The sequence below is a fragment of the Coregonus lavaretus genome (assembly GCF_964263955.1).
Source record: "Coregonus lavaretus genome assembly, contig: HAP1_SCAFFOLD_329, whole genome shotgun sequence".
Classification (NCBI taxonomy): domain Eukaryota; kingdom Metazoa; phylum Chordata; class Actinopteri; order Salmoniformes; family Salmonidae; genus Coregonus; species Coregonus lavaretus.
The window spans coordinates 366,419-438,507 of record NW_028160267.1 but is presented as its reverse complement, the minus strand read 5'-3'; the positions used below and the strand labels follow the sequence as shown (position 1 = coordinate 438,507).

General features: G+C 45.7%; 1 protein-coding gene across 1 annotated transcript; it reads left to right on the top strand.

The window, feature by feature from the left end:
- Positions 1-28,213: 28,213 nt before the first annotated feature.
- LOC311121968 (centrosomal protein of 126 kDa-like) lies at positions 28,214-67,611 on the top strand (the record flags this gene model as incomplete). Its single annotated transcript, XM_084196398.1, has 12 exons — positions 28,214-28,245; positions 28,769-28,882; positions 31,034-31,179; positions 44,497-44,596; positions 46,866-47,235; positions 52,377-54,663; positions 57,599-57,736; positions 59,971-60,080; positions 62,137-62,194; positions 66,924-67,196; positions 67,322-67,386; positions 67,525-67,611. The coding sequence occupies 12 exons, from the start codon at positions 28,214-28,216 to the stop codon at positions 67,609-67,611; spliced, it is 3,780 nt and encodes a 1,259-aa protein (XP_084052524.1).
- Between the last annotated feature and the right edge of the window lie 4,478 nt (positions 67,612-72,089).

Here is a 72,089-nt window from a genome sequence, read left to right as displayed (position 1 = left end):
CAGTGCATTCGGAAAGTATTCAGACCCCTTTACTTTTTCCACATTTTGTTACGTTACAGCCTTATTCTAAGATGGAGTAAACAAATAAATCCCTTCATCAATCTACACACAACACCCCATAATGACAAAGCAAAAACAGGTTTTTAGACATTTTTGAAAATGTAGGCCCTTCTCCCCTGATTGCTCAGTTTGGCCGGGCGGCCAGCTCTAGGAAGAGTCTTGGTGGTTCCAAACTTCTTCCATTTAAGAATGATGGAGGCCACTCTGTTCTTGGGGACCTTCAATGCTGCAGAAATGTTTTGGTACCCTTCCCCAGATCTGTGCCTCGACACAATCCTGTCTCTGAGCTTTACGGACAATTCCTTCGACCTCATGGCTTGGTTTTTGCTCTGACATGCACTGTGGGACCTTTTATAGACAGTTGTGTACCTTTCCAAATCATGTACAATCAATTGAATTTACCACAGGTGGACTCTAATCAAGTTGTAGAAACATCACAAGGATGATCAATGGAAACAGGATGCACCTGAGCTCAATTTCGAGTCTCATAGCAAAGAGTCTGAATACTTATGTAAATAAGGTATTTCTGTTTTTATTTTGAATACATTTGCAAAATGTTCTAAAAACCTGTTTTCGCTTTGTCATTATGGGGTGTTGTGTGTAGATTGATGAGGATTTTTATTTATTTAATTCATTTTAGGATAAGGCTGTAACGTAAAACAAAATGTGAAAAAAGGGAAGGGGTCTGAATACTTTCCGAATGCACTGTAGATGGAAGGGGTTGAGTGGAGGTGAAGGATGGGACTAAAAACAAAGAAAATATAACTATTGTAAAATATACTTTGTCCGTAACATGTACAGTGGGGAAAAAAAGTATTTAGTCAGCCACCAATTGTGCAAGTTCTCCCACTTAAAAAGATGAGAGAGGCCTGTAATTTTCATCATAGGTACACGACAACTATGACAGACAAAATGAGAAAAAAAAATCCAGAAAATCACATTGTAGGATTTTTAATGAATTTATTTGCAAATTATGGTGGAAAATAAGTATTTGGTCAATAACAAAAGTTTCTCAATACTTTGTTATATACCCTTTGTTGGCAATGACACAGGTCAAACGTTTTCTGTAAGTCTTCACAAGGTTTTCACAAACTGTTGCTGGTATTTTGGCCCATTCCTCCATGCAGATCTCCTCTAGAGCAGTGATGTTTTGGGGCTGTCGCTGGGCAACACAGACTTTCAACTCCCTCCAAAGATTTTCTATGGGGTTGAGATCTGGAGACTGGCTAGGCCACTCCAGGACCTTGAAATGCTTCTTACGAAGCCACTCCTTCGTTGCCCGGGAGGTGTGTTTGGGATCATTGTCATGCTGAAAGACCCAGCCACGTTTCATCTTCAATGCCCTTGCTGATGGAAGGAGGTTTTCACTCAAAATCTCACGATACATGGCCCCATTCATTCTTTCCTTTACACGGATCAGTCGTCCTGGTCCCTTTGCAGAAAAACAGCCCCAAAGCATGATGTTTCCACCCCCATGCTCCACAGTAGGTATGGTGTTCTTTGGATGCAACTCAGCATTCTTTGTCCTCCAAACACGACAAGTTGAGTTTTTACCAAAAAGTTATATTTTGGTTTCATCTGACCATATGACATTCTCCCAATCCTCTTCTGGATCATCCAAATGCACTCTAGCAAACTTCAGACGGGCCTGGACATGTACTGGCTTAAGCAGGGGGACACGTCTTGCACTGCAGGATTTGAGTCCCTGGCGGCATAGTGTGTTACTGATGGTAGGCTTTGTTACTTTGGTCCCAGCTCTCTGCAGGTCATTCACTAGGTCCCCCCGTGTTGTTCTGGGATTTTTGCTCACCGTTCTTGTGATCATTTTGACCCCACAGGGTGAGATCTTGCGTGGAGCCCCAGATCGAGGGAGATTATCAGTGGTCTTGTATGTCTTCCATTTCCTAATAATTGCTCCCACAGTTGATTTCTTCAAACCAAGCTGCTTACCTATTGCAGATTCAGTCTTCCCAGCCTGGTGCAGGTCTACAATTTTGTTTCTGGTGTCCTTTGACAGCTCTTTGGTCTTGGCCATAGTGGAGTTTGGAGTGTGACTGTTTGAGGTTGTGGACAGGTGTCTTTTATACTGATAACAAGTTCAAACAGGTGCCATTAATACAGGTAACGAGTGGGGGACAGAGGAGCCTCTTAAACAAGAAGTTACAGGTCTGTGAGAGCCAGAAATCTTGCTTGTTTGTAGGTGACCAAATACTTATTTTCCACCATAATTTGCAAATAAATTCATAAAAAATCCTACAATGTGATTTTCTGGAATTTTTTTTCTCAATTTGTCTGTCATAGTTGACGTGTACATATGATGAAAATTACAGGCCTCTCTCATCTTTTTAAGTGGGAGAACTTGCACAATTGGTGGCTGACTAAATACTTTTTTTCCCCACTGTATATAGTATGGACAGTGGCTTTGCGAAAGTATTCACCCCCCTTGGCATTTTTCCTATTTTGTAGCCTTACAACACAGAATTAACATTTATTTTTTGGGGGGTTTGTATCATTTGATTTACACAACATGCCTACCACTTTGAAGATGCTAAATATTTTTTGGGTGAAACAAACAAGAAATAAGACAAAAAAAAACAGAAAACTTGAGCGTGCATAACTATTCTCCCCCCCAAAGTCAATACTTTGTAGAGCCACCTTTTGCAGCAATTACAGCTGCAAGTCTCTTGGGGTATGTCTCTATAAGCTTGGCACATCTAGCCACTGGGATTATTGCCCATCCTTCAAGGCAAAACTGCTCCAGCGCCTTCAAGTTAGATGGGTTCCGCTGGTGTACAGCAATCTTTAAGTCATACCACAGATTCTCAATTGGATTGAGGTCTGGGCATTGACTAGGCCATTCCAAGACATTTAAATGTTTCCCCTTAAACCATTCAAGTGTTGCTTTAGCAGTATGCTTAGGGTCATTGTCCTGCTGGAAGGTGAACCTCAAATCTCTGGAAGACTGAAACAGGTTTCCCTCAAGAATTTCCTTGTATTTAGTGCCATCCATCATTCCTTCAATTCTGACCAGTTTTTTCTTTAAGCAATGGCTTTTTTCTAGCCACTCTTCCATAAAGCCCAGCTCTGTGGATTGTATGGCTTAAAGTGGTCCTATGGACAGAAACTCCAATCTCCGCTGTGGAGCTTTGCAGCTCCTTCAGGGTTATCTTTGGTCTCTTTGTTGCCTCTGATTAATGTGCTTCTTGCCTGGTCCGTGAGTTTTGGTGGGCGGCCCTCTCTTGGCAGGTTTGTTGTGGCGCCATATTCTTTCCATTCCTTAATAATGGATTTAATGGTGCTCCGTGGGATGTTCAAAGTTTTGGATATTTTTTTTATAACCATCACTGATCTGTACTTCTCCACAACTTTATCCCTGACCTGTTTGGAGAGCTCCTTGGTCTTCATGGTGCCGCTTGCTTGGTGGTGCCCCTTGCTTGGTGGTGTTGCAGACTCTGGGGCCTTTCAGAACAGGTGTATATATACTAAGATCATGTGACACTTACATTGCACACAGGTGGACTTTATTTAACTAATTATGTGACTTCTGAAGGTAATTGGTTGCACCAGATCTTATTTAGGGGCTTCATAGCAAAGGGGGTGAATACATATGCACGCACCACATTTCCGTTATTTATGTTTTAGAATTTTATGAAACAAGTTATTTTTTTAATTTCACTTCACCAATTTGGACTATTTTGTGTGTGTCCTGTGGTGTACAGCAGGTCAGCCACCAGGGGGAGACTCGTCGAGTCCTGGTAACAGATGGAGAATTCATCACGAAGCGGTGGCTCCATCTGCTGGACGTGCCAGGTCTCGGCGGGCTCCCCGGACAGGACTAACTGGGGCTGATTGGGAGCTGGGGAGTAATTAAGGGCGGATTGCTCACCAGCTGTGCAAGGCCCATAAAGCTGCCAGAAGGGCAGAGGACTGGGGGAACTAAGGTAACTGCCGTGTAGTTGGAGACAGTATCCTGGAGAGGGTCTCATGGGGGAGACCTTAACCTTTTCTTTTGATTATTTTATTAATAAACACCCTTGAAACCGAGCTAATCATACACTGTCCGTGTCTTATCTGTGTAAACGTCTTGACCCAAACCCCCTGATCTGCCACAGTCCATTACATGAAATCCAAATAAAAATCCATTTAAATTACAGGTTGTAATGCAACAAAATAGGAAAAACGCCAAGGGGGATGAATACTTTTGCAAGGCACTGTATAAGCCGGAAGTAGAAGTCAAAGTGTTGTTGTTCATTTCTTTCGGGATATGAATACCGAGTATGTCCACATCACCATCAGACCATTTTATTGGTAAACTACACAGTAACGTAAAAGTTGTGATCCAATACGTATTATAGTACACCAGTGTAAGGCGTGCAGCTCCCATTTTGGGCTGGGCATCCCAGCTCAGGCCCAGGCGGTCGTTTGAGACCTGGGAGGATCCCAGGTCAAGGGATCAAAATTCTTTGCTGGCCGGAGCGGGGCTTGAACCAGCATTCTACCTGTTGACCCATCAAGCCATATGACTAGTGGAGGGTGCCGAGGGGAGCTACGATTCCCAGAATCCATCCATCCACCACGTGCGTACGCATGTCCCCGCCCAGGGACCAATTGGTCCCAGCTGGGGACTAATTATCGGCCCGCCAGCTGGGCTCATTAGCCCCGACTTAGTAGGACCACTGTATTTTATCCACCTGGCAGGACTACGGGATGGAAGCACCTGACTACTTAGCTATAGGGCACTAGGGACATCTGAGTGTCTGGTGAGTGAGGAGCTATTGACTAACAACTAATGGCAGGAAACTGACAAGTAAAGGCTGACTAAAGGTCCTACTAATGGTCCAACAGGTCTCCAGCAACTGACCATCACAGGCTGGTGTTACCAGCAGGGGCTCTGTAGTAGGGGAAGACTTGTCAGGGACTGACACAATCTGAGACTCAAAGGAGGGAGCGCTCTGTGCTCCGTTGGCAGGGGCCGGCTTGTCCCATGGAGCAGGGTCGGCTTGTCCCATAGAGCAGGGTTGCCTTGTCCCCTAGAGCAGGGTCGGCTTGTCCCCTAGAGCAGGGTCGGCTTGTCCCCTAGAGCAGGGTCGGCTTGTCCCCTAGAGCAGGGTCGCCTTGTCCCCTAGAGCAGGGTCGGCTTGTCCCCTAGAGCAGGGTCGGCTTGTCCCCTAGAGCAGGGTCGCCTTGTCCCGTAGAGCAGGGTTGGCTTGTCCACTAGAGCAGGGATGCCTTGTCCCATGGAGCAGGGTCGGCTTGTCCCCTAGAGCAGGGTTGCCTTGTCCCATGGAGCAGGGTCGGCTTGTCCACTAGAGCAGGGTCGGCTTGTCCCCTAGAGCAGGGTCGGCTTGTCCCCTAGAGCAGGGTCGGCTTGTCCACTAGAGCAGGGATGCCTTGTCCCCTAGAGCAGGGTTGGCTTGTCCCCTAGAGCAGGGTTGCCTTGTCCCATGGAGCAGGGTTGGCTTGTCCACTAGAGCAGGGATGCCTTGTCACATGGAGCAGGGTATTTCTTAATTCCATTCTTTAACTTTTAGGTTTGTGTGTGTTGTTGTGAATTGTTAGATACTACTGCACTGTTGGAGCTAGGAACACAAGCATTTTGCTACACCCGCAATAACATCTGCTAAATATGTGTATGTGACCAATAAAATGTGATTTGATAACATCAAAGATCAAAGGATATTTACAAACAAGTAGGATGTATAAGTGCCATTTCTTAATACAAATGTACATTTGAGTCATTTGGCAGACGCTCTTATCCAGAGCAATTAGGGTTAAGTGCCTTGCTCAAGGGCACATCTGAAGTTAAGTTTTTCCGTGTCTATGTCGTGTGTTTCATGATGAAATAACATACATTTATAGCTGACTATATGTGTCTTGCGAGGGATGGCTTTAGTTCATTTGGAACCACATACAAAACATTTACCTGTGTAGGCTCTTTACTTCCTGTTTACAACCTGGTGGTACGGCTTACTGCTGTCTGTGTGCACTTAGTACGATATGAAGCTATTGGATGGGCAGACAGGGGATCTGAAGCTGTTGGATGGGCAGACAGTGGATCTGAAGCTGTTGGATGGGCAGACAGTGGATCTGAAGCTGTTGGATGGGCAGACAGTGGATCTGAAGCTGTTGGATGGGCAGACAGTGGATCTGAAGCTATTGGATGGGCAGACAGTGGATCTGAAGCTGTTGGATGGGCAGACAGTGGATCTGAAGCTGTTAAAGGGGCTGACGGTGGATCTGGAGTTGTTAAAGGGGAAGACGGTGGATCTGGAGTTGTTAAAGGGGCAGACGGTGGATCTGGAGTTGTTAAAGGGGCAGACGGTGGATCTGGAGTTGTTAAAGGGGCAGACGGTGGATCTGGAGTTGTTAAAGGGGCAGACGGTGGATCTGGAGTTGTTAAAGGGGCTGACGGTGGATCTGGAGTTGTTAAAGGGGCAGACGGTGGATCTGGAGTTGTTAAAGGGGCAGACGGTGGATCTGGAGTTGTTAAAGGGGCAGACGGTGGATCTGGAGTTGTTAAAGGGGCTGACGGTGGATCTGGAGTTGTTAAAGGGGCAGACGGTGGATCTGGAGTTGTTAAAGGGGCAGACGGTGGATCTGGAGTTGTTAAAGGGGCAGACGGTGGATCTGGAGTTGTTAAAGGGGCAGACGGTGGATCTGGAGTTGTTAAAGGGGCAGACGGTGGATCTGGAGTTGTTAAAGGGGCAGACGGTGGATCTGGAGTTGTTAAAGGGGCAGACGGTGGATCTGGAGTTGTTAAAGGGGCAGACGGTGGATCTGGAGTTGTTAAAGGGGAAGACGGTGGATCTGGAGTTGTTAAAGGGGAAGACGGTGGATCTGGAGTTGTTAAAGGGGCTGACGGTGGATCTGGAGTTGTTAAAGGGGAAGACGGTGGATCTGGAGTTGTTAAAGGGGCAGACGGTGGATCTGGAGTTGTTAAAGGGGCTGATGGTGGATCTGGAGTTGTTGGATGGGCAGACGGTGGATCTGGAGTTGTTGGATGGGCAGACGGTGGATCTGGAGTTGTTAAAGGGGCAGACGGTGGATCTGGAGTTGTTAAAGGGGCAGACGGTGGATCTGGAGTTGTTAAAGGGGCAGACGGTGGATCTGGAGTTGTTAAAGGGGAAGACGGTGGATCTGGAGTTGTTAAAGGGGAAGACGGTGGATCTGGAGTTGTTAAAGGGGCTGACGGTGGATCTGGAGTTGTTAAAGGGGAAGACGGTGGATCTGGAGTTGTTAAAGGGGCAGACGGTGGATCTGGAGTTGTTAAAGGGGCTGATGGTGGATCTGGAGTTGTTGGATGGGCAGACGGTGGATCTGGAGTTGTTGGATGGGCAGACGGTGGATCTGGAGTTGTTAAAGGGGCAGACGGTGGATCTGGAGTTGTTAAAGGGGCAGACGGTGGATCTGGAGTTGTTAAAGGGGCAGACGGTGGATCTGGAGTTGTTAAAGGGGCAGACGGTGGATCTGGAGTTGTTAAAGGGGCTGATGGTGGATCTGGAGTTGTTGGAGGGGCTGATGGTGGATCTGGAGTTGTTGGAGGGGCTGACGGTGGATCTGGAGTTGTTGGAGGGGCAGACGGTGGATCTGGAGTTGTTAAAGGGGCAGACGGTGGATCTGGAGTTGTTGGAGGGGCAGACGGTGGATCTGGAGTTGTTAAAGGGGCAGACGGTGGATCTGGAGTTGTTGGAGGGGCAGACGGTGGATCTGGAGTTGTTAAAGGGGCAGACGGTGGATCTGGAGTTGTTGGAGGGGCAGACGGTGGATCTGGAGTTGTTAAAGGGGCAGACGGTGGATCTGGAGTTGTTGGATGGGCAGACGGTGGATCTGGAGTTGTTGGAGGGGCAGACGGTGGATCTGGAGTTGTTAAAGGGGAAGACGGTGGATCTGGAGTTGTTGGAGGGGCAGACGGTGGATCTGGAGTTGTTGGAGGGGCAGACGGTGGATCTGGAGTTGTTAAAGGGGAAGACGGTGGATCTGGAGTTGTTGGAGGGGCAGACGGTGGATCTGGAGTTGTTAAAGGGGAAGACGGTGGATCTGGAGTTGTTAAAGGGGCAGACGGTGGATCTGGAGTTGTTAAAGGGGCTGATGGTGGATCTGGAGTTGTTAAAGGGGCAGACGGTGGATCTGGAGTTGTTGGAGGGGCAGACGGTGGATCTGGAGTTGTTAAAGGGGCAGACGGTGGATCTGGAGTTGTTAAAGGGGCAGACGGTGGATCTGGAGTTGTTAAAGGGGCTGACGGTGGATCTGGAGTTGTTGGAGGGGCAGACGGTGGATCTGGAGTTGTTAAAGGGGCAGACGGTGGATCTGGAGTTGTTAAAGGGGCAGACGGTGGATCTGATGAGCTACTGACGTCCACTTGGCTATAGTAAGCAGCCTGGCAAGGCACACGTTGGCTTAACGACTTATCAGGGGGTAGCTTCATGGCTAACGTCACTAGCTGAAAGGATAAACAACGTGCTCCACTCCACCTTAAACAACGTGCTCCACTCCACCTTAAACAACGTGCTCCACTCCACCTTAAACAACGTGCTCCACTCCACCTTAAACAACGTGCTCCACTCCACCTTATATCAACTTAAATCGGGCGCTGGGTCCTTGTTTGGGGTATGAGCCCTTCTTCAGCGTGCAAGGCAATGGCAATCAATGTTACAACGACAATACTTCACAGGTTAATGTTGAGCCCCTCAGGCGGGCATAATTATACATTCTCAGTCAGTATTGGCAGGTGGGCATAATTATACATTCTCAGTCAGTATTGGCAGGTGGGCATAATTATACATTCTCAGTCAGTATTGGCAGGTGGGCATAATTATACATTCTCAGCCAGTATTGGCAGGTGGGCATAATTATACATTCTCAGCCAGTATTGGCCCAATCAAGAGATCCCAGCAGAGGGCGCTGTGGGGGAATCATTACATTTTACATTTACATTTACGTCATTTAGCAGACGCTCTTATCCAGAGCGACTTACAAATTGGTGCATTCACCTTATAGACAGTGGGATAACCAGGAGGACACAATGGAGTTGTCAACCGTGATGGCGAGATCATGGAACAGGCAGTCCTTCCCTGGGAGGAAGAGCAGCTCCGTCTTGCCGAGATTCAGCTTGAGGTGGTGATCCGTCATCCACACTGATATGTCTGCCAGATATGCAGAGATGCGATTCGCCACCTGGTTATCAGAAGGGGGAAAGGAGAAGATTAGTTGTGTATCGTCAGCGTAGCAATGATAGGAGGCCATGTGAGGATATGACAGAGCCAAGTGACTTGGTGTATAGCGAGAATAGGAGAGGGCTTAGAACTGAGTCCTGGGGACACCAGTGGTGAGAGCACATGGTGCGGAGACAGATTCTCGCCACGCCACTTGGTAGGAGCGACCGGTCAGGTAGGACGCAATCCAAGAGTGAGCCGCGCCGGAGATGCCCAACTCGGAGAGGGTGGAGAGGAGGATCTGATGGTTCACAGTATCAAAGGCAGCAGACAGGTCTAGAAGGACAAGAGCAGAGGAGAGAGAGTTAGCTTTAGCAGTGCGGAGAGCCTCCGTGACACAGAGAAGAGCAGTATCAGTTGAATGACCAGTCTTGAAACCTGACTGGTTTGGATCAAGAAGGTCATTCTGAGAGAGATAGCAAGAGAGTTGGCTAAAGACGGCACGCTCAAGAGTTTTGGAGAGAAAAGAAAGAAGGGATACTGGTCTGTAGTTGTTGACATCAGAGGGATCGAGTGTTGGTTTTTTGAGAAGGGGATCAACTCTCGCTCTCTTGAAGACGGAAGGGACATAGCCAGCGGTCAAGGATGAGTTGATGAGCGAGGTGAGGTAAGGGAGAAGGTCACCGGAGATGGTCTGGAGAAGAGAGGAGGGGATAGGGTCAAGCGGGCAGGTTGTTGGGCGGCCGGCCGTCACAAGTCGCAAGATTTCATCTGGAGAGAGAGGGGAGAAATAAGTCAAAGCATAGGGTAGGGCAGCGTGAGCAGGACCAGCAGTGTCATTTGACTTAACAAACGAGGATCGGATGTCGTCAACCTTCTTTTCAAAATGGTTGACGAAGTCATCCACAGAGAGGGAGGAGGGGGGAGGGGGAGGAGGATTCAGCAGGGAGGAGAAGGTGGCAAAGAGCTTCCTAGGGTTAGAGGCAGATGCTTGGAATTTAGAGTGGTAGAAAGTGGCTTTAGCAGCAGAAACAGATGAAGAAAATGTAGAGAGGAGGGAGTGAAAAGATGCCAGGTCCGCAGGGAGTCTAGTTTCCTCCATTTCCGCTCGGCTGCCCGGAGCCCTGTTCTGTGAGCTCGCAATGAGTCGTCAAGCCACAGAGCAGGAGGGGAGGACCGAGCCGGCCGGGAGGATAGGGGACATAGAGAGTCAAAGGATGCAGAAAGGGAGGAGAGGAGAGTTGAGGAGGCAGAATCAGGAGATTGGAGGGAGAAGGCTTGAGCAGAGGGAAGAGATGATAGGATGGAAGAGGAGAGAGTAGCGGGAGAGAGAGAGAGCGAAGGTTGCGACGGCGCATTACCATCTGAGTAGGGGCAGAGTGAGTAGTGTTGGAGGAGAGCGAGAGAGAAAAGGATACAAAGTAGTGGTCAGAGACTTTGAGGGGAGTTTTAGTGAGATTAGTAGAAGAACAGCATCTAGTAAAGATGAGGTCAAGCGTATTGCCTGCCTTGTGAGTAGGGGGGGACGGTGAGAGGGTGAGGTCAAAAGAGGAGAGGAGTGGAAAGAAGGAGGCAGAGAGAAATTAGTCAAAGGTAGATGTAGGGAGGTTGAAGTCACCCAGAACTGTGAGGGGTGAGCCATCCTCAGGAAAGGAATTTATCAAGGCGTCAAGCTCATCGATGAACTCTCCAAGGGAACCTGGAGGGCGATAAATGACAAGGATGTTAAGCTTGAATGGGCTAGTGACTCTGACAGCATGGAATTCAAATGAGGAGATAGACAGATGGGTCAGGGGAAAAAGAGAGAATGTCCACTTGGGAGAGATGAGGATTCCTGTGCCACTACCCCGCTGACCAGATGCTCTCGGGTATGCGAGAACACATGGTCAGACGAGGAGAGAGCAGTAGGAGTAGCAGTGTTTTCAGTGGTAATCCATGTTTCCGTCAGCGCCAAGAAGTCGAGGGACTGGAGGGTAGCATAGGCTGAGATGAACTCTGCCTTGTTGGCCGCAGAACGGCAGTTCCAGAGGCTGCCGGAGACCTGGAACTCCACGTGGGTCGTGCGTGCAGGGACCACCAGGTTAGAGAGAGAGCAGCCACGTGGTGTGAGGCATTTGTATAGCCTGTGCGGAGAGGAGAGAACAGGGATAGACAGAGGCATAGTTGACAGGCTACAGAAAATGGCTACAATAATGCAAAGGAGATCAGAATGAAATGAAGTAAACATCTGGGAAAGCGAGAGAGCGGGGCCTCCCTCACTTACGTTTCACTGAAACACCCAAATATAACTCTCCCAACTTCCACCTCAGAAACTATAGTTGTTGTAAACTACAGCGGTTCAATGTTTTCTAGGAATAGACTAATTTAGTTTATTCAGCTAGCTAACTTGGTACAGTGAAAACCGTCCAGGGCACCTAGTCATATGACGCCACAGCCAACTAGCATGCCGGCCTCCAACAACACGGTTTAGCACCAATACTCGGCCACAACAAACCACAAGTGTGTCAACACGCCAAGCAGATCATTCGTGTCCGTGTCTAACGTTGTGGGTTAGTCCCGACAGCTTGAGCGAGTCCGTCGTCAACTTATTCAGCCAGTTAGTTACTGTAGCTAGAATAGTTAGCACACTAGCTAGCCATTGCTTTCTGCCAACAAAGAAACCCGTCCTCCCACAGCACGAACACACAGAGAGAGCCAAGCTAACGTTAACTAGTCACCCATGTCCCGAATTCCCTTGAACAACTCTGGCTACCAGTATGTAAAAACAAAACACAAATGTAGGTTATAACTTACCCCTAGCAGCTACCGTTAGCTAGCCAAGTGCAAAGCTAGCCACTGAATCGATTCGGCCAGTTTGCGTCTGTTCGCTAGGTCGTTCCAGCTATTGTTTAGTAGCTATCCAGGTAGCAACTAGCTAGCTACATTTCGAGCACAGTAGCTACTTACTACCTAACGTTAACGCTTCAGACAATGAGGTTAGAAAAACGGCTGAATGGTAGGCATTATTGTATGTAATTATTGTAGGCAGCTAGCTGGCATAATTACAGGTACTCTCAGGCGTGAAACAACTATCCACAGTTGCTAATAGTTACCAGTAGCTACCCGCCAGCTAGTCCAGGTAGTGGGTTAGCTAGCTTCGTGCTTCACCGGGCTCAGCCGAATACAATACTCACCTACAATAATTACATACAACAACCCACGATAACTTCCTACAATACCTAACTACAATCTACAATCTAAATACATAGTTTAAGCTTTACTCGACAAAGCTTAAACTATGTATATAAGCCATATAAGCCAAGCTTACCTCCCGCCAGAGAGAGACACAACCTCACCCGACGACGACGACGTCGTATGTATGACAATCAAATAAAGGTAGACACACAATACAGTACATTATGATGTCATTCCCTAAATGTTTGGCCTATTTACTGCAAAAAACAACAATAAAAATACCATTCCTCATTAAGGCCTGCAGGTGCATGATTGACCAAGCGGTCTTAGTTCAGGATTACGGCTGTTACCTGGCAACAGGTGATTTTACATCATGATTATGGCTGTTGAAATGCCTGGCAACAGGTGATTTTACATCATGATTACGGCTGTTGAAATGCCTGGCAACAGGTGATTTTACATCATTGATTACGACTGTTACCTGGCAACAGGTGATTTTACATCATTGATTACGGCTGTTGAAATGCCTGGCAACAGGTGATTTTACATCATGATTACGGCTGTTGAAATGCCTGGCAACAGGTGATTTTACATCATGATTATGGCTGTTGAAATGCCTGGCAACAGGTGATTTTTTCATCATGGTTGTGAATGGAGCTCTTATGGTCAAATGTCCTTGTCTTAAGTTCACGTTTGGTCTTACCCACATAATAAAAGTTACAGGATACTGAAGGAGACATGTTTTCTGTTTCATGTTATTCTTCCTCTCACCCACCTGGGGATGGATAAGAGAGTTCCCTCTGATCATGGCTTAACAGTGGACAACATTGTGACAAGGGAATTATTATTAGTATTATTTTATTAATATTTTACCTTTATTTAACTAGGCAAGTCAGTTAAGAACAAATTCGTATTTACCATGACGGCCAAACACCGGCCAAACCCGGACGACGCATTGTTCTTAACTGACTTGCCTAGTTAAATAAAGGTACAATTAAAATTAAAATTAAACAATAAAAAAATGTAATGCCTGTTCTGATGATGGTTACATAACCAATTACAATTACAAGCTGAGCAAACAATGGAATGGAAAATAAATTATTACAATGTACAGAAAGCCCATGTTCGTTATAGTCTACTCCTGCGCTCAGGGTCCTATCACACATTGACTACTGAGGGTTCCCAATGTTACAATATGTTTGAGGGGGGCCACATCTACATTTCAGTTGTTATGAGGGTCCTCGTGAGCACCACTGAAATTAGAACCAGGTCTGTGTTCTAACCAGCCATCACTTCCTCCTGTCTTGGCTATAACCCATATTACATAGAGCACCACTTCCTCCTGTCTTGGCTATAACCCATATTACATAGAGCATCACTTCCTCCTGTCTTGGCTATAACCCATATTACATAGAGCACCACTTCCTCCTGTCTTGGCTATAACCCATATTACATAGAGCACCACTTCCTCCTGTCTTGGCTATAACCCATATTACATAGAGCATCACTTCCTCCTGTCTTGGCTATAACCCATATTACATAGAGCACCACTTCCTCCTGTCTTGGCTATAACCCATATTACATAGAGCATCACTTCCTCCTGTCTTGGCTATAACCCATATTACATAGAGCACCACTTCCTCCTGTCTTGGCTATAACCCATATTACATAGAGCATCACTTCCTCCTGTCTTGGCTATAACCCATATTACATAGAGCACCACTTCCTCCTGTCTTGGCTATAACCCATATTACATAGAGCATCACTTCCTCCTGTCTTGGCTATAACCCATGTTACATAGAGCACCACTTCCTCCTGTCTTGGCTATAACCCATATTACATAGAGCACCACTTCCTCCTGTCTTGGCTATAACCCATATTACATAGAGCACCACTTCCTCCTGTCTTGGCTATAACCCATATTACATAGAGCATCACTTCCTCCTGTCTTGGCTATACCCATATTACATAGAGCATCACTTCCTCCTGTCTTGTCTATAACCCATACAGGAAAACTGGTGTTATTGTTCGGAGAATATAAGCTAACTAGTAATTCTGTACTCCAAACACATCAACAATATAATATCTGGATGAAGTTTGATAATACTTAGTAAATAATAAGGAACATGCAGTAGAATTACATTATAATTACACGATAATTACATAATTACACGAAAATTACATGATCATTTCATGATAATTACATATGTATATATTGCAAGTGCTGGTTAATCAATTATTTATTTTTGGGGGGGGGGCGGGGGGTCGAGGTGAGGAGGAGGATTATTTAAGATACTCTTTGAAGAGGTAGGGTTTCAGATGTTTTGGGAAGACTGGCAGGGACTCTGCTGTCCTAGCTTCAGGGGGAAGCTGGTTCCACCATTGGGGTGCCAGGACAGAGAAGAGCTTCAGGGGGAAGCTGGTTCCACCATTGGGGTGCCAGGACAGAGAAGAGCTTGGACACCTACAGAACAGAAGCAGATTAACAGCCAAAAGCATTTCCAACGCCTTCGCCTTGGTTGTATCGTATATAGTTATTAAAAAATATATATATATGAAAAAATCTAGCAGATCTTAATTTATTTCCACAATTGACTAATAATATGAGTAATAATGTAGGCATTCCGTACGAAGGTTTGTATAACCAGGACTGGCAATTATTGGGATTCATCCTATACTGTCCCTAACATCATTACCCCATAGCAACAGATGTGGGCTGCATACATGCATTCTCCACACCCCTCCCCCACAAACACATCTACCCCTCTCTCCCCTTCCACCTCTAGACTGACCTACACCCCCCCCACACACACACACTCCCTCCCTCCCTCCCTCCCTCACTCCCTCCCTCCCTCCCTCCCTCCCTCCCTCCCTCACTCACTCAACCACAAGCTCAGATGTTCAACAGTTGTTCCATCCCTGAGCACAACTCAAGAGAAGACTTGATGTGTGAATACTGGATACAGTTGTAGCTGTTTGAGAAGGCATGCCAAATTGAGCCGGAATGGGGAGATTTGATTAACCAAGCTGTTGTTAACAAAGAGACACACAACCCCGCCCTTGAGTTTACAAGACGCTGCTGTTCTGTCCTGCCGATGCATAGAAAAACCAGCTAGATTTATATTAACCATGTTCTCATTTAAGCCATGACCCCGCGAAGCATAGGATATCACAGTTCTTCAGGTCCCGTTGATAGAATAGTCTGGAACGGAGCTCATCCTGTTTGTTCTCCAGTGATTGTACATTCACCAGTAGAAGAAGAGGAGAGGGTTGGTTTACTCTCCTCTGTAGTTTCATCAGGCTGCCCCCACGTTGGCCTCTATATCTCTGTAGTTTCATCAGGCTGCCCCCACGTTGGCCTCTATATCTCTGTAGTTTCATCAGGCTGCCCCCACATTGACCTCTATATCTCTGTAGTTTCATCAGGCTGCCCCCACGTTGGCCTCTATATCTCTGTAGTTTCATCAGGCTGCCCCCACATTGACCTCTATATCTCTGTAGTTTCATCAGGCTGCCCCCACGTTGGCCTCTATATCTCTGTAGTTTCATCAGGCTGCCCCCACGTTGGCCTCTATATCTCTGTAGTTTCATCAGGCTGCCCCCACATTGACCTCTATATCTCTGTAGTTTCATCAGGCTGCCCCCACGTTGGCCGCTATATCTCTGTAGTTTCATCAGGCTGCCCCCACGTTGGCCTCTATATCTCTGTAGTTTCATCAGGCTGCCCCCACGTTGGCCTCTATATCTCTGTAGTTTCATCAGGCTGCCCCCACATTGACCTCTATATCTCTGTAGTTTCATCAGGCTGCCCCCACGTTGGCCGCTATATCTCTGTAGTTTCATCAGGCTGCCCCACGTTGGCCTCTATATCTCTGTAGTTTCATCAGGCTGCCCCCACGTCAGCCTCTATATCTCTGTAGTTTCATCAGGCTGCCCCCACGTTGGCCTCTATATCTCTGTAGTTTCATCAGGCTGCCCCCACATTGACCTCTATATCTCTGTAGTTTCATCAGGCTGCCCCCACGTTGGCCGCTATATCTCTGTAGTTTCATCAGGCTGCCCCCACATTGGCCTCTATATCTCTGTAGTTTCATCAGGCTGCCCCCACGTTGGCCTCTATATCTCTGTAGTTTCATCAGGCTGCCCCCACGTTGGCCTCTATATCTCTGTAGTTTCATCAGGCTGCCCCCACGTTGGCCTCTATATCCCTGTAGTTTCATCAGGCTGCCCCCACGTTGGCCTCTATATCTCTGTAGTTTCATCAGGCTGCCCCCACGTTGACCTCTATATCTCTGTAGTTTCATCAGGCTGCCCCCACGTTGACCTCTATATCTCTGTAGTTTCACCAGGCTGCCCCCACGTTGGCCTCTATATCTCTGTAGTTTCATCAGGCTGCCCCCACGTTGGCCTCTATATCTCTGTAGTTTCATCAGGCTGCCCCCACGTTGACCTCTATATCTCTGTAGTTTCACCAGGCTGCCCCCACGTTGGCCTCTATATCTCTGTAGTTTCATCAGGCTGCCCCCACGTTGACCTCTATATCTCTGTAGTTTCATCAGGCTGCCCCCACGTTGACCTCTATATCTCTGTAGTTTCATCAGGCTGCCCCTACCAGTGGCGGCTCCTGAAAAAATTCTCAGGAGGGGCAATTTTTCTGATGATTTAGGTGACCTACACACATTTTTAAAAAGATATGTCCAGCAACAACATGAAGACAGGGGCAGCATATCAGTCAATACCAGAAGCATTTATTGACTGATCTCAAAAGTGTTGGCTTACAAAAGCAAAATAAGTTATCACAGTAAAAATAATCAAGGGTGTTCTTTCACATTCCTCAACACTGCATAAACAATATGTATGGCTTTGTAAAAATGAACAACCATATTCTGGCCAATTGTATAGATTTGTAAATATGAACAACCATATTCTGGCCAATTGTATAGATTTGTAAAAATGAACATGAACAGATTTTTTTATTTTTTTATTCCTCTTTTTAGTCAGCTTTAGAATGTGTTCATACACTTATGAGCACCACTGTACAGTACACATAGTATATAAAATAAGATAGATTACACCACTGGCCATATATAATGACAATAATGTAATTTCAAACACAAATGCAGTCTCCTTTCATGCATACATTTTCAAATAAAGCTCTGCTTTGAGAAAGATCGAATGATATTGTTTAATCTTTATCTTACCTTATGGCCTGCACACTGCTTGCGAAGCTGTCGAGGGCACGTTTGATAAAGACAGCATCGATGTCCTTATTCTGTAGCTTCTGGTACGGTGGGCTGGTCAAATGAACCCAATGAACCCGTCCGGATGGCTTCAAAACATTCTATGAGGTCGTCTCGATTCTCGTAGACAGTGTTCACGACTCTGCTGTTGCTAACCTCATCGTTGTGGCGGCGGACAGCTAGCCTGTATCCCTCATCCAGTTGAGTGGCAATATTCACTCTCACCAAAGCAGACAATCTCAAACAGCTATCAATGTGGGTCTTTGACAGTTCATTTTTCTTAATCTTTTCTGAAAGATGGTGCATGTCGGTTACACCAGTCGCTGTCCAAGCGTTGCTGTCTGCCGTTCATGGTTACGTTACGTTACGTATGACGAAAGCGCGTAAGTGCAAGCCCTCAGACACCCATAGAGAATGTATTGAAAGCTCAGAAATTTGAAAAAAAAATATTTTACATTAGAGGCTATGAGAGACTTCTGGGCGATTTTCAACCTGACTGAAATCGCCCCAAAACGGGCGGGGACATTTGAAGCACGACTTTAGCCTGATTGGACATTTAGTGGCTGGCAGATCAGACGTGAACACTGAACTACTGTTGCCATGATATCATTGATTAGAAAAAAAATCCCTTCCTTTTCCCGTTTGGCAGTGCGTCGCCCATATCGCCCTATTGAACACACCGCCCATGGCCCCTACGTTGACCTCTATATCTCTGTAGTTTCATCAGGCTGCCCCCACGTTGACCTCTATATCTCTGTAGTTTCATCAGGCTGCCCCCACGTTGGCCTCTATATCTCTGTAGTTTCATCAGGCTGCCCCCACGTCAGCCTCTATATCTCTGTAGTTTCATCAGGCTGCCCCCACGTTGGCCTCTATATCTCTGTAGTTTCATCAGGCTGCCCCCACGTTGACCTCTATATCTCTGTAGTTTCATCAGGCTGCCCCCACGTTGACCTCTATATCTCTGTAGTTTCATCAGGCTGCCCCCACGTTGACCTCTATATCTCTGTAGTTTCATCAGGCTGCCCCCACGTTGACCTCTATATCTCTGTAGTTTCATCAGGCTGCCCCCACGTTGACCTCTATATCTCTATAGTTTCATCAGGCTGCCCCCACGTTGACCTCTATATCTCTGTAGTTTCATCAGGCTGCCCCCACGTTGACCTCTATATCTCTGTAGTTTCATCAGGCTGCCCCTACGTTGACCTCTATATCTCTGTAGTTTCATCAGGCTGCCCCCACGTTGACCTCTATATCTCTGTAGTTTCATCAGGCTGCCCCCACGTTGGCCTCTATATCTCTGTAGTTTCATCAGGCTGCCCCCACGTCAGCCTCTATATCTCTGTAGTTTCATCAGGCTGCCCCCACGTTGGCCTCTATATCTCTGTAGTTTCATCAGGCTGCCCCCACGTTGACCTCTATATCTCTGTAGTTTCATCAGGCTGCCCCCACGTTGACCTCTATATCTCTGTAGTTTCATCAGGCTGCCCCCACGTTGACCTCTATATCTCTGTAGTTTCATCAGGCTGCCCCCACGTTGACCTCTATATCTCTGTAGTTTCATCAGGCTGCCCCCACGTTGACCTCTATATCTCTGTAGTTTCATCAGGCTGCCCCCACGCTGACCTCTATATCTCTGTAGTTTCATCAGGCTGCCCCTACGTTGACCTCTATATCTCTGTAGTTTCATCAGGCTGCCCCCACGTTGACCTCTATATCTCTGTAGTTTCATCAGGCTGCCCCCACGTTGACCTCTATATCTCTGTAGTTTCATCAGGCTGCCCCCACGTTGACCTCTATATCTCTGTAGTTTCATCAGGCTGCCCCCACGTTGGCCTCTATATCTCTGTAGTTTCATCAGGCTGCCCCCACGTTGGCCTCTATATCTCTGTAGTTTCATCAGGCTGCCCCCACGTTGGCCGCTATATCTCTGTAGTTTCATCAGGCTGCCCCCACGTTGACCTCTATATCTCTGTAGTTTCATCAGGCTGCCCCCACGTTGACCTCTATATCTCTGTAGTTTCATCAGGCTGCCCCCATGTTGGCCGCTATATCTCTGTAGTTTCATCAGGCTGCCCCCACGTTGACCTCTATATCTCTGTAGTTTCATCAGGCTGCCCCCACGTTGACCTCTATATCTCTGTAGTTTCATCAGGCTGCCCCCACGTTGACCTCTATATCTCTGTAGTTTCATCAGGCTGCCCCCACGTTGGCCTCTATATCTCTGTAGTTTCATCAGGCTGCCCCCACGTTGGCCGCTATATCTCTGTAGTTTCATCAGGCTGCCCCCACGTTGGCCTCTATATCTCTGTAGTTTCATCAGGCTGCCCCCACGTTGGCCTCTATATCTCTGTAGTTTCATCAGGCTGCCCCCACGTTGGCCTCTATATCTCTGTAGTTTCATCAGGCTGCCCCCACGTTGGCCTCTATATCTCTGTAGTTTCATCAGGCTGCCCCCACGTTGGCCTCTATATCTCTGTAGTTTCATCAGGCTGCCCCCACGTTGACCTCTATATCTCTGTAGTTTCATCAGGCTGCCCCCACGTTGACCTCTATATCTCTGTAGTTTCATCAGGCTGCCCCCACTTCGGCCTCTATATCTCTGTAGTTTCATCAGGCTGCCCCCACGTTGGCCTCTATATCTCTGTAGTTTCATCAGGCTGCCCCCACGTTGACCTCTATATCTCTGTAGTTTCATCAGGCTGCCCCCACGTTGGCCTCTATATCTCTGTAGTTTCACCAGGCTGCCCCCACGTTGACCTCTATATCTCTGTAGTTTCATCAGGCTGCCCCCACGTTGACCTCTATATCTCTGTAGTTTCATCAGGCTGCCCCCACGTTGACCTCTATATCTCTGTAGTTTCACCAGGCTGCCCCCACGTTGGCCTCTATATCTCTGTAGTTTCATCAGGCTGCCCCCACTTCGGCCTCTATATCTCTGTAGTTTCATCAGGCTGCCCCCACGTTGACCTCTATATCTCTGTAGTTTCACCAGGCTGCCCCCACGTTGGCCTCTATATCTCTGTAGTTTCATCAGGCTGCCCCCACGTTGACCTCTATATCTCTGTAGTTTCATCAGGCTGCCCCCACGTTGACCTCTATATCTCTGTAGTTTCATCAGGCTGCCCCTACGTTGACCTCTATATCTCTGTAGTTTCATCAGGCTGCCCCCACGTTGACCTCTATATCTCTGTAGTTTCATCAGGCTGCCCCCACGTTGGCCTCTATATCTCTGTAGTTTCATCAGGCTGCCCCCACGTCAGCCTCTATATCTCTGTAGTTTCATCAGGCTGCCCCCACGTTGGCCTCTATATCTCTGTAGTTTCATCAGGCTGCCCCCACGTTGACCTCTATATCTCTGTAGTTTCATCAGGCTGCCCCCACGTTGACCTCTATATCTCTGTAGTTTCATCAGGCTGCCCCCACGTTGACCTCTATATCTCTGTAGTTTCATCAGGCTGCCCCCACGTTGACCCCTATATCTCTGTAGTTTCATCAGGCTGCCCCCACGTTGACCTCTATATCTCTGTAGTTTCACCAGGCTGCCCCCACGTTGGCCTCTATATCTCTGTAGTTTCATCAGGCTGCCCCCACTTCGGCCTCTATATCTCTGTAGTTTCATCAGGCTGCCCCCACGTTGACCTCTATATCTCTGTAGTTTCACCAGGCTGCCCCCACGTTGGCCTCTATATCTCTGTAGTTTCATCAGGCTGCCCCCACGTTGACCTCTATATCTCTGTAGTTTCATCAGGCTGCTCCCACGTTGACCTCTATATCTCTGTAGTTTCATCAGGCTGCCCCTACGTTGACCTCTATATCTCTGTAGTTTCATCAGGCTGCCCCCACGTTGACCTCTATATCTCTGTAGTTTCATCAGGCTGCCCCCACGTTGGCCTCTATATCTCTGTAGTTTCATCAGGCTGCCCCCACGTCAGCCTCTATATCTCTGTAGTTTCATCAGGCTGCCCCCACGTTGGCCTCTATATCTCTGTAGTTTCATCAGGCTGCCCCCACGTTGACCTCTATATCTCTGTAGTTTCATCAGGCTGCCCCCACGTTGACCTCTATATCTCTGTAGTTTCATCAGGCTGCCCCCACGTTGACCTCTATATCTCTGTAGTTTCATCAGGCTGCCCCCACGTTGACCTCTATATCTCTGTAGTTTCATCAGGCTGCCCCCACGTTGACCTCTATATCTCTGTAGCTTCATCAGGCTGCCCCCACGTTGACCTCTATATCTCTGTAGTTTCATCAGGCTGCCCCTACGTTGACCTCTATATCTCTGTAGTTTCATCAGGCTGCCCCCACGTTGACCTCTATATCTCTGTAGTTTCATCAGGCTGCCCCCACATTGACCTCTATATCTCTGTAGTTTCATCAGGCTTCCCCCACGTTGACCTCTATATCTCTGTAGTTTCATCAGGCTGCCCCCATGTTGGCCGCTATATCTCTGTAGTTTCATCAGGCTGCCCCCACGTTGACCTCTATATCTCTGTAGTTTCATCAGGCTGCCCCCACGTTGACCTCTATATCTCTGTAGTTTCATCAGGCTGCCCCCACGTTGACCTCTATATCTCTGTAGTTTCATCAGGCTGCCCCCACGTTGGCCTCTATATCTCTGTAGTTTCATCAGGCTGCCCCCACGTTGGCCTCTATATCTCTGTAGTTTCATCAGGCTGCCCCCACGTCAGCCTCTATATCTCTGTAGTTTCATCAGGCTGCCCCCACGTTGACCTCTATATCTCTGTAGTTTCACCAGGCTGCCCCCACATTGGCCTCTATATCTCTGTAGTTTCATCAGGCTGCCCCCACGTTGACCTCTATATCTCTGTAGTTTCATCAGGCTGCCCCCAAGTTGACCTCTATATCTCTGTAGTTTCATCAGGCTGCCCCTACGTTGACCTCTATATCTCTGTAGTTTCATCAGGCTGCCCCCACGTTGACCTCTATATCTCTGTAGTTTCATCAGGCTGCACCCACGTTGGCCTCTATATCTCTGTAGTTTCATCAGGCTGCCCCCACGTTGACCTCTATATCTCTGTAGTTTCACCAGGCTGCCCCCACGTTGGCCTCTATATCTCTGTAGTTTCATCAGGCTGCCCCCACGTTGACCACTATATCTCTGTAGTTTCATCAGGCTGCCCCCAAGTTGACCTCTATATCTCTGTAGTTTCATCAGGCTGCCCCTACGTTGACCTCTATATCTCTGTAGTTTCATCAGGCTGCCCCCACGTTGACCTCTATATCTCTGTAGTTTCATCAGGCTGCCCCCACGTTGGCCTCTATATCTCTGTAGTTTCATCAGGCTGCCCCCACGTCAGCCTCTATATCTCTGTAGTTTCATCAGGCTGCCCCCACGTTGGCCTCTATATCTCTGTAGTTTCATCAGGCTGCCCCCACGTTGACCTCTATATCTCTGTAGTTTCATCAGGCTGCCCCCACGTTGACCTCTATATCTCTGTAGTTTCATCAGGCTGCCCCCACGTTGACCTCTATATCTCTGTAGTTTCATCAGGCTGCCCCCACGTTGACCTCTATATCTCTGTAGTTTCATCAGGCTGCCCCCACGTTGACCTCTATATCTCTGTAGTTTCATCAGGCTGCCCCCACGTTGACCTCTATATCTCTGTAGTTTCATCAGGCTGCCCCTACGTTGACCTCTATATCTCTGTAGTTTCATCAGGCTGCCCCCACGTTGACCTCTATATCTCTGTAGTTTCATCAGGCTGCCCCCACGTTGACCTCTATATCTCTGTAGTTTCATCAGGCTGCCCCCACGTTGACCTCTATATCTCTGTAGTTTCATCAGGCTGCCCCCACGTTGGCCTCTATATCTCTGTAGTTTCATCAGGCTGCCCCCACGTTGGCCTCTATATCTCTGTAGTTTCATCAGGCTGCCCCCACGTTGGCCGCTATATCTCTGTAGTTTCATCAGGCTGCCCCCACGTTGACCTCTATATCTCTGTAGTTTCATCAGGCTGCCCCCACGTTGACCTCTATATCTCTGTAGTTTCATCAGGCTGCCCCCATGTTGGCCGCTATATCTCTGTAGTTTCATCAGGCTGCCCCCACGTTGACCTCTATATCTCTGTAGTTTCATCAGGCTGCCCCCACGTTGACCTCTATATCTCTGTAGTTTCATCAGGCTGCCCCCACGTTGGCCTCTATATCTCTGTAGTTTCATCAGGCTGCCCCCACGTTGGCCTCTATATCTCTGTAGTTTCATCAGGCTGCCCCCACGTTGGCCTCTATATCTCTGTAGTTTCATCAGGCTGCCCCCACGTTGACCTCTATATCTCTGTAGTTTCATCAGGCTGCCCCCACATTGACCTCTATATCTCTGTAGTTTCATCAGGCTGCCCCCACGTTGGCCGCTATATCTCTGTAGTTTCATCAGGCTGCCCCCACGTCAGCCACTATATCTCTGTAGTTTCATCAGGCTGCCCCCACGTTGACCTCTATATCTCTGTAGTTTCATCAGGCTGCCCCCACGTTGACCTCTATATCTCTGTAGTTTCATCAGGCTACCCCCACGTTGACCTCTATATCTCTGTAGTTTCATCAGGCTGCCCCCACATTGACCTCTATATCTCTGTAGTTTCATCAGGCTGCCCCCACGTTGGCCTCTATATCTAATAATGATATAATAATAATAATAATAATAATAACAACAATAATAATATAATAATATAATAATAATAATAATAATAATAATAATAATAATAATAATAATATAATAATAATAATAATAATAATAATAATAATAATAATAATAATAATAATAATAATAATATTCCATTTAGCAGACGCTTTTATCCAAAGCGACTTACAGTCATGCGTGCATAAATTTTTTTTGTGTGTATGGGTGGTCCCGGGGATAAAACCCACTACCCTGGGCGTTACAAGCGCCGTGCTCTACCAGCTGAGCTACGGAGGACCTGTTGAAGATGGAGTGACGCACAGCTCTCTGATGCCTGCCGTGTTTCGCTAACACCACCGGGACACTTAAACACCAGCTCCCTGCCCCACACACTTACTCACACACTCAGTGTCATGCATTTTTTTTTTTACTCTGCAGCCAGTGCACGTGGATATCAGAGTCTAGTTTTAACCTGATATTCCAATAAGCATGATTCAACCAATGTTGAACCCATATAATGGTTGATCCAACCTATGGACCTAATCAACTAAACTGCACATAAAAGATTTTATGCACATAATTGTCAAATGCACATACATCTCATCCATATTGCTATTGAATGGCGCTGGCATGTATAGCAGCCGTTTTATGGGCTCATGACCAATTATGCTACTTTGTGTGTTTTTTTGCTCTGATCTTAAAGCTGCAATATGTCACTTTTTGGGTGACGACCAAATTCACATAGAAATATGTGTTATAGATCTGCCACTCATTCAAAGCAAGTCTAAGAAGCTGTAGATCTGTTCTATGTGTGCTATTTTTATGCTTTTCGTTCTTAAGTTTAGTTTTTTGTGTCTTTTACTTACGGTTTTGTAAACCAGCTTCAGACAGCTGTAAGGGGTTAAATACAATATTATTGGTTTAATTAAAATATATTTCACAGCGGTTTAGATGGTACAATGATTCTCCACACTATACATTGCTTGTTTTGTCACATAAACAGACATTTTACATTTTATAATAATAATAATATAATATAATATAATAATATTTTTAATTAAATAGAAAACTATTCGAATTTTAGCAACCAGGAAATGGCGGAGCGATTTCTGCATATTGCACCTTTAACTGTTTTTGTACATAATGTTTCCGCCATCGTTTCCTATGACCGAAAAGAGCTTCTGGACATCAGAACAGCGATCACTAACCTCGATTTTTGATGAAGAATTATGGTTCAACGAGTCGGGACAAGGCCCTAATCCCCGACACCAGAAGAGGAAAAGCTGCGATATAGAGGTCAACGTGGGGGCAGCCTGATGAAACATTGACCTCTATATCTCTGTAGTTTCATCAGGCTGCCCCCACGTTGGCCGCTATATCTCTGTAGTTTCATCAGGCTGCCCCCACGTTGACCTCTATATCTCTGTAGTTTCATCAGGCTGCCCCCACGTTGGCCTCTATATCTCTGTAGTTTCATCAGGCTGCCCCCACGTTGGCCTCTATATCTCTGTAGTTTCATCAGGCTGCCCCCACGTTGGCCTCTATATCTCTGTAGTTTCATCAGGCTGCCCCCACGTTGACCTCTATATCTCTGTAGTTTCATCAGGCTGCCCCCACATTGACCTCTATATCTCTGTAGTTTCATCAGGCTGCCCCCACGTTGGCCGCTATATCTCTGTAGTTTCATCAGGCTGCCCCCACGTCAGCCACTATATCTCTGTAGTTTCATCAGGCTGCCCCCACGTTGACCTCTATATCTCTGTAGTTTCATCAGGCTGCCCCCACGTTGACCTCTATATCTCTGTAGTTTCATCAGGCTACCCCCACGTTGACCTCTATATCTCTGTAGTTTCATCAGGCTGCCCCCACATTGACCTCTATATCTCTGTAGTTTCATCAGGCTGCCCCCACGTTGGCCTCTATATCTAATAATGATATAATAATAATAATAATAATAATAACAACAATAATAATATAATAATATAATAATAATAATAATAATAATAATAATAATAATAATATAATAATAATAATAATAATAATAATAATAATAATAATAATAATAATAATATTCCATTTAGCAGACGCTTTTATCCAAAGCGACTTACAGTCATGCGTGCATAAATTTTTTTTGTGTGTATGGGTGGTCCCGGGGATAAAACCCACTACCCTGGGCGTTACAAGCGCCGTGCTCTACCAGCTGAGCTACGGAGGACCTGTTGAAGATGGAGTGACGCACAGCTCTCTGATGCCTGCCGTGTTTCGCTAACACCACCGGGACACTTAAACACCAGCTCCCTGCCCCACACACTTACTCACACACTCAGTGTCATGCATTTTTTTTTTTACTCTGCAGCCAGTGCACGTGGATATCAGAGTCTAGTTTTAACCTGATATTCCAATAAGCATGATTCAACCAATGTTGAACCCATATAATGGTTGATCCAACCTATGGACCTAATCAACTAAACTGCACATAAAAGATTTTATGCACATAATTGTCAAATGCACATACATCTCATCCATATTGCTATTGAATGGCGCTGGCATGTATAGCAGCCGTTTTATGGGCTCATGACCAATTATGCTACTTTGTGTGTTTTTTTGCTCTGATCTTAAAGCTGCAATATGTCACTTTTTGGGTGACGACCAAATTCACATAGAAATATGTGTTATAGATCTGCCACTCATTCAAAGCAAGTCTAAGAAGCTGTAGATCTGTTCTATGTGTGCTATTTTTATGCTTTTCGTTCTTAAGTTTAGTTTTTTGTGTCTTTTACTTACGGTTTTGTAAACCAGCTTCAGACAGCTGTAAGGGGTTAAATACAATATTATTGGTTTAATTAAAATATATTTCACAGCGGTTTAGATGGTACAATGATTCTCCACACTATACATTGCTTGTTTTGTCACATAAACAGACATTTTACATTTTATAATAATAATAATATAATATAATATAATAATATTTTTAATTAAATAGAAAACTATTCGAATTTTAGCAACCAGGAAATGGCGGAGCGATTTCTGCATATTGCACCTTTAACTGTTTTTGTACATAATGTTTCCGCCATCGTTTCCTATGACCGAAAAGAGCTTCTGGACATCAGAACAGCGATCACTAACCTCGATTTTTGATGAAGAATTATGGTTCAACGAGTCGGGACAAGGCCCTAATCCCCGACACCAGAAGAGGAAAAGCTGCGATATAGAGGTCAACGTGGGGGCAGCCTGATGAAACATTGACCTCTATATCTCTGTAGTTTCATCAGGCTGCCCCCACGTTGGCCGCTATATCTCTGTAGTTTCATCAGGCTGCCCCCACGTTGACCTCTATATCTCTGTAAGGTCTGGCTAGACTACTGGAGTGGATATTATTTTTATATTATTTTTATTTTTTATTTTTTTATATCATTATTATTATTATTATTATATTATTATTATTATAACATTATTATTATTATTATTATTATTATTATTATTATTATTAAGTAGCCTGACTACAGTTGAACACTGTAAAAGAGGCGCCGCCTGCTGGCCAGCTCCTGTATGCGCGCAGAAACCCCAACCTTTTATATTCTTTTCCGTTGTCAAGGAAGCGCGTCCTCGGTTGCCAACGTGGCGTGGGCTGTTGTACACAGACTCAGACTCAGCTGTAGAAATACATTCAGCTACAAAAACGCTAACTTGCTTTATTGACTTGCTTAATTAAAAGCTCAGCTGTGGATCCTTGTTTCCTGGTGGGGGGATAACTGAAGAAGTTGCCATTCGGATTCGATATTGCATGCGGCGAAATGAACGGGAAAGCAGTGACTGGGACCTTAACGTTAAGATAGCTGGGTCACTGTTAGCTAGAATCTCTGTCTGTTTTTTGTTGGAGTCAAATCCTGAACTTGTCGGATGAAGACTGTGGGTGTTATTGGTAAGCTTGTCGGCAGCTTCCTAAAATGCAAGCTCTGAAGGACAACTTCTTCTACTCGTATACCTTGCACAACATTGGCGTTGCTAATATAGCCTAGCTTAGCTAACGTTAGATCAGTGGGAAACGTAACCTTAGGTAGTGTGTTTTGTAACCGTTACCTACAGCAAATAAGCTGGCTAGATGGCTAGTTTAGATCCTAATGGTTATATTTTTGGACAGACAGACTGCCAGGCAGACAGGTAGATTGATACTGTGTTCATGTTTTTTCTTTGTACACTAGCTAAATAGGCCTAATTGGGTTGGAATTAATTCACATGATTCTGACTATAAATATTCTACTTTGACATTTTTGTTCTGCAACTAGGCCTAGCCTACATAAAACATTGCGTTTAAGCTGAAGCTAGGCTTAACAGAAGAGGAGTTGGAATAGGTGCTGCTGTTGTTGCATGCCAAAAAGTAGGGCGGGTGCATTTTTTTGCATATGAAAGTAGGCATGTACATCTTAGTTCTATTGTATGAGTTGTACCTATAATGACACAATCAGCATAAACACCTTAACCGGGCCTGATGTCAGAACCAGCAGGATAGGAGCCGACGGGGTGTGTGAAGATGACCGACATGTCCTGGTGGAGGAGCAGAAGTCATGCAGGGCCCGGGCTCGCTGCTTCTCCCTGGAGACCAACCGAAGACGGAAGTAAGTTTCTATACCTACGTTTTTTTAATGCTTAAATCATAGCCTCTATGGTCATTGTCACGTGGCATGACAATGACCATATGAGTTGACAAGACAGCACAAACTGATCTGAGACCAGGCTATAACTTAACAACCGTAGGCCATATCTCAAAGCATAGCCTAACTAAAAGCCAACAAGGTAATGAGGTAGATGTCCCATGTTCTAAAGTGTCCCTTGGCTTGGACCACCTAATTAGCACCCTCCTTCTACTAGCGTATGCCTCCAGTCCATCTCTCTGTCCAAGTGCAACTAATGTTTCTGCCCTATTTAGTGCACTACTAATGGATCTATATAATGGTGTAAATGTTGTTCTTTTTGGGTAAAGCTAACTAGAGGAGGACAGATCCAGTTATTCAACAATGTGCTGTCGTCGTTGTCAGCAGGATTTTATCCTGTCTTGAAATAGACCTCCTGGTAATGAGCCAACTGCAGGTCAGGGCTGGTCTGGCTAGACTACTGGAGTGGTGACGCTGTAAGGTCTGGCTAGACTACTGGAGTGGTGACGCTGTAAGGTCTGGCTAGACTACTGGAGTGGTGACGCTGTAAGGTCTGGCTAGACTACTGGAGTGGTGACGCTGTAAGGTCTGGCTAGACTACTGGAGTGGTGACGCTGTAAGGTCTGGCTAGACTACTGGAGTGGTGACGCTGTAAGGTCTGGCTTAGACTACTGGAGTGGTGACGCTGTAAGGTCTGGCTAGACTACTGGAGTGGTGACGCTGTAAGGTCTGGCTAGACTACTGGAGTGGTGACGCTGTAAGGTCTGTATAGACTACTGGAGTGGTGACGCTGTAAGGTCTGGCTAGACTACTGGAGTGGTGACGCTGTAAGGTCTGGCTAGACTACTGGAGTGGTGACGCTGTAAGGTCTGGCTTAGACTACTGGAGTGGTGACGCTGTAAGGTCTGGCTAGACTACTGGAGTGGTGACGCTGTAAGGTCTGTATAGACTACTGGAGTGGTGACGCTGTAAGGTCTGGCTAGACTACTGGAGTGGTGACGCTGTAAGGTCTGTATAGACTACTGGGGTGGTGACGCTGTAAGGTCTGGCTAGACTACTGGAGTGGTGACGCTGTAAGGTCTGGCTAGACTACTGGAGTGGTGACGCTGGGAGTGTCAACCACAGGGCCAGAGGGGAGGTACAGTGACAACATGACAACACACATGCACACCGTACAAATCCCTGACTTCTACCCTTCCAGGCTAAATGTGGAGAGCTCCAGAAACCACTGACAGGACAGGAGGAGGATTGAGTCAGCGTCAGGGTTTCTAAGGACAACACTACCTGATGAGGTGTTATAGAGTCACTCCGCGTGCGTGTGTGCGTGTGCGTGTGTGTGTGTGTGAGAGAGAGATTAATGAACATTAACCTACTTCATTCGTTCTTTGACTTCTATAGAAGGAACATTTACAGACTAGCCAAGCGAAGTCTTCCTGGGAGAAATCATCATATTGTTTTTTTTTGTTGCCATAAACCAAGGTGCCCATGTGACCACTTTTGTTGTGATCCTGTGTGGCTCAGTCGGTAGAGCATGGCGCTCGCAACGCCAAAGGTTGTGGGTTCGATTCTCGCTGGGGCCACCCACACATATGCATCCACACATGACTGTCAGTCGCTTTAGATAAAAGTGTCTGTTGTGAGAAGCCTGATATGTTCTTCTCCTTTTCCATCTCTAAACCAACCAGTTGTCACAGGAGTGGTTCCTTTAACTATTTAATGACTGCTGAGAATGGACCTTAAAGGAATGGACTCAGTTTCCTGTGGGGCTTAAAAAGATCACTATAATCAATCTTGATGGAACTGGGACCAGGTTAAATCCTATTTGCTAATGCTAGTCAGAGGAGTTGGCTAAAGTACAGATCTGGGACCAGTCTATATATTCTCGTTATGACTATGATAATAAGAGAAGGGTTGATTAAACAGATCTGGGACCAGTCTGTAATGGATTCTCTGTGTTCCCCATGCAGGGTTCTGGAGGAGAGGAGTTGGTTAAACAGATCTGGGACCAGTCTGTAATGTATTCTCTGTGTTCTCCATGCAGGGTTCTGGAGGAGAGGAGTTGGTTAAACAGATCTGGGACCAGTCTGTAATGGATTCTCTGTGTTCTCCATGCAGGGTTCTGGAGGAGAGGAGGAAGCAGTGGGACGTCCAGGAACAGAGGCTGAGGGACAACATCCTACAACAACGTAAACAGAGAGTCCAGGATGCTACCGAACGCTTCCAGAGGGCACACCTGCCCCCCTCACAGAGACGCAGACAATGTCAGTCTCACAACCCACAGCTGTTTTTCACACAGAAAAACACAATTACTGGTCTCCACTTTAATCTTTGTGGTTTGTAACTGTAGTGCATACTTGAGAAAATATCTGAATAGAATAAGTCACACGCTACAGTGCATTCGGAAAGTATTCAGACCCCTTGACTTTTTCCACATTTTGTTACGTTACAGCCTTATTCTAAAATGGATTAAATAAAATGTTTTCCTCATCAATACCCCTGATGACAAAGCGAAAACAGGTTTTAAAAATGTTTGCTTATGTATTAAAAATTAAAAACAGAAATACCTTATTTACATAAGTATTCAGACCCTTTGCTATGAGACTCGAAATTGAGCTCAGGTGCATCCTGTTTCCATTGATCATCCTTGAGATGTTTCTAGAACTTGATTGGAGTCCACCTGTAGTAAATTCAATTGATTGGACATGATTTGGAAAGGCACACACCTGTCTATATACGGTCCCACAGTTGACAGTGCATGTCAGAGCAAAAACCAAGCTATGAGGTTGAAGGAATTGTCCGTAGAGCTCAGAGACAGGATTGTGTCGAGGCACTGATCTGGGGAAGGATACCAAAATATGTCTGCAGCATTGAAGGTCCCCAAGAACACAGTGGCTTCCATCATTCTTAAATGGAAGAAGTTTGGAACCACCAAGACTCTTCCTAGAGCTGGCCACCCGGCCAAACTGAGCAATCGGGGGAGAAGGGCCTTGGTCAGGGAGGTGTTGGTTAACCTGGCACCATCCCTACGGTGAAGCATGGTGGTGGCAGCATCATGCTGTGGGGATGTTTTTCAGCGGCAGGGACTGGGAGACTAGTCAGGATCGAGGGAAAGATGAACGGAGCAAAGTACAGAGAGATCCTTGATGACCTGCTCCAGAGCGCTCAGGACCTCAGGCTGGGGCAAAGGTTCACCTTCCATCAGGACAACGACCCTAAGCATACAGCCAAGACAACGCAGAAGTGGCTTCGGGACAAGTCTCAGAATGTCCTTGAGTGGCCCAGCCAGAGCCGGACTTGAACCAGATCGAACATCTCTGGAGAGACATGAAAATAGCTGTGCAGCGATGCTCCCCATCCAACCTGACAGAGCTTGAGAGGATCTGTAGAGAAGAATGCGAGAAATCCCCATACCCAAGAAGACTCAAGGCTGTAATCGCTGCCAAAGGTGCTTCAACAAAGTACTGAGGAAAGGGTCTGAATACTTATGTAAATGTGATATTTCAGTTTTTAATTTTGTATACATTTGAGAACATTTCTAAAAACCTGTTTTTGCTTTGTCAAATCAAATCAAATTTTATTTGCCACATGCGCCGAATACAGCAGGTGTAGACATTACAATGAAATGCTTACTTACAAGCCCTTAACAAACAATGCATATATATTTTTAAAGTGTTAAGTAAAAAAAGAGAAAAGCAGATAACTAAAGAGCAGCAGTAAAATAAAGTAACAGTAGGGAGGCTATATACAGGGGGGTACTGGTACAGAGGCTATATACAGGCTATATACAGGGGGGTACTGGTACAGAGTCAATGGGAAATAACAGTAGGGAGGCTATATATACAGGGGGTACCAGTACAGAGTCAATGGGAAATAACAGTAGGGAGGCTATATACAGGGGGTACCGGTACAGAGTCAATGGGAAATAACAGTAGGGAGGCTATATACAGGGGGGTACCAGTACAGAGTCAATGGGAAATAACAGTAGGGAGGCTATATACAGGGGGTACCAGTACAGAGTCAATGGGAAATAACAGTAGGGAGGCTATATACAGGGGGTACCAGTACAGAGTCAATGGGAAATAACAGTAGGGAGGCTATATACAGGGGGTACCAGTACAGAGTCAATGGGAAATAACAGTAGGGAGGCTATATACAGGGGGTACCGGTACAGAGTCAATGGGATATAACAGTAGGGAGGCTATATACAGGGGGTACCGGTACAGAGTCAATGGGAAATAACAGTAGGGAGGCTATATACAGGGGGGTACTGGTACAGAGTCAATGGGAAATAACAGTAGGGAGGCTATATACAGGGGGTACCAGTACAGAGTCAATGGGAAATAACAGTAGGGAGGCTATATACAGGGGGGTACCAGTACAGAGTCAATGGGAAATAACAGTAGGGAGGCTATATACAGGGGGTACCGGTACAGAGTCAATGGGAAATAACAGTAGGGAGGCTATATACAGGGGGTACTGGTACAGAGTCAATGGGAAATAACAGTAGGGAGGCTATATATACAGGGGGTACCAGTACAGAGTCAATGGGAAATAACAGTAGGGAGGCTATATACAGGGGGTACCGGTACAGAATCAATGGGAAATAACAGTAGGGAGGCTATATACAGGGGGGTACCAGTACAGAGTCAATGGGAAATAACAGTAGGGAGGCTATATACAGGGGGTACCAGTACAGAGTCAATGGGAAATAACAGTAGGGAGGCTATATACAGGGGGTACCAGTACAGAGTCAATGGGAAATAACAGTAGGGAGGCTATATACAGGGGGTACCAGTACAGAGTCAATGGGAAATAACAGTAGGGAGGCTATATACAGGGGGTACCAGTACAGAGTCAATGGAAAATAACAGTAGGGAGGCTATATACAGGGGGGTACCAGTACAGAGTCAATGGGAAATAACAGTAGGGAGGCTATATACAGAGGGTACCAGTACAGAGTCAATGGGAAATAACAGTAGGGAGGCTATATACAGGGGGGTACCAGTACAGAGTCAATGGGAAATAACAGTAGGGAGGCTATATACAGGGGGTACCGGTACAGAGTCAATGGGAAATAACAGTAGGGAGGCTATATACAGGGGGGTACTGGTACAGAGGCTATATACAGGCTATATACAGGGGGGTACTGGTACAGAGTCAATGGGAAATAACAGTAGGGAGGCTATATATACAGGGGGTACCAGTACAGAGTCAATGGGAAATAACAGTAGGGAGGCTGTATACAGGGGGTACCGGTACAGAGTCAATGGGAAATAACAGTAGGGAGGCTATATACAGGGGGGTACCAGTACAGAGTCAATGGGAAATAACAGTAGGGAGGCTATATACAGGGGGTACCAGTACAGAGTCAATGGGAAATAACAGTAGGGAGGCTATATACAGGGGGTACCAGTACAGAGTCAATGGGAAATAACAGTAGGGAGGCTATATACAGGGGGTACCAGTACAGAGTCAATGGGAAATAACAGTAGGGAGGCTATATACAGGGGGTACCAGTACAGAGTCAATGGGAAATAACAGTAGGGAGGCTATATACAGGGGGTACCGGTACAGAGTCAATGGGAAATAACAGTAGGGAGGCTATATACAGGGGGGTACTGGTACAGAGGCTATATACAGGCTATATACAGGGGGGTACTGGTACAGAGTCAATGGGAAATAACAGTAGGGAGGCTATATATACAGGGGGTACCAGTACAGAGTCAATGGGAAATAACAGTAGGGAGGCTGTATACAGGGGGTACCGGTACAGAGTCAATGGGAAATAACAGTAGGGAGGCTATATACAGGGGGGTACCAGTACAGAGTCAATGGGAAATAACAGTAGGGAGGCTATATACAGGGGGTACCAGTACAGAGTCAATGGGAAATAACAGTAGGGAGGCTATATACAGGGGGTACCAGTACAGAGTCAATGGGAAATAACAGTAGGGAGGCTATATACAGGGGGTACCAGTACAGAGTCAATGGGAAATAACAGTAGGGAGGCTATATACAGGGGGTACCAGTACAGAGTCAATGGAAAATAACAGTAGGGAGGCTATATACAGGGGGGTACCAGTACAGAGTCAATGGGAAATAACAGTAGGGAGGCTATATACAGGGGGTACCAGTACAGAGTCAATGGGAAATAACAGTAGGGAGGCTATATACAGGGGGGTACCAGTACAGAGTCAATGGGAAATAACAGTAGGGAGGCTGGTAGAGCACGGCGCTTGTAACGCCAAGGTAGTGGGTTCGATCCCCGGGACCACCCATACACAAAAAAAAATGTATGCACGCATGACTGTAAGTCGCTTTGGATAAAAGCGTCTGCTAAATGGCATATTATTATTATGTTTTATATACAGGGGGTACCGGTACAGAGTCAATGGGAAATAACAGTAGGGAGGCTATATACAAGGGGGTACCGGTACAGAGTCAATGGGAAATAACAGTAGGGAGGCTATATACAGGGGGTACCGGTACAGAGTCAATGGGAAATAACAGTAGGGAGGCTATATACAGGGGGTACCGGTACAGAGTCAATGGGAAATAACAGTAGGGAGGCTATATACAAGGGGGTACTGGTACAGAGTCAATGGGAAATAACAGTAGGGAGGCTATATACAGGGGGTACCGGGACAGAGTCAATGGGAAATAACAGTAGGGAGGCTATATACAGGGGGGTACCGGTACAGAGTCAATGGGAAATAACAGTAGGGAAGCTATATACAGGGGGTACCGGGACAGAGTCAATATACAGGCTATATACAGGGGGGTACCGGTACAGAGTCAATGGGAAATAACAGTAGGGAGGCTATATACAGGGGGTACCGGTACAGAGTCAATGGGAAATAACAGTAGGGAGGCTATATACAGGGGGGTACCGGGACAGAGTCAATGGGAAATAACAGTAGGGAGGCTATATACAGGGGGTACCGGTACAGAGTCAATGGGAAATTACAGTAGGGAGGCTATATACAGGGGGTACCGGGACAGAGTCAATGGGAAATAACAGTAGGGAGGCTATATACAGGGGGGTACCGGTACAGAGTCAATGGGAAATAACAGTAGGGAAGCTATATACAGGGGGTACCGGGACAGAGTCAATATACAGGCTATATACAGGGGGGTACCGGTGCAGAGTCAATGGGAAATAACAGTAGGGAGGCTATATACAGGGGGTACCGGTACAGAGTCAATGGGAAATAACAGTAGGGAGGCTATATACAGGGGGTACCGGTACAGAGTCAATGGGAAATAACAGTAGGGAGGCTATACACAAGGGGGTACCGGTACAGAGTCAATGGGAAATAACAGTAGGGAGGCTATATACAGGGGGGTACCGGGACAGAGTCAATGGGAAATAACAGTAGGGAGGCTATATACAGGGGGTACCGGGACAGAGTCAATGGGAAATAACAGTAGGGAGGCTATACACAAGGGGGTACCGGTACAGAGTCAATGGGAAATAACAGTAGGGAGGCTATATACACAGGGGGGTACCGGTACAGAGTCAATGGGAAATAACAGTAGGGAGGCTATATACAGGGGGGTACCGGGACAGAGTCAATGGGAAATAACAGTAGGGAGGCTATATACAGGGGGTACCGGTACAGAGTCAATGGGAAATAACAGTAGGGAGGCTATATACAGGGGGTACCAGTACAGAGTCAATGGGAAATAACAGTAGGGAGGCTATATTCAGGGGGTACCGGTACAGAGTCAATGGGAAATAACAGTAGGGAGGCTATATACACAGGGGGGTACCGGGACAGAGTCAATGGGAAATAACAGTAGGGAGGCTATATACAGGGGGTACCGGTACAGAGTCAATGGGAAATAACAGTAGGGAGGCTATATACAGGGGGGTACCGGTACAGAGTCAATGGGAAATAACAGTAGGGAGGCTATATACAGGGGGGTACCGGGACAGAGTCAATGGGAAATAACAGTAGGGAGGCTATATACAGGGGGGTACCGGGACAGAGTCAATGGGAAATAACAGTAGGGAGGCTATATACAGGGGGTACCGGGACAGAGTCAATGGGAAATAACAGTAGGGAGGCTATACACAAGGGGGTACCGGTACAGAGTCAATGGGAAATAACAGTAGGGAGGCTATATACACAGGGGGGTACCGGTACAGAGTCAATGGGAAATAACAGTAGGGAGGCTATATACAGGGGGGTACCGGGACAGAGTCAATGGGAAATAACAGTAGGGAGGCTATATACAGGGGGGTACCGGTACAGAGTCAATGGGAAATAACAGTAGGGAGGCTATATACAGGGGGGTACCGGGACAGAGTCAATGGGAAATAACAGTAGGGAGGCTATATACAGGGGGGTACCGGGACAGAGTCAATGGGAAATAACAGTAGGGAGGCTATATACAGGGGGTACCGGGACAGAGTCAATGGGAAATAACAGTAGGGAGGCTATACACAAGGGGGTACCGGTACAGAGTCAATGGGAAATAACAGTAGGGAGGCTATATACACAGGGGGGTACCAGTACAGAGTCAATGGGAAATAACAGTAGGGAGGCTATATACAGGGGGGTACCGGGACAGAGTCAATGGGAAATAACAGTAGGGAGGCTATATACAGGGGGTACCGGTACAGAGTCAATGGGAAATAACAGTAGGGAGGCTATATACAGGGGGGTACCGGTACAGAGTCAATGGGAAATAACAGTAGGGAGGCTATATACAGGGGGTACCGGTACAGAGTCAATGGGAAATAACAGTAGGGAGGCTATATACAGGGGGTACCGGTACAGAGTCAATGGGAAATAACAGTAGGGAGGCTATATACAGGGGGTACCGGTACAGAGTCAATGGGAAATAACAGTAGGGAGGCTATATACAGGGGGTACCGGTACAGAGTCAATGGGAAATAACAGTAGGGAGGCTATATACAGGGGGGTACCGGTGCAGAGTCAATGGGAAATAACAGTAGGGAGGCTATATACAGGGGGGTACCGGTACAGAGTCAATGGGAAATAACAGTAGGGAGGCTATATACAGGGGGGTACCGGGACAGAGTCAATGGGAAATAACAGTAGGGAGGCTATATACAGGGGGTACCGGTACAGAGTCAATGGGAAATAACAGTAGGGAGGCTATACACAGGGGGGTACCGGTACAGAGTAAATGGGAAATAACAGTAGGGAGGCTATATACAGGGGGTACCGGGACAGAGTCAATGGGAAATAACAGTAGGGAGGCTATATACAGGGGGGTACTGGTACAGAGTCAATGGGAAATAACAGTAGGGAGGCTATATACAGGGGGTACCGGGACAGAGTCAATGGGAAATAACAGTAGGGAAGCTATATACAGGGGGGTACCGGTACAGAGTAAATGTGTAATAACAGTAGGGAGGCTATATACAGGGGGTACCGGGACAGAGTCAATGGGAAATAACAGTAGGGAGGCTATATACAGGGGGGTACCGGTACCGAGTCAATGGGAAATAACAGTAGGAAGGCTATATACAGGGGGGTACCAGGACAGAGTCAATGGGAAATAACAGTAGGGAGGCTATATACAGGGGGTACCGGGACAGAGTCAATGGGAAATAACAGTAGGGAGGCTATATACAGGGGGTACCGGTACAGAGGCTATAGGAAATAACAGTAGGGAGGCTATATACAGGGGGGTACCGGGACAGAGTCAATGGGAAATAACAGTAGGGAGGCTATACACAGGGGGGTACCGGTACAGAGTCAATGGGAAATAACAGTAGGGAGGCTATATACACAGGGGGGTACCGGTACAGAGTCAATGGGAAATAACAGTAGGGAGGCTATATACAGGGGGTACCAGTACAGAGTCAATGGGAAATAACAGTAGGGAGGCTATATACAGGGGGTACCGGTACAGAGTCAATGGGAAATAACAGTAGGGAGGCTATATACAGGGGGGTACCGGTACAGAGTCAATGGGAAATAACAGTAGGGAGGCTATATACAGGGGGGTACCGGGACAGAGTCAATGGGAAATAACAGTAGGGAGGCTATATACAGGGGGTACCGGTACAGAGTCAATGGGAAATAACAGTGGGGAGGCTATATACAGGGGGTACCAGTACAGAGTCAATGGGAAATAACAGTAGGGAGGCTATACACAGGGGGGTACCGGTACAGAGTCAATGGGAAATAACAGTAGGGAGGCTATATACACAGGGGGGTACCGGTACAGAGTCAATGGGAAATAACAGTAGGGAGGCTATATACAGGGGGTACCGGTACAGAGTCAATGGGAAATAACAGTAGGGAGGCTATATACAGGGGGTACCAGTGCAGAGTCAATGGGAAATAACAGTAGGGAGGCTATATACAGGGGGGTACCGGTGCAGAGTCAATGGGAAATAACAGTAGGGAGGCTATATACAGGGGGGTACCGGGACAGAGTCAATGGGAAATAACAGTAGGGAGGCTATATACAGGGGGTACCGGTACAGAGTCAATGGGAAATAACAGTAGGGAGGCTATATACAGGGGGTACCGGGACAGAGTCAATGGGAAATAACAGTAGGGAGGCTATATACAGGGGGTACCGGTACAGAGTCAATGGGAAATAACAGTAGGGAGGCTATATACAGGGGGTACCGGTACAGAGTCAATGGGAAATAACAGTAGGGAGGCTATATACAGGGGGTACCGGTATAGAGTCAATGGGAAATAACAGTGGGGAGGCTATATACAGGGGGTACCAGTACAGAGTCAATGGGAAATAACAGTAGGGAGGCTATACACAGGGGGGTACCGGTACAGAGTCAATGGGAAATAACAGTAGGGAGGCTATATACACAGGGGGGTACCGGTACAGAGTCAATGGGAAATAACAGTAGGGAGGCTATATACAGTGGGTACCGGTACAGAGTCAATGGGAAATAACAGTAGGGAGGCTATATACAGGGGGTACCAGTGCAGAGTCAATGGGAAATAACAGTAGGGAGGCTATATACAGGGGGGTACCGGTGCAGAGTCAATGGGAAATAACAGTAGGGAGGCTATATACAGGGGGGTACCGGGACAGAGTCAATGGGAAATAACAGTAGGGAGGCTATATACAGGGGGTACCGGTACAGAGTCAATGGGAAATAACAGTAGGGAGGCTATATACAGGGGGTACCGGGACAGAGTCAATGGGAAATAACAGTAGGGAGGCTATATACAGGGGGTACCGGTACAGAGTCAATGGGAAATAACAGTAGGGAGGCTATATACAGGGGGTACCGGTACAGAGTCAATGGGAAATAACAGTAGGGAGGCTATATACAGGGGGTACCGGTATAGAGTCAATGGGAAATAACAGTAGGGAGGCTATATACACAGGGGGGTACCGGGACAGAGTCAATGGGAAATAACAGTAGGGAGGCTATATACAGGAGGTACCGGGACAGAGTCAATGGGAAATAACAGTAGGGAGGCTATATACAGGGGGGTACCGGGACAGAGTCAATGGGAAATAACAGTAGGGAGGCTATATACAGGGGGTACCGGGACAGAGTCAATGGGAAATAACAGTAGGGAGGCTATATACAGGGGGGTACCGGTACAGAGTCAATGGGAAATAACAGTAGGGAGGCTATATACAGGGGGTACCGGGACAGAGTCAATGGGAAATAACAGTAGGGAGGCTATATACAGGGGGGTACCGGTACAGAGTCAATGGGAAATAACAGTAGGGAGGCTATATACAGGGGGTACCGGGACAGAGTCAATGGGAAATAACAGTAGGGAGGCTATATACAGGGGGGTACCGGGACAGAGTCAATGGGAAATAACAGTAGGGAGGCTATATACAGGGGGGTACCGGTACAGAGTCAATGGGAAATAACAGTAGGGAGGCTATATACAGGGGGGTACCGGTGCAGAGTCAATGTGAAATAACAGTAGGGAGGCTATATACAGGGGGTACCGGGACAGAGTCAATGTGAAATAACAGTAGGGAGGCTATATACAGGGGGGTACTGGTACAGAGTCAATGGGAAATAACAGTAGGGAGGCTATATACAGGGGGTACCGGTACAGAGTCAATGGGAAATAACAGTAGGGAGGCTATATACAGGGGGTACCGGTACAGAGTCAATGTGAAATAACAGTAGGGAGGCTATATACAGGGGGGTACCGGTGCAGAGTCAATGGGAAATAACAGTAGGGAGGGTATATACAGGGGGGTACCGGTGCAGAGTCAATGTGCGGGGGGCACCGGCTAGTTGAGGTAGTTGAGGTAATATGTACATGTGGGTAGAGTTAAAGTGACTATGCATAGAAAATAAACAGAGTAGCAGCAGAGTAATAGAGGGGGGTGGGGGGGCAGTGCAAATAGTCCGGGTAGCCATGATTAGCTGTTCAGGAGTCTTATGGTTAAGGGGGTAGAAGCTGTTGAGAAGTATTTTGGACCTAGACTTGGCGCTCCGGTACCGCTTGCCGTGCGGTAGCAGAGAGAACAGTCTATGACTAGGGTGGCTGGAGTCTTTGACAATTTTGAGGGCCTTTCTATGACACCGCCTGGTATAGAGGTCCTGGATGGCAGGAAGCTTGGCCCCAGTGATGTACTGGGCCGTATGCACTACCGTCTGTAGTGCCTTGCGGTCTGAGGCCGAGCAGTTGCCATACCAGGCTGTGATGCAACCAGTCAGGATGCTCTCGATGGTGCAGCTGTATAACTTTTTGAAGATCTGAGGACCCATGCCAAATCTTTTCAGTCTCCTGAGGGGGAATAGGCTTTGTCGTGCCCTCTTCACGACTGACTTGGTGTGTTTGGACAATGATAGTTTGTTGGTGATGTGGACACTACAGTCCTCTTTTTTCCACAATCATCTCCTTTGTCTTGATCACGTTGAGGAGAGGTTGTTGTCCTGGCACCACACGGCCAGGTCTCTGACCTCCTCCCTATAGGCTGTCTCATCGTTGTCGGTGATCAGGCCTACCACTGTTGTGTCGTCAGCAAACTTAATGATGGTGTTGGAGTCGTGCCTGGCCATGCAGTCATGGGTGAACAGGGAGTACAGGAGGGACTGAGCACGTACCCCTGAGGAGCCCCCGTGTTGAGGATCAGCGTGGCAGATGTGTTGTTACCTACCCTTACCACCTGTGGGCGGCCCGTCAGGAAGTCCAGGATCCAGTTGTAGAGGGAGGTGTTTAGTCCCAGGATGCTTAGCTTAGTGATGAGCTTTGAGGGCACTATGGTGTTGAACGCTGAGCTGTAGTCAATGAATAGCATTTTCACGTAGGTGTTCCTCTTGTCCAGGTGGGAAAGGGCAGTGTGGAGTGCAATAGAGATTGCATAATCTGTGGATCTGTTGGGGCGGTATGCAAATTGACGTGGGTCTAGGCCTAGGGTTTCTGGGATAATGGTGTTGATGTGAGCCATGACCAGCCTTTCATGACCAGCACTTCATAATAATAATAATATGCCATTTAGCAGACGCTTTTATCCAAAGCGACATAAAGTCATGTGTGCATACATTTTTACGTATGGGTGGTCCCGGAGATCGAACCCACTACCCTGGCGTTACAAGCGCCGTGCTCTACCAGCTGAGCTACAGAGGACCACATGGCTACAGACGTGAGTGCTATGGGTCGGTAGTCATTTAGGCAGGTTATCTTAGTGTCCTTGTGCACAGGGACTTTGGTGGTCTGCTTGAAACATGTTGGTATTATAGACTCAGTCAGGCACATGTTGAAAATGTCAGTGAAGACACTTGCCAGTTGGTCAGCACATGCTCGGAGTACACGTCCTGGTAATCCGTCTGGCCCTGCGGCCTTGTGAATGTTGACCTGCTTAAAAGTCTTACTCACATCGGCTACGGAGAGCGTGATCACATAGTCATCCGGAACAGCTGGGGCTCTCATGCATGCTTCAGTGTTGCTTGCCTCGAAGCGAGCATAGAAGTGATTTAGCTCGTCTGGTAGGCTCAAGTCACTGGGAAGCTTGCGGCTGTGCTTCCCTTTGTAGTCTGTAATAGTTTTCAAGCCCTGCCACATCCGACGAGTGTCAGAGCCGGTGTAGTACGATTCAATCTTAGTCCGGTATTGACTCTTTGCCTGTTTGATGGTTCGTCAGAGGGCATAGCGGGATTTCTTATAAGTGTCCGGGTTAGAGTCCCGCTCCTTGAAAGCGGCAGCTCTACCCTTTAGCTCAGTGCGGATGTTGCCTGTAATCCATGGCTCCTGGTTGGGGTATGTACGCACAGTCACTGTGGGGACGACATCATCGATGCACTTATTGATGAAGCCAGTGACTGATGTGGTGTACTTCTCAATGCCATCGGAAGAATCCCGGAACATGTTCCATTCTGTGCTAGCAAAACAGTCCTGTAGCTTAGCATCTGCGTCATCTGACCACTTTTTTATTAACCGAGTCACTGGTGCTTCCTGCTTTAGTTTTAGCTTATATGCAGGAATCAGGAGGATAGAGTTATGGTCAGATTTGCCAAATGGAGGGCGAGGGAGAGCTTTGTATGCGTCTCTGTGTGTGGAGTAAAGGTGGTCTAGAGTTTTTTTTTCCTCTGGTTGCACATTTAACATGCTGGTAGAAATTAGGTAGAACGGATTTAAGTTTCCCTGCATTAAAGTCTCCGGCCACTAGGAGCGCTGCCTCTGGATGAGCATTTTCCTGTTTACCTATGGCCTTATACAGCTCGGTGAGTGCGGTCTTAATGCCAGCATTGGTTTGTGGTGGTAAATAGACAGCTACGAAAAATATAGATGAAAACTCTCTTGGTAAATAGTGTGGTCTACAGCTTATCATGAGATACTCTACCTCAGGCGAGCAAAACCTTGAGACTTCCCTAGTATTAGATTTTGTGCACCAGCTGTTGTTTACAAATATACACAGAGCGCCACCCCTTGTCTTACCGTGTAAAGGCCGTCAGCCGTTCTATCCTGCCGATGTAGCGTATATCCCGTCAGCTGTATGTTGTCCATGTCGTCGTTCAGCCACGACTCGGTGAAACATAAGATATTACAGTTTTTAATGTCCTGTTGGTAGGATAACCGTGATCTTAGGTCGTCCATTTTGTTTTCCAATGATTGAAGATTGGCTAATAGGATTGATGGAAGAGGCAGCTTACTCGCTCGCCGTCGGATCCTTACAAGGCACCCCGACCTACGTCCACAATATCTCTGTCTCTTTCTCCTGCGAATGACGGGGATTTGGGCCTTGTCGGGTGTCTGTAGGATATCCTTCGCGTCCGGTTCGTTGAAGAAAACATATTTGTCCAATACGAGGTGAGTAATCGCTGTCCTGATATCCAGAAGCTCTTTTTGGTCATAAGAGGCGGTGGCAGAAACATTATGTACAGAATAAATTACAAATAACGCGAAAAAACACGCACAATAGTACAATTGGTTAGAGGGCTGTAAAACGGCAGACATCTGCTCCGGCGGCATTCATCATTGTGGGGTGTTGTTGATGATTTATTTTAGTTTGAATCCGTTTTAGAATAAGGCTGTAACAAAATGTGGAAAAGGTCAAGGGGTCTGAATACTTTCCGAATGCACTGTAATTATACCAACAAGTTACTTTAACAGACATTTATCTTGGTTGTATTGCAGCTTTCAGGACGAGCACCCTTAATATCGAGGAGGCGCTGAATCACATACAAGGCACCTTGACCTTGAGTTCCTATACCAGACAATCTTCCACACCCAACAGGTCAGAATGGCTGCTATAATAGCATTCATACACTGTTTACAACTACTATGTGTACTAGTAGTGTACTTGAAACCCCACCTCTTTAAGGAATACCTGGGATAGGATAAAGTAATCCTTCTACCCCCCCTTACCCCACCCCCCCCCCCCAAAAAAATGTAAAAAAATACATATTGTAAAGTGGTTGTCCCACTGGCTATAAGGTGAATGCACCAATTTCTAAGTCGCTCTGGATAAGAGCGTCTGCTAAATGACGTAAATGTAAATGTAAATGTAGTAAGAAATGAATATTCCAGCATATATAAACATGTATAACCATTACCCTATGAACACATAAACGATTATAAAGGCTTTATAAACATTTAATGGCTTATTTATTAACGTTATTACACCAACTGCATGTCACCATCTGCATATTTCTCCAGGCTTTTTATATGTGGGGAAAAAAAGTATTTAGTCAGCCACCAATTGTGCAAGTTCTCCCACTTAAAAAGATGAGAGAGGCCTGTAATTTTCATCATAGGTACACGTCAACTATGACAGACAAAATTAGAAATAAAAATCCAGAAAATCACATTGTAGGATTTTTAATGAATTTATTTGCAAATTATGGTGGAAAATAAGTATTTGGTCAATAACAAAAGTTTCTCAATTGTGATATACCCTTTGTTGGCAATGACACAGGTCAAACGTTTTCTGTAAGTCTTCACAAGGTTTTCACACACTGTTGCTGGTATTTTGGCCCATTCCTCCATGCAGATCTCCTCTAGAGCAGTGAAGTTTTGGGACTGTCGCTGGGCAACACAGACTTTCAACTCCCTCCAAAGATTTTCTATGGGGTTGAGATCTGGAGACTGGCTAGGCCACTCCAGGACCTTGAAATGCTTCTTACGAAGCCACTCCTTCGTTGCCCGGGCGGTGTGTTTGGGATCATTGTCATGCTGAAAGACCCAGCCACGTTTCATCTTCAATGCCCTTGCTGATGGAAGGAGGTTTTCACTCAAAATCTCACGATACATGGCCCCATTCATTCTTTCCTTTACACGGATCAGTCGTCCTGGTCCCTTTGCAGAAAAACAGCCCCAAAGCATGATGTTTCCACCCCCATGCTTCACAGTAGGTATGGTGTTCTTTGGATGCAACTCAGCATTCTTTGTCCTCCAAACACAACGAGTTGAGTTTTTACCAAAAAGTTATATTTTGGTTTCATCTGACCATATGACATTCTCCCAATCCTCTTCTGGATCATCCAAATGCACTCTAGCAAACTTCAGACGGGCCTGGACATGTACTGGCTTAAGCAGGGGGACACGCCTGGCACTGCAGGATTTGAGTCCCTGGCGGCGTAGTGTGTTACTGATGGTAGGCTTTGTTACTTTGGTCCCAGCTCTCTGCAGGTCATTCACTAGATCCCCCCGTGTGGTTCTGGGATTTTTGCTCACCGTTCTTGTGATCATTTTGACCCCACGGGGTGAGATCTTGCGTGGAGCCCCAGATCGAGGGAGATTATCAGTGGTCTTGTATGTCTTCCATTTCCTAATAATTGCTCCCACAGTTGATTTCTTCAAACCAAGCTGCTTACCTATTGCAGATTCAGTCTTCCCAGCCTGGTGCAGGTCTACAATTTTGTTTCTGGTGTACTTTGACAGCTCTTTGGTCTTGGCCATAGTGGAGTTTGGAGTGTGACTGTTTGAGGTTGTGGACAGGTGTCTTTTATACTGATAACAAGTTCAAACGGGTGCCATTAATACAGGTAACAAGTGGAGGACAGAGGAGCCTCTTAAAGAAGAAGTTACAGGTCTGTGAGAGCCAGAAATCTTGCTTGTTTGTAGGTGACCAAATACTTATTTTCCACCATAATTTGCAAATAAATTCATTAAAAATCCTACAATGTGATTTTCTGGAATTTTTTTCTCATTCTGTCTGTCATAGTTGACGTGTACCTATGATGAAAATTACAGGCCTCTCTCATCTTTATAAGTGGGAGAACTTGCACAATTGGTGGCTGACTAAAAACTTTTTTCCCCCTGTATGTGTGATCTTCTAGCCTGAGTCCCTGTCTGTTTGTGCTATAATACCACAGACTCCTTGTCACTCATTGTCATGTTATGGCTTGACAATGGCAGCAATGGAGTTGGCAAGAGCACAAACTGATCTGGAATAAGCTTAACAACACTATAGTTTACAGACATTTATATGAATTAACGTTATTATACCAACTACATATCTCCATCAGCATGTTTCTCTGGTCAATCCTCTGGTTTAAAAACAGGAGCTGCACTTCATCCCCTAAGCCTCCCCCGACACCCAGCCCGTCGCTCCACCAGAGGACCCTTTCTGCCGTGGAGGCCTACAGCAAACTGATGCAGGACAGGACCCTCAGCAGCTTTAAGAACAGGCTACTTTTCCCCAACCAGCTGCAGGACGCACAGCTGAGGGACAGGGACCAGCTGCAGGACACACAGCTGAGGGACAGGGACAGGGACAGGGACCAGCTGCAGGACACACAGCTGAGGGACAGGGACAGGGAGAGGGACGAGCTGCAGGACACACAGCTGAGGGACAGGGAGATGGACAGGGTCTTCCTCAACCTGCTGCAGGACACACAGCTGAGGGACAGGGAGACCTGTAGCAGTCCACAGGTAGGCTTTGTCGGTCATCTAGGCCAGTGGTTTTCAAGCCTCTCCTCGGGAACCCCTCAGCTCTTCCATGTATTTATTATATTCCAAAGCTAGCACGCCTGATTCAGCTTGTCAACTGATCATCAAGCCCTTGACTAGTGAGTCCGGTGTGGTAGTTCAGGGCTACAACAACATGGTGAAACGTCTGGGGGTCTCAGACGAGAGGGCTGAGAACCACTAATCTAGGCCACACAGAGAGTCTGGTTATTATTATTATTATTATTATATTATTATTATTATTATTATTATGATGTGACGCATGGTGAAAATCTCATATCTGTTGTTTACCATCCTTATCTCAAATGTTGGACTACAGTGGCTTCGGGAAAGTATTCAGAACCCTTGACTTTTTCCACATTGACTTTTTCCACATTTTGTTACGTTACAGCCTTATTCCAAAATTGATTAAATCGTTTTTTTCCTCATCAATCTACACACAATACCCCATAATGACAAAGGAAAAACAGTGTTGTAGAAATGTTTGCTAATTTATTAAAAATAGAAAAATTAAAATATGACATTTACATAAGTATTCAGACCCTTTACTCAGTACTTTGTTGAAGCACCTTTGGCAGCGATTACAGCCTCGAGTCTTCTCGGGTATGACGCTACAAGCTTGGCACACCTGTATTTGGGGAGTTTTTTCCATTCTTCTCTGCAGATCCTCTCAAGCTCTGTCAGGTTGGATGGGGAGCGTTGCTGCACAGCTATTTTCAGGTCTCTCCAGAGATGTTAGATCGGATTCAATTCCGGGCTCTGGCTGGGCCACACAAGGACATTCAGAGACTTGTCCCGAAGCCACTCCTGCGTTGTCTTGGCTTTGTGCCCCAGTCGGAGGTCCTGAGCGCTCTGGAGCAGGTTTTCATCAAGGATCTCTCTGTATTTTGCTCCTTTCATCTTTCCCTCGACCCTGACTAGTCTCCCAGTCCCTGCCGCTGAAAAACATCCCCACAGCATGATGCTGCCACCACCATGCTTCACCATAGGGATGGTGCCAAGTTTCCTCCAGACGTGACGCTCGGCATTCAGGCCAAAACCGAATCTTGTTTCTCATGGTCTGAGAGTCCTTTAGGTGCCTTTTGGCAAACTCCAAGCGGGCTGTTATGTGCCTTTTACTGAGGAGTGGCTTCCGTCTGGCCACTACCATAAAGGCCTAATTGGTGGAGTGCTACAGAGATGATTGTCCTTCTGGAAGGTTCTCCCATCTCCACAGAGGAACTCTGGAGCTCTGTCAGAGTGACCATCGGGTTCTTGGTCAACTCCCTGGACAAGGCCCTACTCCCCCGATTGCTCAGTTTGGCCGGGCGGCCAGCTCTAGGAAGAGTCTTGGTGGTTCCAAACTTCTTCCATTTAAGAATGATGGAAGCCACTGTGTTCTTGGGGACCTTCAATGCTGCAGAATTTTTTTGGTACCTTTCACCAGATCTGTGCCTCGACACAATCCTGTCTCGGAGCGCTACGGACAATTCCTTCGACCTCATGGCTTTGTTTTTTGCTCTGACATGCACTGTCAACTGTGGGACCTTTTATAGACAGGTGTGTGCCTTTCCAAATCATGTCCAATCAATTGAATTTACCACATATGGACTCCAATCAAGTTGTAGAAACATCTCTGATCAATGGAAACAGGATGCACCTGAGCTCAATTTTGAGTCTCATAGCAAAGGGTGTGAATACTTATGTAAATAAGATATTTCAGTTTTTATTTTTAATACATTTGCAAAAATTTATAAAAACCTGTTTTCGCTTTGTCGTTATGGGGTATTGTGTGTAGATTGAAGAGAATTTAGAATAAGGCTGTAACGTAACTAAATGTGGAAAAATTCAAGGGGTCTGAGTACTTTCCGAATGCACTGTATATCTGGAGAAGCACATACGTTCGTATTAATGAACATTTAAATCATGCAAACTACCCATATGTATTCTAAAGCTTACAGTACATATCTCCATTACATTTGTAGCCTATATCAATGAGTTGTTTCAATTAAAAAAGCTAACCGCTACGTCTCTTCTCTCTGGCTGTGGATGTGTTGCTGTGGAGGTGAAAAAGGTCCTGTAGTGTAACGTTATCCCTGTAGTGTAACGTTAGCCCTTTAGTGTAACGTTAGCCCTGTAGTGTAACGTTAGCCCTGTAGTGTAACGTTAGCCCTGTAGTGTAACGTTAGCCCTTTAGTGTAACGTTAGCCCTGTAGTGTAACGTTAGCCCTGTAGTGTAACGTTAGCCTTTTAGTGCAACGTTAGCCCTGTAATGTAACGTTAGCCCTTTAGTGTAATGTTAGCCCTTTAGTGTAACGTTAGCCCTGTAGTGTAACGTTAGCCCTTTAGCGTAACGTTAGCCCTGTAGTGTAACGTTAGCCCTGTAGTGTAACGTTAGCCCTTTAGCGTAACGTTAGCCCTGTAGTGTAACGTTATCCCTGTAGTGTAACGTTAGCCCTTTAGTGTAACGTTAGCCCTTTAGTGTAACGTTAGCCCTTTAGCGTAACGTTAGCCCTGTAGTGTAACGTTATCCCTGTAGTGTAACGTTAGCCCTTTAGTGCAACGTTAGCCCTTTAGTGTAACGTTAGCCCTGTAGTGTAACGTTAGCCCTGTAGTGTAACGTTAGCCCTTTAGTGTAACGTTAGCCCTGTAGTGTAACGTTAGCCCTTTAGCGTAACGTTAGCCCTGTAGTGTAACGTTAGCCCTGTAGTGTAACGTTAGCCCTTTAGCGTAACGTTAGCCCTGTAGTGTAACGTTATCCCTGTAGTGTAACGTTAGCCCTTTAGTGTAACGTTAGCCCTGTAGTGTAACGTTAGCCCTGTAGTGTAACGTTAGCCCTGTAGTGTAATGTTAGCCCTTTAGCGTAACGTTAGCCCTTTAGTGTAACGTTAGCCCTGTAGTGTAACGTTAGCCCTTTAGTGTAACGTTAGCCCTGTAGTGTAACGTTAGCCCTTTAGTGTAACGTTAGCCCTGTAGTGTAACGTTAGCCCTTTAGCGTAACGTTAGCCCTGTAGTGTAACGTTAGCCCTGTAGTGTAACGTTAGCCCTTTAGCGTAACGTTAGCCCTTTAGCGTAACGTTAGCCCTGTAGTGTAACGTTAGCCCTTTAGCGTAACGTTAGCCCTGTAGTGTAACGTTAGCCCTTTAGCGTAACGTTAGCCCTGTAGTGTAACGTTAGCCCTTTAGCGTAACGTTAGCCCTTTAGCGTAACGTTAGCCCTTTAGCGTAACGTTAGCCCTGTAGCGTAACGTTATCCCTTTAGCGTAACGTTAGCCCTGTAGCGTAACGTTAGCCCTTTAGCGTAACGTTAGCCCTGTAGCTGCTACTGCCTGGACCTGCTTCAGCATCACAAGACTGAGCAAACAGACAGAGGCCCTTTTTAGATGGCAGACTGTCCCCTCTGAGCACTCACACACACACACACACACACACACACACACACACACACACACACACACACACTCACTCACTCACTCACTCACTCACTCACTCACTCACTCACTCACTCACTCACTCACTCACTCACTCACTCACTCACTCACTCACTCACTCACTCACTCACACACACACACACACACTCTCACACACACACACACACACACACACACACACACACACACACACACACACACACACACACACACACACACACACACACACACACACACACACACACTCTCTCACACACACACACACACTCACACACACACACACACACACACACACACACACATGAATGTTACCGATGTCTGTGCGTGGGTCCAGGGGCACTAGATACTTGAGATGCACTACATGACCAAAAGTATGTGGACACCTGCTTGTCAAACATCTCCTTCCAAAATCATGGGCATTAGTATCCACTCTTCTGGGAAGGCTTTCCACTAGATGTTGGAACATTGCTTCGGGGGACTTTCTTCCATTCAGCCACAAGAGCATTAGTGAGGTCAGGCACTGATGTTGGGCGATTAGGCCTGGCTCGCAGTCGGTGTTCCCAATTCATCCCAAAGGTGTTCGATGGGGTTGAGGTCAGGGCTCTGTGCAGGCCAGTCCAGTTCTTCCATACCGATCTTGACAAACCATTTCTGTATGGACCTCGCTTTGTGCACGGGGGCATTGTCATGCTGAAATAGGAAAGGACCTTCCCCAAACTGTTGCCACAAAGTAAAAAAAAAAAAAAAATAGTATTTATTTTTTTGGGAAGTTGGAAGCACAGAATTGTCTAGAATGTCATTGTATGCTGTAGCGTTAAGATTTCCCGTCACTGGAACTAAGGGGCCTAGCCCGAACCATGAAAAACAGCCCCATACCATTATTCCTCCTCCACCAAACTTTACAGTTGGCACTATGCATTGGGGCAGGTAGCGTTCTCCTTCCTTCTGCCAAACCCAGATTCGTCCGTCGGACTGCCAGATGGTGAAGCGTGATTCATCACTCCAGAGAAAGCGTTTCCACTGCTCCAGAGTCCAATGGCGGTGAGCTTTACACCTCTCCAGCCGACACTTGGCATTGCACATGGTGATCTTAGGCTTGTGTGCGGCTGCTCAGCCATGGAAACCCATTTCATGAAGCTCCCGACTAACAGTTATTGTGCTGACGTTGCTTCCAGAGGCAGTTTGGAACTCGGTAGTGAGTGTTGCAACCGAGGACAGACGATTTTTAGGTGCTAAAAGTCACTGAGCTCTTCAGTAAGGCCATTCAACTGCCAATGTTTATCTATGGAGATTGCATGGCTGCGTGCTCGATTTTATACACCTGTCAGCAACGGGTGTGACTGAAATAGCCAAATCCACTAATTTGAAGTGGTGTCCACATACTTTCGTATATATGGTGTAGCTATGCACATTATTAATGATATCCTACCATCATGACATTCATCACTTGTTGAATTAATGCATCTCTTCTATTCCTGTTGAATTAATGCATCTCTTCTATTCCTGTTGAATTAATGCATCTCTTCTCTTGTTGAATTAATGCATCTCAGAGGAACACATTGAAAATAAGTGTTTTTATGCTTACATCAGTCATCCTCTGGGGTTCTTGATACTTTTAAATAGTTTTTATCTGTACGAATAGTTTTACCCAAATATCAATGAATCAACCAATAAAACTATCTCTTCTGTATTACAGCATCATAATGTGAACGAAGTCACTCAGTCAGAGAGCCTGTCCAGTCTGGATAGCTTGGAGATGGAGGACACAACACAGAGAGTCCAGAAACACCCCAATGGTCCATCCACTGACTTGTCCTTTTGTCCACCAACAAAGAGTTTCCTAAGTGGTAACCTTCTACTCCAACAGGGCAAAGCTGATGCTAGCCCTCAACCCCCCAGACCAAGGCAGACAGAGGAGTCTGTAGAAGACTGTAACAGTAGGCTGCACCAGCTCTCACAGGCCACTGGGTGGCAGAGTTGTACAGCCCATTCATCATCTCAGAGTAGCACTGTAACCCAGCCCCAGTCCCCACTCCTCAGTGTCAGTCACCACAGCCTGCTAACTCTGAGTGGGATTATAGATACGTCCTCAATACGTCCATATAACGGTGACCCTGACGAAAGGGAAAGTCATCAGAGGGGGGACCACAGAGTCTCAGCGGTCGCAGCGTGCTCCGAGGCTTCTACCCCAGACAAAACGCTGCCGGAGTTCACCTCTTGTCTGACCCCAGAGGGAAAGTTAGAATTTAGGCAGCAGGTGAGAAATCAGGAGGACAAGTATTCCAAACATCCGTCGGCGAACCAGGTCCTTCTGCCTGGGAAAACCTGCAGCCACAAAGACCTTCTGTGTGAAGCCCCCTCCTCAAACCCTGATCATATCCTCAGTTATAACACTAAGAGTAGCTCAGGGGCCCGAGAGGACTCCGCCACCGTTCAGCCAACAGGGAGCACACACCACCAGTCACACAGGAACAAACCCAGTGGAGAAGATGCCACGAACAACCTCAACAAAGGGTCCAACTCTGAGCCCAAAGCCGGGAGGTCTAAGAACACAGACCCACTCAGTCAGACATTGGGTCATTGTAATATCAGGTCTGACTTCCCTAAAGGCCTGAAGAGCCTGCAGGTGGAAGGAGCACCAACACACCGCACAGACACGCCTCCACCTCCTCCACCTGCAGCTGCTGTCAGCACAGCCACAGATCATCCTAAAGGCACTGTTGTCAGATTTATAAAGGGAATTCTTAAAAAGCAATCAAAATACGGAGTGTCGGGAGGAAACGCTAGCTCTAGTATGTACAACACCGGGCGTTTAATATTCACCAAGCAATTCACCATGTCCATCAGAGATAGTGTGGAACTGACCAGAACGAAAGTCAAGGACGCAGAGGGCAACAAGACGGTCAACAAGAAGATACGCTGGTTTGACGAGGTCAATCTGGAAGGAGAGGAGGAGATGAACAGAAATCTGATGGAACAGAATCCTATAACAAACAACAAGTGTGTTTCTGGGTGTCCACTACCTCCACATAAACAGCAGTCAGCATCATCAGACCACCAACAGGGTCAGGACCAGACAGTGGCCACCACCACCCCCCCTCTAGCCTCCACCGGCTATCACTTTACCAAGCAGGCCTGGGCAGATGTCAGGGTCCAGGAGAGCAGGCTGCAGGGGCACCAGGAGGCCATGGAGGTCAGGGTCCAGCGAGGGAGCAGCGGGAGGACCGGGTGCCCCAGGGTCCCCAGGAGAGTGAGATCTGCCAGGGCAGGGATGGATCCTGTTTCGTCCCGCTCCAGGAAAGGCACGGTCATCAGACCCCAGTCTGCTACCGAGGCCAGCAGCCACGTGGCCCGGGTGACCCACGGGAAGGTCATGGTGCCTCGCCCCCCTCCCCGCACTGAAACCATTGAGCCTAACACACACAAAGGAGAGGCTGCAGAGCCTTACAACATGGATCACTCTGACACCGCCAAGACTCCTTACAACATGGATCAGTCTAATGATACCACCAAGACTCCTTACAACATGGATCACTCTGACACCACCAAGACTCCTTACAACATGGATCACGCTGGCACCACCAAGACTCCTTACAACATGGATCACTCTAATGACACCACCAAGACTCCTTACAACATGGATCACTCTAATGACACCACCAAGACTCCTTACAACATGGATAAGTCTAACTCTGCTGCTACTAAAGCAGGTCTTCCTGTAGAGCAGGCTTTGTGTAATAAGGACACCCTGGACAGCTTCGCCCCGTCCCAGACCTGTGCGCATGTCATTAGGGCAGATAGCGGTGTTGTTTCCAACCCATCCAAGGCCATCCCCATGTCAGGCCAGCAGGACGCCCAGGGAGGGGCTGCCAGACGGGGGCTGCTGTACAATGAGAAAGGCCTCTGTCTGGACCGTACTCCCACAGACGAGGAGATCTCCCAGCTCTGGCATGGAGTCCGTAGTGCCTTAGCCACCAAGGACGGTAATGTACTATACTGTAGATTGATCAGAATGTCCGGTCCTCACATCTCTAATACATGTGTTGTTGTCACCAGTTGAGAAGGACGTATCGTGGAAATGACCACCTGAAGTCAATATTAAATGAATCATTCTTTATTATCAGCAAGCTGGTGAGGTTCCAACCAACCCAATGCACCATAGTACACGTCGGTCAGGAGCTCCGCCGGGGCAGTCCCGTTAGTTCTCTTATATACTGCTTACACAGACAAGTTAGATTTTCATGATTTAGCTTATTCATTATTCATATTTAATTCATCATTAACGTTTGGTTCATGCATGTGACCGACCAATACCTCACGAGGCTTCTTCTCTCCAAGCTGAGACCTTGAAACTGAGATACCCCTTTTGGTTCCCGAGCAATGTTCTGGGCGTACTGCCAAATTGCTTATACTGATAGTGAGGATTTCTCCCAGGCATGATCAATCAGTCACTTGCATGAACCCAGTCGAATTGGTTATTAGAAAAGCACGAACATAAAATGTTCCTTCACAGACATTAATGTTCATGTCATTCAAATTAGATTAACTTTATCACAGTGAGCTTGTTGTGTAGTTTGAGCTTTGAAGTTTTACGGCATAGTTAGTAGGGATGTGCATCTCTCCTTTCATGAACAATTCGATACGCATCTAGATACAGGGCTCTGATATGATACAGGAACAATACATTTTAGTTTGAAACGATTCGGTTTGATTAGGGGAACGAGTTGATTCGATACGATTCGATGCAATATTTTTTTTTGCATGAACACATTCATTTTCCATTTTAAATTCATATCTGCTACTGATGGGAGCTCAGGAGCTGAGCCTCTCTGAGATGAATTTGTCTGAAATGACTTCTGAGTGGCCCTCTGTGTGTGTGTGTCAGTGTCAATGGTGTGTGTGTAGGCACCTGAGCTGAGCCATAGGGCAGACTGAGCATGTACCACCCCACTATCAGATTAGGGGTGGAGGCAATTTCTGCTTTTTGTCACCCCCACTTTTTATCTGAAATCACCATCACCCACTGATTAACTGGTCATTTTATCTGAAATCACCATCACCCACTGATTAACTGGTCATTTTATCTGAAATCACCATCACCCACTGATGAACTGGTCATTTTTGCAGATTAAACATATTTTGAGCTAGTACTATGTCAATATTTATCTTTAGAAATTAGCATGGCATTTAAGACTATTAATATAATGCAGCTTTGAATTTTACCCCCGTCTCCGAAGAGAATGGTTTAGACTGGTTGGTAGATTATGGAGCATTTTACCCCCGTCTCCGAAGAGAATGGTTTAGACTGGTTGGTAGATTATGGAGCGCTTCTCCTGACCAATGAATGAATGAATGGACCTTTATATAATTACCCTGTCCGTGTAATGGCCCAATACACTGAGTGTTTAAAGTACAACGACCAAAACAATGTCTTATGGTGAACCTGAACAATCCAAATACACATGGTATAATGGAAAATCCCAATCGGCAGTTGGGTGTGAACTGCATCCACTCTGTTAGGCTACAAACACAATTTTTTCTACAGCTTATTTGGTAACAATGACCCAGCAAATTACATTGGTTGTCACTCAACTAATAAAGCCTATGATTTGACATTGCGAAAGCCATTTTATAAGCATCTGAATGCAAATGTGTGAATAGCCTATTAGAACAGCAGACTGGTCCAAACAGAACATATCATACTAATTTGAGTGTCACAGATTTACTTTTACTATGTTACGTCTAGTCTGAGACCAGTCTGGAAGGAGAGGAAACATCATTTCAATCACAACAGATTTGTATTTATTAAGGATCCCCATTAGTTCCTGTCAAGGCAGCAGCTACTCTTCCTGGGGTTTATTATGGATCCCCATTAGTTCCTGCCAAGGCAGCAGCTACTCTTCCTGGGGTTTATTATGGATCCCCATTAGTTCCTGCCAAGGCAGCAGCTACTCTTCCTGGGGTTTATTATGGATCCCCATTAGTTCCTGCCAAGGCAGCAGCTACTCTTCCTGGGGTTTATTATGGATCCCCATTAGTTCCTGCCAAGGCAGCAGCTACTCTTCCTGGGGTTTATTATGGATCCCCATTAGTTCCTGCCAAGACAGCAGCTACTCTTCCTGGGGTTTATTATGGATCCCCATTAGTTCCTGCCAAGGCAGCAGCTACTCTTCCTGGGGTTTATTATGGATCCCCATTAGTTCCTGCCAAGGCAGCAGCTACTCTTCCTGGGGTTTATTACGGATCCCCATTAGTTCCTGCCAAGGCATCAGCTACTCTTCCTGGGGTTTATTATGGATCCCCATTAGTTCCTGCCAAGGCAGCAGCTACTCTTCCTTGGGTTTATTATGTATCGCTGAATCATTCCATCCCTAACAGTTGGTTATTTTATATTGTATGTACTTTATGACTGATGTCATCCACCTGCTATTGGAAATATATTTCAAACTGCTAATGTTTTACATAGAAAGTACTGAGGACCCAGTGACCTAAAGCCTCCCCACCTTGTGCTGCAGGCTAGTTCAACAGAAACCCTTTGACGGGACTGTACTTTCTTTGTGTGCCTGCCAGTTTGTAACTTCGTTTGAGATTCTTTAGGTATAAACATTTTTCTTAGGAAAGCTACTTCTTAAGTTGAATCGATACGCTGTGTTTTCATTGCCCCCCCCCCCCCCCCCCCCCCCCCCCGTACCACTCACCACCACCACACGGGATTACAACGCCGGTGAAATGGATCTATATAATGGGGGAAATGTCATTCTTTTTGGGCCACATCATGTTTTTGTATTGAGAGGAACTTCAGGTTTTTCATAACAGAATCTGGAGCAGGGAAACTAGTAACCTCTGGAAATGAGGACTGTTGAAATGAATGACTGTTTTGTCTTTCTTTTGGGGGGGGGGTGTATGTAATCGACTTAGGTGACCGTAAAACTGTCCCGCCTCAAGCCCGTGCCAACCTATCTCGCGTTACTATCAACGGGGACAGCCTGATCAACGGAGTCAAAGCCGTCACTACGATGGGAGGCTTCTTCCTCTCCCCGCCCAATGGTAAGAAGGTCAAAGAAGATTTAGCTTAGGTTGCGTCTCAAATGGCACCCTATTCCCTACATTGTGCACTAGCTTTGACCAGGACCAATAGGGCCCTATATATAGTGCATTCGGAAAGTATTCAGACCCCCTTCCCTGTATTTTGGGAGAAATTGGGGGAGAAGGGCCTTGGTCAGGGAGGTGACCAAGAACCCGATGGTCACTCTGACAGAGCTCCAAAGTTCCTCTGTGGAGATGGGAGAACCTTCCAGAAGGACAACCATCTCTGCAGCACGCCACCATTTTTTTTACATTTTACATTTTAGTCATTTAGCAGACGCTCTTATCCAGAGCGACTTACATGAGCAATTAGGGTTAAGTGCCTTGCTTAAGGGCACATCGACAGATTTTTCACCTAGTCGGCTCGGGGATTAGAACCAGAGACCTTTCGGTTACTGGCACAGCGCTCTTACCCACTAAGCTACCTGCCGCCCCAATCAGGCCTTTATGGTAGAGTGGTCAGACGGAAGCCACTCCTCAGTAAAAGGCACATGACAGCCCGCTTGGAGTTTGCCAAAAGGCACCTAAAGGACTCTCAGACCATGAGAAACAAGATCCTCTGGTCTGATGAAACCAAGATTGAACTCTTTGGCCTGAATGCCAAGCGTCACGTCTGGAGGAAACCTGGCACCATCCCTATGGTGAAGCATGGTGGTGGCAGCATCATGCTGTGGGGATGTTTTTCAGCGGCAGGGACTGGGAGACTAGTCAGGATCGAGGCAAAGATGAACGGAGCAAAGTATAGAGAAATTGTTGATGAAAACCTGCTCCAGAGCACTCAGGACCTCAGACTGGGGTGAAGGTTCACCTTCCAACAGGACAATGACCCTAAGCACACAGCCAGGACAACACAGGGGTGGCTTCGGGACAAGTCTCTGAATATCCTTGTGTGGCCCAGCCAGAGCCTGGACTTGAACCCGATCGAACATCTCTGGAGAGACCTGAAAATAGCTGTGCAGCGACGCTCCCCATCCAACCTGACAGAGCTTGAGAGGATCTGCAGAGAAGAATGGGAAAAACTACCCAAATACAGGTGTGCCAAGCTTGTAGCGTCATACCCAAGAAGACTCGAGGCTGTAGTCGCTGCCAAAGGTGCTTCAACAAAGTACTGATTAAAGTGTCTGAATACTTATGTAAATTTGATATTTCCGTTTTTTTATGTTTTATACATTTCAAAACATTTCTAAAAACCTGTTTTCGCTTTGTCATTATGGGATATTGTGGTAGATTGATGAGGGGGGAAAAAACGATTAAATCCATTTTAGAATAAGGCTGCAATGTAACAAAATGTGTAAAATGTCAAAGGGTCTGAATACTTTCCGAATGCACTGTACAGGGTCAGGGATGGGTAACTCCAGTCCTCAGGGGCCGGAGTGGTGTCACACCTTTCCCCATCCCTAGCAAACACAGCTGATTAAACTAATTGCATTCTAAAATGAAGATCATGATTAGTTGATTATTGGAGTCAGGTGTGTTAGCTGGGGCTGGGGTAAAATTGTGACACCAATCAGGCTGAGGACTGGAGTTGCCCCTGATATAGGGAATAGGGTGGCATGCAGACTCAACACCTCGCAATATTATTTGTCTGTGAAAGAACGCCATTTAGATGTAATCTTCTAAACGTTCCATAAAAGGGAAATCATTTTTTGGGCGGCATATCTTTTTAATAACGTAATGTCAGAGAGTAGACCATACATTAGGGAGAACCTTCTGTTGTCATACTAATTAAGGGGGTGCTGTACGTTTGTGTAATGTAATGCTGTACGAGTGTGTAATATCCCAACTCCCCCTGAGACGCCCGCAGGGAGTGGGGCCATGGCCAGGGTCACCATTGTCCAGCACCCCTGGAGCATTTGGGGTTAAGTGCCTTGCTCAAGGGCACAGCGAAAGATCTTTCAACGTGTCGGCTCTGTGATTCGAACCAGCAACCTTTCAGTTTCTGGCCCAACGCTCTAACCTCGAGGGCTACCTGCCGTCCCGTAGATCTTCCCTATGATTCTGAAGAAATGTGAATGACTTGACCTGTAGTTACCCAACATTGCACACATTTGACACTGATACCTGAAATTCTATTGTATTTATTTTTGCCTCTATGACAATGCAATTTTCTTAAAATAAACATCATTATGGAACATCTGATTATACCTCATTTGTAGTAAATGCACATGTATTTAGCATTATTCTATATATATTATTGTGATCAGGCAGGAGCGTGGTGAGGAGACAGCCCCAGGAGAGCAGTGGTGGTGGGGCCAGGAGGAGAGGAACACCTGGCTCAGGGAACAGAAGGCTGCCTCTACCCTCCCAGTCTCAGGTACGTGAATACAGGCACATTGCAGCTGGAGTGCGAATAATCGCTGATCTACAAATCACCATCCCAACCCAAATAACTACTCATTATGTGACCAAGATTGCTCAAACTGATCCCCTCAAACACTCCTATATCTCAGTGCAGGCTAGGCATGCTAGTTGTCATTATAGACAGTTCAGGTAGGCTACATGCTAGTTGTATATGACAGTTCAGGTAGGCTACATGCTAGTTGTATATGACAGTTCAGGTAGGCTACATGCTAGTTGTCTGTAGCCGTTATATGACAATTCAGGTAGGCTACATGCTAGTTGTATATGACAGTTCAGGTAGGCTACATGCTAGTTGTATATGACAATTCAGGTAGGCTACATGCTAGTTGTATATGACAGTTCAGGTAGGCTACATGCTAGTTGTATATGACAGTTCAGGTAGCTACATGCTAGTTGTATATGACAGTTCAGGTAGGCTACATGCTAGTTGTATATGACAGTTGAGGTAGGCTACATGCTAGTTGTATATGACAGTTCAGGTAGGCTACATGCTAGTTGTATATGACAGTTCAGGTAGCTACATGCTAGTTGTATATGACAGTTCAGGTAGGCTACATGCTAGTTGTATATGACAGTTCAGGTAGCTACATGCTAGTTGTATATGACAGTTCAGGTAGGCTACATGCTAGTTGTATATGACAGTTCAGGTAGGCTACATGCTAGTTGTATATGACAGTTCAGGTAGGCTACATGCTAGTTGTATATGACAGTTCAGGTAGGCTACATGCTAGTTGTATATGACAGTTGAGGTAGGCTACATGCTAGTTGTATATGACAGTTCAGGTAGGCTACATGCTAGTTGTGTATATGACAGTTTTTCGAGGTAGGCTACATGCTAGTTGTATATGACAGTTGAGGTAGGCTACATGCTAGTTGTATATGACAGTTCAGGTAGGCTACATGCTAGTTGTATATGACAGTTCAGGTAGGCTACATGCTAGTTGTATATGACAGTTGAGGTAGGCTACATGCTAGTTGTATATGACAGTTCAGGTAGGCTACATGCTAGTTGTATATGACAGTTCAGGTAGGCTACATGCTAGTTGTATATGACAGTTCAGGTAGGCTACATGCTAGTTGTATATGACAGTTCAGGTAGGCTACATGCTAGTTGTATATGACAGTTCAGGTAGGCTACATGCTAGTTGTATATGACAGTTCAGGTAGGCTACATGCTAGTTGTATATGACAGTTCAGGTAGGCTACATGCTAGTTGTATATGACAGTTCAGGTAGGCTACATGCTAGTTGTATATGACAGTTCAGGTAGGCTACATGCTAGTTGTATATGACAGTTGAGGTAGGCTACATGCTAGTTGTATATGACAGTTCAGGTAGGCTACATGCTAGTTGTATATGACAGTTCAGGTAGGCTACATGCTAGTTGTATATGACAGTTCAGGTAGGCTACATGCTAGTTGTATATGACAGTTGAGGTAGGCTACATGCTAGTTGTATATGACAGTTCAGGTAGGCTACATGCTAGTTGTATTATGACAGTTCAGGTAGGCTACATGCTAGTTGTATATGACAGTTCAGGTAGGCTACATGCTAGTTGTATATGACAGTTCAGTGGGCAGGGCATTATGGGGTAGCTAAGATCCTACTGTGAACACAGGGTGTTTTAGAACCTGTTGCGTTTGTTTCGCAATTCATCTGAGTCCCGTCAATATGTCAATTGACTGGGAAGGCAGGGACTGTGAATGGGGGTCTGTATTGTCAGTTAGGCCTGTGTTTCTTGATAGACCAGAGTGACTGGTGTAGTGTGTGTTCTGCTGTATAGAAAAACCGGAGGTGAGTCATGTTTCTTAGTTACGACACTTAGTAGTTAATCCATTAGGTAGTGTATACAGTAGCCTTTTAAAACCGCTTGCAAGTGTCGTAAATGTGTCATTACAATGTTTCTCTTGTATGCATAGAATGAAATAGAATACAATCCCTTCATTATGCAGACAGAATCTGATGTAAGTGCAGATTGTCTTCATGTCTTGTTTGTTTTGTTTTCCACAGGCCACGGTGCTGATAACAGCATTACACAGCAAACATGACCTGGCACATCAACACCAAGGTATAGGAGAATTTCTGGTTTTGTCTGTATGAGTAGTGTGAATCTATAGGTAATGTCTGTATGAGTAGTGTGAATCTATAGGTAATGTCTGTATGAGTAGTGTGTATCTATAGGTAATGTCTGTATGAGTAGTGTGTATCTAGAGGTAATGTCTGTATGAGTAGTGTGTATCTATAGGTAATGTCTGTATGAGTAGTGTGTATCTATAGGTAATGTCTGTATGAGTAGTGTGTATCTATAGGTAATGTCTGTATGAGTAGTGTGTATCTATAGGTAATGTCTGTATGAGTAGTGTGTATCTATAGGTAATGTCTGTATGAGTAGTGTGAATCTATAGGTAATGTCTGTATGAGTAGTGTGTATCTATAGGTAATGTCTGTATGAGTAGTGTGAATCTATAGGTAATGTCTGTATGAGTAGTGTGAATCTATAGGTAATGTCTGTATGAGTAGTGTGAATCTATAGGTAATGTCTGTATGAGTAGTGTGAATCTATAGGTAATGTCTGTATGAGTAGTGTGTATCTATAGGTCATGTCTGTATGAGTAGTGTGTATCTATAGGTAATGTCTGTATGAGTAGTGTGAATCTATAGGTCATGTCTGTATGAGTAGTGTGTATCTATAGGTAATGTCTGTATGAGTAGTGTGTATCTATAGGTAATGTCTGTATGAGTAGTGTGAATCTATAGGTCATGTCTGTATGAGTAGTGTGTATCTATAGGTAATGTCTGTATGAGTAGTGTGTATCTATAGGTCATGTCTGTATGAGTAGTGTGTATCTATAGGTAATGTCTGTATGAGTAGTGTGTATCTATAGGTAATGTCTGTATGAGTAGTGTGTATCTATAGGTAATGTCTGTATGAGTAGTGTGAATCTATAGGTCATGTCTGTATGAGTAGTGTGTATCTATAGGTAATGTCTGTATGAGTAGTGTGTATCTATAGGTAATGTCTGTATGAGTAGTGTGTATCTATAGGTAATGTCTGTATGAGTAGTGTGTATCTATAGGTAATGTATGTATGAGTAGTGTGTATCTATAGGTAATGTCTGTATGAGTAGTGTGTATCTATAGGTAATGTCTGTATGAGTAGTGTGTATCTATAGGTAATGTCTGTATGAGTAGTGTGTATCTATAGGTAATGTCTGTATGAGTAGTGTGTATCTATAGGTAATGTCTGTATGAGTAGTGTGTATCTATAGGTAATGTCTGTATGAGTAGTGTGAATCTATAGGTAATGTCTGTATGAGTAGTGTGTATCTATAGGTAATGTCTGTATGAGTAGTGTGTATCTATAGGTAATGTCTGTATGAGTAGTGTGTATCTATAGGTAATGTCTGTATGAGTAGTGTGTATCTATAGGTCATGTCTGTATGAGTAGTGTGTATCTATAGGTAATGTCTGTATGAGTAGTGTGAATCTATAGGTAATGTCTGTATGAGTAGTGTGTATCTATAGGTAATGTCTGTATGAGTAGTGTGTATCTATAGGTAATGTCTGTATGAGTAGTGTGTATCTATAGGTCATGTCTGTATGAGTAGTGTGTATCTATAGGTAATGTCTGTATGAGTAGTGTGTATCTATAGGTAATGTCTGTATGAGTAGTGTGTATCTATAGGTAATGTCTGTATGAGTAGTGTGTATCTATAGGTAATGTCTGTATGAGTAGTGTGTATCTATAGGTAATGTCTGTATGAATAGTGTGTATCTATAGGTAATGTCTGTATGAGTAGTGTGTATCTATAGGTAATGGCTGTATGAGTAGTGTGTATCTATAGGTAATGTCTGTATGAGTAGTGTGTATCTATAGGTAATGTCTGTATGAGTAGTGTGTATCTATAGGTAATGTCTGTATGAGTAATGTGTATCTATAGGTAATGTCTGTATGAGTAGTGTGTATCTATAGGTAATGTCTGTATGAGTAGTGTGTATCTAGAGGTAATGTCTGTATGAGTAGTGTGAATCTATAGGTCATGTCTGTATGAGTAGTGTGTATCTATAGGTAATGTCTGTATGAGTAGTGTGTATCTAGAGGTAATGTCTGTATGAGTAGTGTGTATCTATAGGTAATGTCTGTATGAGTAGTGTGTATCTATAGGTAATGTCTGTATGAGTAGTGTGTATCTAGAGGTAATGTCTGTATGAGTAGTGTGAATCTATAGGTAATGTCTGTATGAGTAGTGTGTATCTATAGGTAATGTCTGTATGAGTAGTGTGTATCTATAGGTAACCCGTGTGTTAATTCTTACTGTATACCTGCAGACATTGATATCAGTGCTAAATGTGCTCCTTTCTTCAGACTAACATCAGTGCTAAATGTGCTCCTTGGTTCAGAGAATCAGTGCTGACTGTGCTCCTTGGTTCAGAGAATCAGTGCTGATTGTGCTCCTTGGTTCAGAGAATCAGTGCTGACTGTGCTCCTTGGTTCAGAGAATCAGTGCTGACTGTGCTCCTTGGTTCAGAGCATCAGTGCTGACTGTGTTGTATGTGTAGACTGTGATGTTGACTGTGATGTACACTCACCGGACAGTTTATTAGGTACACCCCCATATTACCGGTTCACTCCCCTTTACCTCCAGAACAGCCTGAATTCTTAGGGGGATGGATTATACCTGTCGAAAACGTTCCACTGGGATGTTGGTCCATGCTGACACAATGGCATCATGCAGTTTCTGTACACCACCGCCACCAGCCTGTACCGTTGACACCAGGCAGAATGTGTCCATGGACTGCAATAGTGTATAACTGATTCCCGTGTAGCTCAGTTGGTAGAGCGTGGCGCTTGCAACGCCAGGGTTGTGGGTTCGTTTCCCACGGGGGGCCAGTATGAAAATGTATGCACTCACTAACTGTAATTCGCTCTGGATAAGAGCGTCTGCTAAATGACTAAAATGTAATGGCCCAAGGCAACTGCCCTGAGGGACACCGCACTGTACATAACTGATGTTAGAGAAGCTTCCATTGAAGAACACTCTCTGGGTTCTATTGGATAAATAACTCCCCAACCATGTGACTCTCTGGGTTCTATTGGATAAATAACTCTCCAACCAGGTGATGTAAGCTGTAAGTTGATTTTTTTCAATAACAATTTATGATCAATAACATCAAAGGCTGCACTGAACTCTACCAATACAGCTCCAACTGTCATCTTATTATCCATTTATTTAAACCAATCATCAGTCGTCTGAGTCAGTGCAGTACAAGTTGGGTGCCCTTGTCTATATGAAGGCTGAAAGTCAGTAGTTAACTTGTTCTCTGAAAAATATCATTGTATACACCACCCTCTCCATCAGTTTACTAAGAGCAGGCAGCAAACTGATTGGGCGGCTGTTAGAGCCAGCAAAGGGTGCTTTACTATTTTTAGGCAGTGGAATTACGTTAGCTTCCTTCCAAGCTTGTGGACACACACACTCCATTAGGCTTTGGTTAAAGATATAGCAAATAGGGGTGGCAATACAGTCTGCTACCATTCTCAATAGTTTCCCATCAAGGTTGTCTGTACCTGGTGGCTTATCATTATTGATGGATAACAATCGGTTTTCCACCTCTCCTACACTAACTTGACCAAATTCAAAACAGCAATCCTTCTCTTTCATTATTAGATATTTTATACAAAAATATGATGGTTCACTGTTCAATGTTGTCATTTCACTTCTCAGTTTGTCCACTTTACTAGTGAAATAGTCATTGAAATGATTGGCAATATCGAAAGGTTTTGTTATAAATGATTTAAGGTACTCCTATTTGTAAGTCGCTCTGGATAAGAGCGTCTGCTAAATGACGTAAATGTAAATGTAAATGTACTCCAAATTATTTTCCAATTGTCTTTTATGTGATTCATCATTATTTGGTAATATAATTTCTTGTTCTTTTTGTGAACATTTTTGTGAACATTTCTCAATTTACAGTATGTCAACCAATCAGCTGAGCAGCCTAACTTGTTTGTCACCTCTTTTGCATAATTTATTTGAATGATACATTTTTTGAATCTTCCTCTTGAGAGGACAGCTAGTTGCTAATCAGTCAATGTTCAGGTCACCCAGAAAATAGACCTTCTGTTAACATCACTTACATTAGCAAGCATTGCACACATATTATCCCAATACTGACTGTTACCGCTTGGTGGTCTATAGCAGCACCCCAAAAGAAGAGGCTTTAGATGAGGCAGGTGAACTTGCAACCACAACACTCCCAACAGCATTAGACATGAGATCCTCTCTAAGCTTTACAGGAATATGGCTCTAAACATCTACAGCAACACCTCCCCCATTGGCATTCCTGTCTCTTCTGTAGATGTTATATCCCTGTATTGCTACTGCTGTATAATCAAATGAATGATCTAAGTGAGTTTCAGACATGGATAGTATATGAATGTTATCCGATGTTGGCAAGTTATTGATTTCATGAACCTTATTTCTAAGGCTACACATATTAAAATGGGCTATTCTTAGCCCTTTCCTTGGTAGCTTATCGGCGATAGACATCACGTGGAGACAAAATACGTGTGTGTGTGTGTGTGTGTTGACTGTACTGACTGTGATTACTATGTTGACTGTAATGTCTATGTTGACTGTATTTACTGTGTTGTCTGTGTTGACAGTGTTGTCTGTGCTGACTGCTGACTGTGTTGACAGTGTGGACTGTGTTGACAGTGTGGACTGTAATGTCTGTGCTGACTGCGTTGTCTATGCTGACTGTGTTAACTGTATTGACTGTGCTTTTTGGTTCAGAGTATGCAGAAGCAGAGGCCCACAGTGAAGGCGTGATGGCCGACAGTGATATAGTGGCTGCCAAGGAGACGGCGCAAACACAGAGGCTCGAGCCAGGTGGAGGCCACAACCAACACCAGGGCCAATGGATCACTACCAGCCAGGGCCAGGGGTACCAACAGCAGGCCGCATGGGAGGGGCAGCACCAGGTCCAGGTCTCCACCATCACCACCATCTCCCTGGAGGAGCAGAAAGTGCTGCTGTCCCTGGATCGACTCAACCATCGGCTGCAATGTGAGTACAACCCTGCAATGACCAGGCTGATATTGCCAGTGTCTAGGGACCCTAAATAGAGCTCAAGAGTTTTTCAGTGGTCACATCTCCACCCCCTACTCACTCTCTGACATGATACATTGCAGATGTGCAAGCGTTTGTTGGAGGCAACCCTGCTGCTAAAGCTTTCTTACATGGTGAAGCGCCCTTTGTGAGTATCTCAGTGGTTTCTGAAAGAATAACGTTTTTACCATACTCGATTGATTGAATAAATTTGTACATGATCGTTGATTTGAGTGTTGTTGACCATGACTATTTCCTGTCATGACCGTTTCCTGACTCCTCCCAGACAGAGGAAGGGACGGCTGCTGCCCCACACCGCAAGCACCGCCCAGTTTCCACCAGCAACCGCTCTAGAACCCAGAGGAGATTCTGACACAACGGTCCAACAATGTTCCAATATGGCCGCCTGATTGTCACTTTGTCTGCTTGTGCATTACTCTAACCTTATACACTGCTGTATAACACATCACTTTACAATAACACTCCCCAGGTTTCAGCACCACCACTAACTGTCTCTGCTGGGATGAAGACTTCCAAAACCAGGGCTGTGAATAATTATATTATCAAATTACAGTACTTATATTGACTTATTGACACATTATAGCTTCTGTCTTATATACAGTCAGGCTTTGCTATTTGGTTTGGCCTTTCATTGATAGAGATTATTTTTGTATGAAATAAATATATTTATTTTCTGAAAATTGTGCAGTGTATATAATGTATTATACACAATGATACCAATACGATTGTATACAGATGTGTGGCAGTGTGTAAGCTAATCTTGATCATGAATCTGTCGATGTGCCCTTGAGCAAGGCACTTAACCCTAATTGCTCCTGTAAGTCGCTCTGGATAAGAGCGTCTGCTAAATGACCAAAAATAAATAAATAAATAAATGAATAAAATCACCCTGTCCTCAAGTTTGTTTTGTTTCTGAAGGTGATGTAGATGCTGTTTGGTGGGAATTGTAGATTGTCCTCTAGGGGTCACAAGTTAACTCTGTGAAAAGGATGTTCATAAGATGTGAAACCGTTCATATGATGCAATGTCAAAGGTGTATTCAATTCAATTCAATTCAACTTTATCATAGGTGTGTTAACTGTTGTTGGATGGCAGCTGAGTGAGATTAAATGTGTAACTTGTGAAGCAGACTCACTCCACTGACCCAACAAGGTCAACAAGGGGCTCAACAGTAACAACAGCTCCTATTGGTCACTGATCCAACAAGGTCAACAAGCGGTTCAACAGTAACAACAGCTCCTATTGGTCTTTGGTCAATAGAAAAAGCGCTCAACTCTGTTACTATAAAATGTAAATGCTGTTTCTAAACTATTACGACTACTGTAACATGTTTAAACAATTTCAACCAATGGTTTATTACCGTTTTATTAATGATATCTAAACACATTTTAACTTGTAACGAACTGTCTATAAACTTCTTAATGTAAAGCATTATCAAACATTCTGTATTAAGGGGAATGGCAATCAGTGATTTAAGTGTGCCTCCCTGTGTCGCCAGTCAGCTTGCTGTGAACACTTCTCCCTGTGTCTCCAGTCAGCTTGCAGTGAACACTTCTCCCTGTGTCTCCAGTCAGCTTGCTGTGAACACCTCTCCCTGTGTCTCCAGTCAGCTTGCTGTGAACACTTCTCCCTGTGTCTCCAGTCAGCTTGCAGTGAACACTTCTCCCTGTGTCTCCAGTCAGATTGCTGTGAACACTTCTCCCTGTGTCTCCAGTCAGCTTGCATTGAACACTTCTCCCTGTGTCTCCAGTCAGCTTGCAGTGAACACTTCTCCCTGTGTCTCCAGTCAGATTGCAGTGAACACTTCTCCCTGTGTCTCCAGTCAGATTGCTGTGAACACTTCTCCTTGTGTCTCCAGTCAGATTGCTGTGAACACTTCTCCCTGTGTCTCCAGTCAGCTTGCAGTGAACACTTCTCCCTGTGTCTCCAGTCAGCTTGCAGTGAACACTTCTCCCTGTGTCTCCAGTCAGATTGCTGTGAACACTTCTCCCTGTGTCTCCAGTCAGATTGCTGTGAACACTTCTCCCTGTGTCTCCAGTCAGATTGCAGTGAACACTTCTCCCTGTGTCTCCAGTCAGATTGCTGTGAACACTTCTCCCTGTGTCTCCAGTCAGATTGCTGTGAACACTTCTCCCTGTGTCTCCAGTCAGATTGCTGTGAACACTTCTCCCTGTGTCTCCAGTCAGATTGCTGTGAACACTTCTCCCTGTGTCTCCAGTCAGCTTGCTGTGAACACTTCTCCCTGTGTCTCCAGTCAGCTTGCTGTGACTTGTCTGAGGAGGAGACAGAAGCAGCACGCATCAGGCAAGAATTTCTCTCTTTCAGATGTGACGAAAGGTTTTTGTGCTGCACACCCACCAAACAGGTTTCTAGAACCTTGAGGGCAGGGCTACTACATGTTTTTCTCCCTTAAAATCTTCTCCGAGAGGCCTGATTTAAGATGCTCAAGTATTATATATTTAACAAATGTAAGTAAATCACCTAATGCATCTTTTTTGTTTGATATTAGTTGGGTTTGTTTAGTTTGTTTTGCAGTCCTCTACATGGACTGTACAGCATTTTCACCCTTTGACCTCCTCATGACAGGCTTTTTGAGGTACTAATATGTCAGGTCGTCGTGTCCGTTGTGGTGGAGTAGAGTCCGATCAATGTATTCTCCCACCAATCAGCTGCTGCACATCAAAGCAGTGAACAGATCAGAGAAAGTTCTGGTCCACTGGGGTTACTGGAGGAAGGGGATAGTAGTCCTGTATACATGTCAGTTCTGAGTGTGGACCTTCCTCGTTATCCTACACACACAGACACACACAACATACACACAGACACACCTCCCACACACACAACATACACACAGACACACCTCCCACACACACAACATACACACAGACACACCTCCCACACACACAACATACACACAGACACACCTCCCACACACACAACATACACAGTGTCCAGACAGAATAGCCGTCAGGTGTAGCCACTTGTAGAGTCCTTTCCATAGTTACATCTGACACACTATGTCCTTCGGGCTGACAACTCCTGGCCTTGACTGAGTTGACCTGACATCACCTGGCCTTGACTGAGTTGACCTGACACCACCTGGCCTTGACTGAGTTGACCTGACACCACCTGGCCTTGACTGAGTTGACCTGACACCACCTGGCCTTGACTGAGTTGACCTGACACCACCTGGCCTTGACTGAGTTGATTGAATCCTGAATGGCAGCATATTCCCTACATAATGCACTACGGAGGGAATAGGGTGCCATTTGGAACCATTCATTGCCTAACCACACTCTCTAGGAACAGGAAGTGCTGCAGATCCAGTTTCTGGTGTTCTGCCTGCAGCTATGGAACCCTGACCTGTTCACCGGGCGTGTTACCTTGTCCCAGACCGGCTGTTCTCTCTCTCTCTCTCTCTCTCTCTCTCTCTCTCTCTCTCTCTCTCTCTCTCTCCCCACCCACACACACCTGCTGTCTTGACCTCTGAATGCTCAACTATGAAAAGCCAAGTGACATTTACTCCTGATGTACTGACCTGTTGCAACCTCTACAACCACTGGGATTATTATTTGACCCTGCTGGTCATCTATGAACGTTTGAACATCTTGGAGAAAAATCTGGCCTTAATGGCCATGTACTGTTATAATCTCCACCCGGCACAGCCAGAAGAGGACTGGCCACCCCTCAGAGCCTGGTTCCTCTCTAGGTTTCTTCCTAGGTTCCTGCCTTTCTAGGGAGTTTTTCCTAGCCACCGTGCTTCTACATCTGCATTGCTGCTGTTTGGGGTTTTAGGCTGGGTTTCTGTATAAGCACTTTGTGACATCTGCTGATGTAAAAAGGGCTTTATAAGTAAATGTGATTGATTGGTCCCCGATCTGTTTCTGTTTGCTGTGACAATGGCCATAGGAGTTGGCAAGACAGTACAAACAGATCTGGGACCAGGCTAACAGACAGTACAAACAGATCTGGGACCAGGCTAACAGACAGTACAAACAGATCTGGGACCAGGCTAACAGACAGTACAAACAGATCTGGGACCAGGCTAACAGACAGTACAAACAGATATGGGACCAGGCTAGGACTTTGAGGTTTGAATGCAACACGTTCGCTATTACTATTATGAATGAATCATGTAACAACAATGTAGTAGTATTTAAAGTGTTACTGCACAGGTATAAGAGCCAATATCATCAGTTGATAACTTAAAGAAGTTCATTGTAATTGAACATTTTTTTTGGGGGGGGGGAATGATACAACAAGATTGGATCCATAGAGGATAGCACTTAAAAAACGTGGTGCACACACACGGATAGGGTAAAAACCCATGGCTTACTGTAACAAAACCCATGGCTTACTGTAACAAAACCCATGGCTTACTGTAACAAAACCCATGGCTTACTGTAACAAAACCAATGGCTTATCGTAACAAAACCCATGGCTACTGTAACAAAACCCATGGCTACTGTAACAAAACCCATGGCTACTGTAACAAAACCCATGGCTACTGTAACAAAACCCATGGCTACTGTAACAAAACCCATGGTTACTGTAACACAACCCATGGCTACTGTAACAAAACCCATGGCTACTGTAACAAAACCCATGGCTTACTGTAACAAAACCCATGGCTACTGTAACAAAACCCATGGCTACTGTAACAAAACCCATGGCTTACTGTAACAAAACCCATGGCTTATCGTAACAAAACCAATGGCTTATCGTAACAAAACCCATGGCTACTGTAACAAAACCCATGGCTTACTGTAACAAAACCCATGGCTTACTGTAACAAAACCCATGGCTACTGTAACAAAACCCATGGCTTAC